The following is a 72,089-nucleotide window of genomic DNA, read 5'->3' on the forward strand; positions in this document are numbered from 1 at the left end:
CCAAGGGGTGCTGGCTTTTACTTGGGTGCTAAGGGTCTTTGGAACATCCAAGGTCTGGTACAAATCTGGCAAGGTGACTTCTTACAGAATTTTATTTTTTTCTTGTTTTGTAGGACTGGGTGAGAATCTATCTATAGATGAGGCTATCTCTATCTATCTATCTGAATATATCCCTAATGATAGGGATGTCTGATGACAAGCTGTCTAAATTAGAGGCTCTTAATTTGAGTTGACCAGTTTCTCCAACATGAGCTGACATTTTACAAGGGTTGAATATGAGATCTTCATGTTCCTCGTCATCTTCTTCAATATCTCTCTTCATGAGATACTGGCTGAACATTCAATTAAAATATTGTTCAGATAGTCGCAGATGCCACTATGACCTTTTTCAGACTAAGCAGATCCATGAGGATGTCCCTGTCTAAATCTCAGCTTATTTCCTCTCTTCTTCATGAGATTTCCAAATGCGTCTGCTTGTAGCCTGGTCAGTTATAAGCTGTTCATTTTTGTCTCTGCTGTTTCTTCAGGGCCTTCTCTGAAAGTACAGGTGATTTCCAGATTTTTCATTTTCCTTTACAGCATGCAGTGGAAAACTGAGAGAAGTAAACTTTTCCCTGCTTTTCACTGTCAAGGTTAGTCTTATACACATTGAAAGGAGACTGTGTTCTCTAAATATGTCTCTGGTAGCTGGTGTTGTCAAGAAAACAGGTGAGACTGGCTAGCAAGCAGAGCACTGCCATAGTTACGGCCACTTACAGCCTTCTTGGCCTGTGTTTTTTCTTCTTTTACTGGGTCTGCCCTGACATTCATATATGTCTATATCAGGTCATGAGGAAAGTGTCATTTGGAAGACCTGAACGCAGTGTACTTTTGCTGGGTGACTGCAGGGCTGCCTGCATGTTGCCAGAGGGTGCCAGTGGTGGCATGTGGCTGCAGGGGTCCCTCTGGTGTAGCAGAAGGGGTGACATGACAGTCCTTTCTTGGCATCATGCTCTTGGAGCCAGGATGCTTTTGTTGAAGGAGAGCAAATAGAGCCCTGAGGTTTCCTGTTGAGAAGGCATGATTTTTTTGAATGCTGATGAAATGTATTTAGTTGTAACTCAGCCACAGTGTAGATGTATGGTTGCATCTTTTCCAACCTATTGCCAGTTTGTGACATCTGCCTCTTGGGTTAATGAGGAAGAAGGAATGATTTGTCTGCTTAATAGGACTGAGGAAGGCACAGGCTTTAGAAGTCAGATTTCCTGAAAATAGGAGGATTCTTATTTGTCACCATTCTTTTAATTCAGATGCAGAGCTCCTAAGATTGCTGTACTTCATTTGTTCCTTGCATTATGGAAATCTACTGTGCTTGGAGAATAAAAGCATTATTCTACCACTGAGTAATGCCATAGGGATGGATCCTTAAGGCTTAACTTTCAGGATCGAAAATAATTAAAAGCATGGCTATGAAGACTTTCTATTTTTTTTTTTCTGTGAATTAAACAGTGTCATGCAATTTCTTTTTAAAATGTGTAAAGCAAATGCAGACAGAAAAACCAAAGGCTGGAGTTCAGTCTCAGATTTCTAAAGTTTTTAGCACTGCCAGCTTCAGATGTTCAGAAAGCATAAGCTGGCCTCTTGAGACCCATAGCTGGCATAAGGACCACAACATTTTTCAGTAGTGACAAATGGCTTTTCTGGGCAGTCTCCATTTGTGTTTTCAAAATTATCTTCTGAAGCAAGAGGAATCAAAACTTAGCATTGTAACCACTCTAAAGCTCCCTGCTTCTCACAGCAGTCTGACTGAAGCAGTTCAGTGGGACACTGACCAGCACAGTAACACAAGAGTTGATGACACATAAAGTAAATGGGAATTTTGACCACTGGCAGCAGTCGGGTTTGGAGTAGATTGTTTCTGACGTAACTGTATAATCTTTTGGTTTAATTCTGTATTTGTTTCTGACTTAACTGTATAATCTTTTGGTTTAATTCTGTAAGTAAAAATTAATGCACTTAATTTTGCTGTCACATTTATGCTGCTGGTCTCAGGAGTCATAAAAAAAAGTAAACAGAGTAGATCATGTTGTCTGTTTGATTTTTTTGTTTGTTTTGTTTCTATTTTATTCCTGTGAATGATAAGGTCTCAACAATGCCCTGGGAAGGGTCTCTCAGACCATAGGGTGTCCCCACACTTTTATTTGTTTCATAGACTCACTCCATAGCTTAGGAGAAATCCCTGCTTCATGAGGGCGGCTGGGATGGAGTTAATTTTCTTCATAGTAGCCAGTATGGTGCTTTAAATTTGTAAGCAAAACAATGCTGATGGCACAGTAATGTTTTAGCTAATGCTGAGCAGTGTTTGCACAGTGTTGAGGCCTTCTCTGTTCCTCACTCAGCCTCCCAGTGAATAGGTTTGGCGTGCACAAGAGGTTGGGAGGGGGCACAGCTGGGCAGATGACACAAACTGACTGAAGGGATAGTCCATGCCATGTGGCATCATGCTCAACAGTGGTGATGGAGAGGAGGGGACTTAGGGGGATTAGCCTTCCCTGTCTTGGGAACCTGGGCATTATTCCATGTCAGGGAGGTGGTTAATGACTGCCTTTGCATCACATTGTTATCTTTCTCTCTTCTTCCAGGTCTCTTTTAGTTACTGTGCAATTTTTATCTTGACCTACAAATTTTTTTGCTTTAACTTCTTGTTTTCTCTTTCCCCGTCCCACGAGGGGTGGGGGGATGCAAGCACTTAGCTGCCCAGTGGGGTTAACCCACAGGGCTCACCCCCAAAAAGTTATATCCAGATACAGCTGTGGCTTTTATCTGTGCCAGTTCAGGCAGAGTAATAGACAACAGTTTTGTTTAATGCTCCGCACGCTTGATAGACTTTACATAATAGGCCCTCAGTTAATCCATTGGTTTTGAGTTAAAATTGTTTGTGCTGCAGGAAGATGTTGGGCAATAGCAAGTCATGCTGTGCTAGTCTGCACAGCAGTTCTTTTGGATCATTAACTTAGATGTCAGATCTGCATGCCCAGTGTATCTCTCGGGTCTACAAACTTGGGTGTAGTTGCTAAAGCCCGCAGCAGACATCCCAGTTATTTATATGATCTACAGTTTGATGTTTTGGCTGGGAAACTCCAATTCTGGAAAAGGATGGGAACTTTTATTCTGGTGAAAATTCTTGCTGCCTGGAAAGGGGAGGGCATGCTGCCTTCTGATCTTAAACGGGGAGTTCAGTTCCAAAATTTATCAGCACAGGACACGTTGGAAAGTCCTTTAAAAATGTTCGTTGTTGCTTCCGCTGTACTGTGGAAAAAACGATCTTTTAAATATCTTGTAAATGCCTTTTATTTGTACTTGTACTTTTTAGTACATTCAAAAGAAAAGACAAAAATATAATTCTGGGGGAAAATATTACACTGAATACAAGTATAGCTTTCTTTAAAAAAAGAAGAAAACTGAAATTAAGCTATAATTTGGAAAACCACCAATTCATGTGTATTCCTACTTGAAAAAAGTCCTGTGTAGCTGATCTATTTTGGTATTATTCTTGAGAAAATAATTTGTCAAACTTTCTGAATATAAAGAATTGAAATCTGAAAGAATTACACAAAATATGAGGTAGAACCATCTTTTAGCACTTGTTTTTTTCCTTTGTTCTGTTGCTCTGTTTTTTTTTTCTCTTTTTTTCACTGTAATAATGCTCATACCATATACTTCATGCAGTGTAAAAGAAGCCCTGAATATGTTATGAGTACACTTGATTTGCTGTCTGAAGAAGTAGTATTTTTAAAGTATATACTGTATGCACATTGATCAATAAAGTGATGATTTCATTTGCCTGGGATAAATGTAAAAATTACCCCTCTATCATGACTGGTTGTCATACTTCCCCCAGGTAGCTGGGACCTCTTTTTCTTGAGTTTAGTTTCTATCCAGGATTTAATCTATTCTTGGTGCTTCCCTGGAATTAGCAAGCTGATGTTTCAATTACAGACATCATCATGGAGTGTTTATTTGTTTAATTAAGATGTAACTTCTGACAGGTCATTTCCCAGTCAGTCTGAAGCAGTGCAGATCTGAGCTTTATGGTTTCACCTGATTTTTCTGCTATTGCCTTCTCAGAGTTGTGGGCTGCTGCTCTCCCATCTGCTTAGTGCACTTGTGAGCCTGACAAGTGCTTTTTGTGCTTGGATAAGTGCAAAGGCACAGTGCCATCTGTAGTGTGCTTCATCATACCTCTGTGATCACAAGACAGCACTGATTCTTGGTGTTTCAGCCTCATCATGAGGAGTACTAAAGAGAAAATACATCAGGAATGTTTCTTGCTTTGTCTGTAAATTCATATACTTAAAAATATCTAGTCTGTTGTGTAGTCAAGAGATCTTGCAGATATTTTAGTCCTGTTTTCAGCTAGGATAATTTTCTACTCAGTAGCTGGTACAGTGCTGTGTGTTGGATTTAGTATGAGGATAATGTTGATAACACCCTGATGTTTTAGTAGTTGCTGAGCTGTGTTTGCCCTAAGTCAAGGACTCCTCAGCTTCTGATGCTGTCCTGTCAGCTGCAGAGGGGCGCAGGAAACTGGGAGGGGACACAGCCAGGACAGCTGACCTGAACTCACTCAATGTATATTCTCTACTATAGAATGTCATATGTATAAATTAGGAGGGAAAACTGGCCAGGGGCACTCCTCAGGAACTGGCTGGACATTGTTCAGTGGGTAGTGAGCAATTGCACTGTGCATTAATTGTTTTGTTCTATGTTTATTATTAGTAGTATCAGTGTTAATATTTTCCCTTCTTTTTCTGTGATGTTAAACTATCTTTATGTCAACACACAAATTTTACTTTTTTTTCCTTAATTCTCTCCCCCATCCACTCAGGGAGTGGGGGAGTGTGCTGAGGTTTGTGTGGTGTTTAGCTGCCTGCCAGACTAAACCTTGACATTATGTTAGCAGGTAGCAAAGGTTTCAGATTTTATGGGTGTTGTTACAGGCTTGTTAATACGGATAATAAGTAAATCTCTGCATTCTTATTTGGTGAATTAATCTTACTTAATTGCACTGACATTTGTGAGATTCATACAGGTTTTTACAGGTAATGGAAACACCTTTTAATTATAAAATTAATCTGCAAAGAATAATTCTACACAGCACTTTAGCATTGGATATTTCTCATCTGTTTCTTGTGTGCTGTTTCTCATACATGTAGCTGGTTTTCCTCTTGCATTTGTTTCTTTCATCTAGCTGCTTGACCATGTGATTAGGTTTCTTTAATGACACCAGTTTTAGAATTTTAATGATGAAATTGTTTTTCAGTAAGTTACAGTTGATGCAAGTCTGATTCAAGGTCCTCAATCACTATTGCCATGCTATGTTACAATATTTTCTTGCAGTAATTAAGTTTCTAAGCAGTTCTGTATGCATTGGATTGTTGAGTATCTAGACAGAGGACCTGGATAAAAAACTCATAAATAAAAAGCAAGTAAATGAGTTTTGTGTTTAATTAATTGAAATGTATAGCTTCATGTATTTCTTAAGCATATAAATGCTGTTTTCTCAGATATTTCCTCCTGCATTGAGTATATGCTCACACATTGAAATAATTTAGAATCCTAATTTAAAAGATACAGTTTAAGACACAAAGATAAAAATTGAAACAAAAATGCATACCAGTGGTAGATCTGGTTAGCTGAATTTTATTAAAAAGTAGATTAAAAGTTGAAGAGGCATTAACAGCAAAGATGAGGCTGTCACCAGAGCTCTATTTTACTAGTCCAACTGCAGGAAACAAAAAAGATATGCTCTTTTGTCCTCCTTATCAAGTATGCAAAAACTAAGATGAAAAATTAAGTCAATTATTAAGGGAAAGAAATGTCTCATAAGTCAGTGCTTTTGTTTGATTAATTTTTTCTCTTTCTTTTTTTGCTTTCCTTAGCATGGATCCCATGACATATGCACAGTTGAAGAGGCAAGCTGGGAACCAGGATTTTAAAAATGGAAATTACTCTTTGGCCATCAAAAACTATGATGAAGCTCTACAAACACTTGGTTATTTAATGCAATGGGTCCCGTAAGTATTCTTGAATTATAAGATGTAAACCATAAGACAAGCCTAAATATGTAAATATGTACAGTTACACAGTTAATTCAAAACTGGTTTTTGACCTAACACTTGATTTTCTTGTATCTTTTTTTCACACTCTTTAGTGTACCAGTTCTATAGTTATTCTTTTCCTTACATTTATGTGAGGGATTAATTAGTGACTTAAATCTGAATATTTTTACATAAATATCAATTATAAATTAGTACAATTAAAGCTCAAATGCTGCAATTTTGCCATGTCCTGGCCTGTTGTTACATGAATCATCTGATTATCTGTAAAATGATTCATGCAGGTTACTTTGTTCTTGTTATTGGGTCATTCTCAGTATTGTGTGACTTTTAAAAATAGTTTTTCAGCAGATTTCTTTGGGTATTTCTTTCCAGATGCACTTTTAAGTGCTTTTCATCAATTAACATAAGCTGGTAATGTTATTAATGATTAAATAGTTGAGTATTATGTTAACTATTAAATATTTATTACTACTGTATATTAACGCTGCTGTTAACCTAATTTAACACCAGCCACTCATTTATTTTAAATATGGATTTTTCTGTTGACTTTACCAAGTGGTGATACACTAAAATGCATTGAGGTTGTTTTTTTGGTGACCCAAAAGTGTTTAGTACTCTTTCCATCCCACAGCTTCCATTCACGTGTCTGTTTTCCCCCATTCCTGGCTGCTGGCTTTCACTGAGCCATATGTAGGTGTATCGAGGTGGTCTGAACTTTTGCTAAATCCTCATACTTCATTATTCCAATGGCTTGGCCTTCTGCTTCAGAAAACACCAGGTTATCACTATGGGTATCACTAAGGTATCATTAGGATGTCTCTAAGACATTTTATAGCCAATATTCAAATGACCTTTATTATCTCCAACTATATTTTTTATCTCTAATTTTGTCAGTTGTGTGATATGTGTAGTTTTTTCATTTATTTGTCTCACTAACTATAAAATATGATCCTTTTTCAAGTGAATAAACAGTAATGCTAAAACCATATCTTTAGGTGTTCCCGGGACATAGCTGTGTTGTTGTGCAACAAGTCAACTGCCTTGTACTGCCTGGGCAAATGGAAGGATTCAATGGTTTTAGCCCACCAAAGCTTACAGTGGGATCCGGAGTACGTTAAGGTATTCAGATGCTTAAGCTGGCAGTTTTTGCATGCCTTGCTTACTTTTTTTTTTTAATATTATTTTTTATTTAATAATGGTGTCATGATCTTCTTTTTATTGTGTTTTTGCTTTGGAGCATGATGAGTAAATATAGCATAAAATTCCAGAATCAGTTGATTCTACACATAAGCATGAGATTCATGGCTGTAATAGTATTTTTAATTAAATGAAGCAGCTCCCTTTTGCATGAGGAGATGCTGGTTCTCTCTGGGTCCCAATGAGAGAGGTACCAATGCTTTCAAGAAATGTAACTATCAATATCCCAAACAAGGGTTACATGTTAATATGTCTCCAGCTCCTGGGAATGGAACTTTGTGACCGAGGTCATATTGTATTTCCAGTGGACAGAACAATACATAACACTTGGCTTGTGATTAAATACACATTGATTAAGTACACCTTGACTCAAGTAGCCATCTGCTAGGAATAAGTAGGAGTAGTACAGTATTTATGATACAGAGTTTACTCTTGGATTGGCTTTACGTGCAATAAACAGTCTTCTGGTCTAACACTAAAGACTCCTGGAGCCTTTAGTAGAATGCATTTTATTTAGATATGGTAAAATTGCATCCAAATGCCCATTTAACTTGTGCTGTGTTGCAACATTATCTGATTTGAACAAATTAACTCCACTGTGACTCTGAGCTGGTACAATCTAATTCAGGGTGAATATAAATATGTTTAGGTGCTGTTGGCTGAAGAATATATGCATTGTGGGAAATACTGCAAAATGCAGTGACGTGGAAACATAAATATATATTCTGGAATTTGTGACACAAAAAAACTCAGTCTTGTCCAGAGGATTTTAACATACAGCTGCTGAAAGTATGTCTTTCATCCTGTAGTTATTTTCAAAGCTTTGAATTTCAGGATTCCACTTTTAGTATCTGTGATAATATCAGTAATATACTGTGAATTTCAATGGATTAGAATAAAATAGTTTATTTCACTTTTTTTTTTTTTTTTTGATCTGTGTATAAGAAGCAGTGGAAATAGTACTACATGTCATTTTTATAACATAATGTGAGAATTAAAAAAAATATTTTTTTGGTAGTAAATATCTCTGAATATTTTCCCAGCATCTTTTTTTCTCCTTTTTTTTTTTTTTTTCAGGCTTATTATAGAGCTGGCCACTCATTCATCATGTTATCAAAGTCTAATGAGGCAGTTTCTATGTTCCACAGAGGTCTGGTTCTCCTGAATTCTTCTACAGATCAAACTCAAATTGCTGAGTTTATAGCAGGAATCTTCATAAGTGTCAATGGTAAACTCAAATTAAGACCTTAATTTTTCTAAGAGCCTTTCAGTAGTGATGATGACACTTAGTAACATGTCCTTTGTGAGATCATTCCTTTGATCCTTCAGTGTGTCAGGCCTGTTTGAGGATTATGAATATAATGAGGATGTGGTCAACTTGGTCCAGTTTGCATACAGCAGACACCAACAATCTCAAAACAGTGCAAGGGAATGAATTGTCTCACAGGGACACGTCAATTATGGAATAGTTAGAAAAGGTCAAAATTTACAGTCAGGAAGACAAGATTGGAGATTTGGAGCTCCAGATCCCAGACGCTTTAAGTGGGTTTTGTCCAAACCACCCTTCTTTTCTTTTAGCCCGGTAGATTTGAAAATAATTAGAAGATAGGCAGTTTAAACTTTGTTACAATGCAGTGTATTTCAGTGTGGAGGACTTTCCCGTGGCTAGTAACGGACAGCAATGAAAAGAGGAAATGTGGTCTTCCCGTGGGATTGTATGGGTGTTTTTCAGCCATGTCCATTGTCTGTCTTCCTGCCCTCTCTCCTCTGTCTCTCCTCCTTTACTTTCTTTTTAGTCTGTTTACTATGCTTTGTCTGATGGGCCTACAGGCATGGCAGGAGATTTCAGGTTGTGCCTCTGCTGCCTTTTCTTGAGCCTGCAGCCCCACATTAAGGTGCTTGATTGATGGTTGCAGAGTCAATAGCTGATTGACCCGTAAGTGGAAGAATTTCTGTGAGGTTCACAATGCCTTGGGGCTTTGAGGTGTTTCTTGAGAGCAGGGATTAATTTTTTCCCCCCTTTAATGAAGTCTGGCCACTGATAAAGGGGGTGCTGAATCAGTTGGGTGACCAGCATTTCTTAAGCCCTCACTGGGCAATCCCCTGGGTATTAACCAGTGTTAAAATGATCACTGCGCAATGAAATAATTTTGTTGGACACTCTAACCTTTGAAGTGCTGTGTGTACCAAATAGTCTTCTCTATTGCTTATTCTTGCAGATGAACGAATCTTGCCACCAACTTTCTACCCTGTGTATGATTATATCTTCAGTGCACGTTTCAATGCGTTGATTTGGCAAGCAGTGATAGAAAGGCTGGCCCAGAAAGGCAAGTGGCGGGTAAGTGTGTCACCACGTCACCATGTCACCTTGCACTGCATGTTGGGCACTCATGTCTTACCACTTAGCATAAGTTTGTGTTACCTTTAAAAGCCAAAACTGTGAGTATATATTGCTGCCTGGTTCAAATGTCTTGATTTTTAAGACTTGGAAAAATGCTTTTAGTGATAAATAATTTCTGCAACTCATTTCTGAAAGGGATATGATGGACTTGAAATCCTGCTTGTCTCTTGCTGCTGTCTGTTGTCTCTCTTACAGTACCACCTAGAGTCACTATTCAATTCAATAATATTCAAATTAGAGGGGAGATATACAAATTTATTTGTGGTCCCTTTTACTTTTCTTTCTGTATGACAAGCTGGATTTTTGAAACTGTGAAAAACCCACAATAAAGGAGCATCTCAATGAAAGTACATGGTTGTTGAGCAAAACCAGATAATTTAGAAAAATCAGAAGGTAGATCATCTGAAATTATTTTAGTCCTCTCTCAACTGTGGAAAAAGTTGATCATTGTCACAGTTATACTTGTATGGGATGTTGTTGGTGAGGTGCAGCAGGGGCAGCAGGGCACCTGTGAGGAGTGGCTGGAGCTGCATCACTACCAGGTGGCTCCTGTTTTAGAGCATGACTCAGCCAAGGTCGTGGTGCCTCAGAGAAGGTGTGTTTTAAAAAGGGCCAAGCCCTGCCTGGGAGAGTGAGGGGGAAAGAGTGGGGAAAAAACAGTCCTGTGAGCCCCAGGGGTAGAAGGAGGAGGTGCTTCAGGCCCAGAGCAAGGGGCTCCTTTGCAGCCTGTCACAGGCAAAATGGAAGCTTCAGTTGAGGTTTATCAGGGAAACCCTCCTGTTGAGTCATAAGGTTCAGACAGGACCCACTTTCTTTCTAAACTTCTCAGAGGGGTGCCTAGATGCTGTTGGATCCAATCCTACTCCCAGACTTAGTGAATGGTTTATGTTTAAAGGATAATATATGTGTAATTTAGCCTTTATATGACTTTGTCCCACAGGATTAAGGATGGCAAACCAAATATATATGTATGAATAAAATTAATAACTTATTTAAATTTATGATATTGATCAGACTAAAATACATTAGTCAGAATTATTTACTACATGGTACAGATATAACAGTTAGTAAATATTGTATAATAATATATATACTATGTAGTAGTGTACTATTTATTGAAGCAATAGTAAAGCATTGATATTAAAGACAGCAAAATTGTTATTAAGTAGAGATTGGTGTTACTCACCCATGCCAGTGGCCATAAGTAAACCTCTTTTGCTCAGCCTCCAGGAGTAACCTTGAGGGGAATCTCCACTCAAGGGAGGAATCTCTGCACACATACAGGAAGGGGTATGTTAGAAGACCCTGCTTTTAAAAAGTGTGACTGTGCTTTTGTCATACAAAGTGACTGTCAGTCATATATTTCTAGACTGGCTGTGTCAGCTTAGCAGCTTTAGATAAGTTATCAGTAGTATCACCTATTGGTTCCTTTATCAGGAACTTTGCTGTGTCGTCACTGGTACCAGTTTCTGTCAGAAAACAGTGTTTTTCACATCCTCAGAACATGTAACTCTGGGATTGATGAGTCAGGCTGGTCTCAGCATTCTTCAAGACCATAAGCAATGTGACCTTCCCTTCTCTATCCATCACTGATAACTTTTACAAATAAGGTAAAGTTCAAGCTGTTTTACCACCACTCTGCTTAGGCAGAGTAGCTTGTGGAGAGGCCATGAAGGAACAGACTTCTGACAGTAACCACAGCCTGTGGAGGACTCACACTGGAGCTATGAACTCACTGGAGCCCCACATTCCCCATCCAAGCCCCTACTCTGGGCAGGGACATCTTTCACTAGATCAGATTGCTGAAAGGCCAGTCGAACCTGACCTTCAGCACTCTTAAGGATGGGGCATTCAGAGCTTCACCGGTCAGCCTGTTCCAGTGCCTCACCACCTGTATCATAAAAATTTTTTCCTATGTCCAATGAGAACAAACTCTCAGGTTAAAACTGTTGCCTCTTATCCTGTCACAAAGGCCTTGTTAAAAAGTCTTTTTTTAAAGCCCCCTTTTTTATATTGATGTTATTGCAGTAAGTTTTCCCTGAAACCTTCTCCAGGCTGAATAACCCCAGCTTTCTCAGCCTTTCATCACAGGAGAGTTGCTCCATCCCCATCTAATTGGGGACAGAGAGTTGCGCCATTTTGTGGCCCTCCTCTGGACTAATTTCAACAGATCCATGTCTTCTCTGTACTGGGGACCCTAGAGCTGGATGTAACATTCCAGGTTGGTCTCAGCAGAGCAAAGTCACCTCCCTTGACCTGCTGACCATGCTACTTTTCATGCAGCTCAGGATCCCGTTTGTTTTCTGGGCTCTGAGTGCACATTGCTGGCTTTTATCCTATTTTTTTATCCACCACTATCCCACAGGTCCTTCTTCCTTAGTCTGTATTGATACTGGGGATTGCCCTGACCCAGGTGAAGGACCTTGCGCTTGGCCTTGTTGAACCTCCTGGGGTTTCCATGGGCCTGCTCCTCAAGCGTGTCAGAGTCCCTCTGGATGTCATCCCTTCCCTTGAGCATTATCAACTGCATCACTCAGCTTGGTGCCATCTGCAAACTCGCTGAGCGATTGAAGGCAGCTCACTGGCAATGTCATTAATGAAGACAGTGAATGTACTGGTCCCACTACAGGCACTGGAGGGACACCACTGACTGCTGGTTTCCACTTGGACACTAATCCATTGACTACAGCTCTTTGGATGCAGCCATTCTGCCAGTTCCTTATCCATCCAGCAATCCATTTGTTAAACTGATATCACCTCAATTTAGAGCTAAGACTGTTGTGGGGCACTATATCAAAGGCCTTACAGAAGTCCAGGTAGGTGGCATCCATAGTCCTTCCCTTGTCTTCTGGTGAAGCTAGGTGGGTTTTCAAGAAGCAAGGCAAAGTTTTTTAGAGAAACTGAGAAAATGGAAGAAAGCAGACGAAGATACAGTATTTATTTCTTGCTTTCTGCTTGGGATGTTGGTGTTATCTGGACAGTCTTGTCCCCAGTGTAAAGGTCCATTCCTAAAGCAAAGCACTGGAAGTATTCCAAGTATTGGAGAATCTTTTAGGGCCTAACTTCTTTAACATGGTTTTTATTTCTGAGGAAACTTTCATCACTTGTAACTTCCTACACTCCAGTGTATATTACATTAATTCAGTTGAAAATTAGAAACTGAGATTCAGTTGTGATGTGACAAAAAGATCAGAAATATTATTAGCCTGTGTTGGCTTTCTGACAAGATCTGATGAGGCAGCGGAAAACAAAGTTTTAAGTGCGCTTATAAGAGCATTAATGTTTGGGGTTTTTTTCAGTCTTGTCTGTTGTTGTTGTCTGAGAAGCAAGAGTTGCCCCGTGATCTCAGAGTTAACCAGGTATCTCTGAAGAATCTCTTTGAGGTAAGTTCATGTTTTGTATTTCTTCTAATAACTTTAGTGAGATATTTTCCTTCTTGAACCAAGAAAAATAAAATGAAAAGTAATACATGGATGTTATATGATTACACTTTATCATCTATTTGTTTGAAAATTTAACTTCATGTAATGTAATATTTCTGAATGAAATTTAATATTTACAAGGTGTATTAATATTACAAAGGTGTAATTGGAAGCTGTGTGTGAGCCAGGAGCTGCTGGGAGTTCACCAGCTCTGCAGCTCAGGAGCAGCCAGTTGCCATAGCAGTGACATACCAGCTTTCTCACAGGCATCTCACAGTGTTTGTGAGAAATTGAGAAATTCCATTGGGCTTTACCCATAGACTCTTAGAATGATTTGGGTTGGAAGGGATGTTAAAGATCGTCTAGTTCCACCCCCCCCTGTCATGGGCGGGGACACCTTCCACTGGACCAGGTTGCTCAATGCCCCATCCAACCTGGCTTTGAACACTGTCAGGAATGGGCACCCACAATTTCTCTGGGCAACCTGTTCCAGTGCCTTACCACCCTCACAGTAAAGAATTTCTATATTTCTTACAGTTTCTTTCCTGACAGGAACTTTAGAAGACATTAGCTGTAGTAGCTGTAGTATCTCTGATTGTCATTAACTGTCTGGCAAGGTTTGGTGATGTATGAATGCAAGACTCACAAGCTGAGAGCAAAATGAATCTGTTTATTACAGAGTTAAGACAGTATTTATACACTTAGTGTGAGAATCTTTGTTCAGTCCTTTGCACACAACCTGGCTGCAGGCCTGTAATAAATCTGTCGGCCTGACAGTTTGTTAGTTTCCTCAAGCTTTGCAGGCTTTGAAGAAACAAGATGCCGTTCCTGTTCTCAGATAGTGTGTACTTTCTCTCATGCTTCCCAGGAATTTTCTCAGTATCAGGCTTTGCTATTTCTCACAAAGGTTTATGTTGCCACAGGCCCCCAGCCAGGTAATAATTAGCATTGACTCCATGATTCACAGAAGGCTGATCAATCACTTTATTATTCTATACTTATTAAGAAACCCATCACCCTTACAGACAGTCATGATACAGGTGGACCCAATTGGTCCTTCCATCTAAACACCATCACCATTGGCCAATTAAGAGGTTTTTTACCCCTTGGTAAACAAATCTCCATAACACATTCCACATGTTCACAACAACAGGTGCAGCAAGTGAAGATAAGAATTGTTTATTGTTCTTTTCTCTGATCTTCTCACAGCCTTTCCCAGGACAATGCCTGGGAAAGTTGTGCCTGTTGCTCTCTGTGGCCAGAGACCTGCTGCCACAGGTTTAAGTTGTATTGGTGGAATATACTAGAATTTGCCATTTGGCTGTTACAGTCCTTGTGGTACTTTGGTCGTAATAACTTATGTGCCTGACAGAGTGAGCAGGAGTAATTTTGAGGGTAATACAAGGGAAATAATTTCACATCTCCTCACAGGCTTGTCTTTAGAGAAAGTGGAAGAATTAGTGAATGGATATACGCAAGCATGTCTTGGTCCTGTATCATTAGGCAGGTGTGCTGTGCCAATGCTAGTACAGTAGCTCCACACTGGCAATGAGGCCTGGAAACACGGCAGAAGACCCATACAGAGCATCTTAGCAAAGTATCTGCAAGCAAAGCAAAATGCCTCATTGAGACAGGAAAAATGGGCAGGCTTTACAAAATAGTACATCCCTTTTTTTGTTGAATTGGCCCAACCAATCTTACCTGTTTTAGTGGGTTTGTTGTACACATGGAAGGCTGAAAGAATCAAGATGAAAATTCCCTAAGTACCGATCCTACTTTGCAAAAATTAAAAAATGTGGCTTTCTGACAACTCGAACTTCCCCTGCTGCTGCTACATTCTCCCTATAATCTGTTGTATTTTGGTTTGATAACTGTGCTCAAAGAGTAATTCTTGGCAGTCAAAATTTGGCATGAAGTATTAGAAAAAAAGACTTATTTGTAAATGTTGGAAGCATGTGTGAAGGCTGCTATTTAAAAAGATGACTGGCACAAATGGAGAAGTTTTGTCTGAACACTGTTTCCGACCACCTCCTCATGTCCTGATCCTTCTGGCATGTTGTCTCAATTTCCATCTTAGCTTCTGCTGCACACCTCCAGAGTATCCTGTATTGCTATACCCCTTGTAGACTGTGCTTCATGTTCATTAAGTCCTTGCTAGAACATGCTTTTTAAGTTCAGCTGGCTTCTGCTCAGGCTGTGTAGTTTCTCAGAATCCCAGAATCTGGAAGAGACCTTCACAATCAACGCAGCAGCACTATAATCGTCCCTAAACTCCAATTGCCACATCCAGATGCCTCTTGAACACTCCCTGGTTGGCACCTTACTCCAGTGCCTAACCACTCTTTCAGTCAATTTTTTTCCTAATATCAGATCTGCTGACCCAACTTAAAGCCATTTCTCTTCCTTCTTTCACCTGGAAGGTGGTGAAAGAGACCAACCCCCCCCCCCAACTGGCTACAGCCTCCTTTCAGGAAGCCGTAGAGAACAGTGAGGTCTCTCCTTGGCCTCCTTTTCTCCAGGCTAAACAATCCCAGTTCCTTCAGCCTCTCCTGATCAGACTTGTGCTCCAGAACCTTTCACCAGCTCCATTGCCTTTTTCTGGACATGCTCCAGCACCGCAATGTTTTTCCTGTAGTGAGTGGCTCAGAACAGAACACAGGACTTGCGGTGTGGCCAGTGCCAAGTGCAGATGGACCATTCCCACCCTGGTCCTGCAGGCCACGCTATTCCTGACATCAGTTTGTTGGGACTGAGGCCACCAGAGGAGGCCACCAAGATGATTACAGGAATGGAGCACCTCTCCTGCGAGGAAAGGCTGAGAGATTTACAATTGTTCAGCTTGGTAAAGAGAAGGCTTTGTGGTGACCTAATTGTGGCCTTCCAGTACCTGAAGGGAGCCCACAGGAAAGATGGTGAGAGACTTTTTACAAGAGCATGTCGTGACAGGATGAGGGGGAATGGATTCAGAGTGAAAGACAGTCGGTTTAGATTAGATATCAGGAAGAAATTCTTTACTCAGAGCGTGCTGAAACACTGGAACAGGCTGCCCAGAGAAGTTGTGAATGTCCCATCCCTGGAAGTGTTTGAGGTTGAATGGAGTTCGGAGCAGCCTAGTGTAGTGAAAGATGTCCTTGCCTGTGGCAGGGGGTTGAAAATAGATGGTATTTAAGGTCCCTTCCAACCCAAGCTATTCTGTGTAAGTCTATGAAATAAGTAGTTCCATTTTACAGTGGCTGTGGCTTGGTTGTTGTTGTTCTACTGATTCTTGTCACTAAAATACAGAAAATAGGGAAAAATAAATACTTTTTGTGTATGTAAAAATAATGTGTTGTAATTGTTCTCTTTGCTGCCAGACTTCTGAGTTGTATGGTCACGGTGAGAAGCTGCAGGAAGTAGCAGAGTTAGTCAAGTGGCTGATTTCCATTGGAGCAAAGGCCGAGTCCATCGGACTGTATCCACTGCATGCTGTTATCAGACTGTGTATCAAAGCAAGTGAGTGACATCTGCAGATAAAGTAAAACAATGCTGGCTTTTATCAGAGCACTGACTGGACCTTTTTTAAATTTAAAAAAAATGTCCCAACAGTTCAGATCAGGTGATCTAGGTATAATCTTGCACATGCGAATAAAGCACTCTTTTAGAAATGTTGTAAACACTCTCCTTGATCACCCATTCCTGATAGTGGTGGAAACCTAATATAATTGCTCTTTTCTATGTTTTGAAGCAGAAGTGTGATTGATATGGGTCTTTTGTAACCCAAATATGTCAGCTTTAAAAAAGGTACAGTGTTTCTTTCTGCCATCTCAGTGTGGAGCAACAGTTTTTTTGTGTGTGCTAGAGTCATGAGTCAACTTTAGATTTGCATCTTGTCACTCCAAAGGGGAAGAAAACCCAGGATCTGTTTCTTTAAATTTTTTTTTTTTTTTTTTTTTTAATAATTTCAGCAAAGAACCATCTCTTCAGATGGTTACTGACTTGGAGGCCAGAGCTGAAGGATAGGATCAACCAGAAAAACAGAGATGGACAGACCCTGCTGCATATTGTGGCCTCTTCCAGTGAATATTCACAGAAACGCAGTAAATACTTTTTTTGTGTGTGTGTATTGTTTTGTTTTCATATGGAAAAATCTATACTGGAAGAAGGCTTCAGACCATGGTGTTAACTATTTCATGCTAAGGAAAAAAATGAGATAGTACCTGAATGCAGACTTGTAGTGGCAACTGATATTTAAACATTCCAAGAATTCCTTTTTAAATTTGTATGCCTGATGTGTGACCATTTTCTTTGCTCTTTGGTTTGTCTGGTTAGGGTTTTCTCACAAGTATGCTGCAGTTTTTAGAATCCTAGAAGTTACCTTTTAAATTTTGATATGCCCTTAAAATCACATTAGATGACCTGGAGGCATGAAACAAAGAGTTTTAAATCTCACAGCAAAAAGTTGTAAGACGAACATTCCTAGTAACAATTCTGAGTCAAAATTGGGAACATATTGGGAATTAATTTGCCATAGACATGTTCAAAGAAACAAGAATTTTCAGACTGTATATAAAGTCGTTTATATACACTATAGCATCCAACTTTTTTTTTATAGACACTCCCAGAAGCCCGCCCAATTTATTGCATTATGGTATAGGTGTTTTGTTCTTCTTAATTACCAGCAGAACATCTCATCTATTTTTTTTTTTAATGAATAACTCAAGTTTTATCCAGCTAAACAGTGCTTTATTATATTTCCTGTGCTGTTTAGACAGTTACTATTGATTAAGTTTTCTGGGCTGTATAAGCCTATGAAGTGGCTCCTTTACTGCACCTGCAATGTATTAATCAAGTTTTATGGGGTGTAAAGGCCTTTGACTCCTTAACTCACTCAAGATATCTTTCTTGTTCTATGGTATTTAATCAATCTCTAGTTATAAACAGCATTAAACAATCCTTTATTGAATTTTGTTCTTCAACTATTGATTAAGTTCTCTTCAACTATGAAGTTGTTCTTCAACTACTGATTAAGGGGTGTGTGTCCACTGAGTTCCTTTCTGCAGGTTGGTGAGGTAATTTCTCAGGGTCTTCTACTGACACTCAGCCAACACAGATCTAAATTAAAACCAGCTAAAATAACACAGTCAAACATTTCTTAGCTAAGTAACCATAGTTCATTACAAGATTTTTAAAGGACCACAAAATTCCTGGCTAACTAAGATATAACTTGCTGTCAGGCCTCTCCTGTTCTTTTAAATAGGTGAAAAATTAAGGCCTAGATAGCAGCGTGCCTTGTCAGAGGAGGAAAACTAAATGCTTTCCTTCACCGTTTCTCTGGGATTTCATTTTATGCTACCCTGGCTTTTCTCCTTGTATCTCTTACTCTGCCCACAAGGTGGCAACAGGAAGCAAACATGACAGCCACAGTAGCACCAGGCTTTTGGATTCTTAAAGTTTATTTGGTAATATTCATATGGTATTTATTATGTAGAGAGCACATATTTTTAATATGTATTTATTTGCTAATGTTTATATCTTTATGTATTATATATGATATTGGAAAACGTGTATTTTTATATATATCTACTAAAGTTTATTTCTTTATAGCTATATATAATAAATATTATAAATCATAAAATCACAGAATCATTAAATTTGGAAAAAGCCTCTGAGATCTTCAAGTCCAGCCTTTTACTGACTTTGACTGTCAACTTATGACACTGGAAGAATTTAGATTTTTTAAAGTTAAAATTATGCTAGAAATTGTGGCAAGTAATTAAAAATAAAAAAGAAAACAGAACAAAATAATATGAATTTGTGAATGTGAATTATTCTTCCTCTAAATTTTTTTCATGTATTGCTTTAGGACAAACAGAAGATGTAATCATGCTCCTGAATTTTGGGGTTGATCCCACTGTTCCAGATGCACGGTCAAGATATGTCATAGATATGTTGAAAAAGAACAAAAACTTTGATGCTGTAAAAGAAGTCAGCAAGCAGATTGAGCAAAACACTTCCTCTGGGAAACAGACAGGTAGTACATGCAGTGTGTGCTTTTCCTGTTTTAAAATTATAATCTTTAGGTACAAAATCATTTTATTTCAAATAAGTAATTGTGGGTGTGTTTTATGTAACTTTCCCTGTGAGTTGTCACTGTGATCTCCTGCTAGTCAGTAGTGAGCATTTTGTCCTTGCTTGAAAGCAACTGCTGTCAAAGTGACGTTCAGATCAAGCTTGGCATAAAGCAGAGTTTTTAGGCTACATCTCAGTTTTCATGTGTGTATTGCTTGTAAGTTTATTGGAAAACACTGGGTTTCATTGTGCTTGCATCTTATGGCTCCTGGAAAAGGAGGTTTTCTTTCTTTACCGTGGAGATCTCTGCTCTGGAGAAGGTTTTAGCACAGTTGTTTTCCATTAGGAGGTTAACACCAATACCTCAGAGGTAATAATGGCTTTGGTTGGAATTTTGGGTTGCGCTGTCTTTTGTGGCCAGGATTTTTTTTTTTTTGGTTGTTTTTTTTTTTTTTTTTTTTTTTTTTTTTTTTTTGGTGATGCACAGCCTGCAAGTTTTCTAAGCTTTCTGCAAATGAGAGGCTGGAGAATAAGCCTCAGCTTTAGAAGTAATGATCTGAGGTTAGTTCTTCTTTCGAAAAAGATGACCAAACTTGTCTCTCTCTTTGTCCTAAGAGGTAAAGCTACTGTTTTGTTTGGTCTTTCATGTATCTGAATTCCTAGAACCATTTAGGAAGTCCAAACCAAGTTTTTCGGTGTTTGTTTAAGGGCATGTATTGGGACATTGTTTAAAAACTGCTATTTCTCATTACATAAATATCTCTTAAACTTGTAGATCACATTTTGGTGTGGTGTATATTTTTGGCTTTGTTTTTAATTTTTAAGAGGACAAATTCTTTTATGGCTGTATTTTTTTAAACGGCACTGGGGAATCAGACAAGCACATTAAAAGTGCACGCTGCAAATATTACTGGGTTTAGTCATCTACTCAAAAATTTTGAACAAGTATATAATTGCAGCATTTTCCTGCCTGCATACAGAAGCTATTACAGTTTTCAGCCTAGTAATTCATGGTAAATAGAGTCATGGTTTGACCTCAGCTGCCAACTAAGTACCAAACAGCAGCTCACTCACTTCCCCCTCCCTCCCATGGTGGGTTGAGATAAGAACAGTCTAAAAAATGAAATAAATTACTGCCATTATTATTATTATTATTATTATTATTATTATTATTATTATTATTATTAGGCTTGAGAAGAATAAACTCCAAGAAACACAAATGATGCACAGTACAGTTGCTCACACCCCACTAACTGATGCCCAAATCATCCCCAAGCAGCAATGGTCCCTTCATGGCCAATTCCCCGTAGTTTATATAAGGAACGTGACATTCTTTGAGGTTGAGCACTGCTCAGCAACAACCAAAACATCTCTGTGCTATCAACAGCATCCTCGTCCTACATCCAAAGCATGGCACTGTACCATTTACCAAGAAGAAAAATAACTGTATCCCAAACAAAACCAGGACAAGAGTGTATTTGATGAAAGTATCAAATTTCCTTTGGGGTCAGAAATCCATCGCAGGACTGGCATTGGCAGTAAGAGTTTCAGCCATCTGTTTTTAATCTGCCACTACACATTTCTTAGAGCCCTGGGATGTAATGCATTACAGTCTTGCCCTGAAAACATGCTGACAAGGAAGCTGGATTTTCAGTTTCTGTATTGTTTTGCAGGAGAGAATGATAGTGCCACAGCTGATACAGATTCTCTCCAGGATGCTCTGGAACAGTTTGTTCAGTTCTACAGGTGTGAAAATGGAGCACATAACAAAAATGTATTGAAGGAAGATGCGGTTAAGCGATTTCTGAAATGGCTGTCTTCTGTAAAAGGTGCAGTGAGTTCCCAGTTCTCCCTTTCACAAAACTTAATTGCCATGAAAAATGTGTTTGGTGCTAACATAAACTTACTGCCCTTTTACCCTTCCTTCTGTTATCTGTTTCTGTAACTTTTATGACTGGAACAATGTGCTTTTAATTATATTTAATGTTGTGTTTTGCACTTAGAACCAATGGAATATGCACAGAAATTCATAACACATCAAAATGTTTAAACTTACTTGGCTGGCAGCATAAGGATGAAAAAATATTTTGCTGTTCCTTACTTTCAATTTATGAGTTAATTATTATGAAATTAGTTTACAATGAGGTGGATTTCATTATGTGTCTTTGAGTGAGTTACGTTGTCTTGACTGTCTTGCAGAAATCCCTGAAGAAATCTCATGCAACATCTCCAGTGCCTGTGCTAGCAGCTTCATAAAACAGCTGCTGGGAAAGCAAATGTGGCATAAAGTTTTGCTGCTCCTAACAGGGAAAGCCAATGGGGAAAATCCATCAGGTGGAGGACTCTTCAAAACCTGCAGTCTTTCAGATGTTGACATTGGCAACATTATCCAACAATGTGAAAAATTGGACGTGCAAGTGCACCTCATAAGATGCTTGCTTGAACAAGGAGGTGAAAAACTGTGATATTAATGTGTTATAAGAGATGCAGTATGTTATTTGACATGTTGGGAGCAAGATAGTCTCAGAAATACCAACACATGGAGTTTTTGTGGCTCTGTATAAGTGCAGCAGCTTGTTGGAGTGCAGTGCATTGGCTGCATCTGCTGTGTGGGACATGGTGTAGCTAGTAAGGCTGCAAGGGTGGAAGATGTTTGTCAAATGAAATTTGTCTGCTAGGGTTAGTAAAAGGCCAAGGACTACTGTTGCTCCTGCACCTGTAGTTTCTTTTGGGCCTTAATTTCTCTGTCTTCAGGCACAATATTGTCCTGGTAGAAAGTGTAACCCACAGTCTCTGAGTTCAGTCTGCTGTTATGCTACAAGTTACGGGCTACTTCATTGATTTCAAAGGCATGACCAGATGTCTTTCTTTTTTTAACTAGTGTAGATATCATCATACTTCATGTTTTGCATGAGCTTATTCTTAGGGTCCCTCTGGAATATTTCATTTAATCTTATAGTTTGATGTTAGCTGTAAGTTATGGTCCTGTTGAAGACTTTTGAATGCCGGAGGAGCAAGGAGGCCTCTTGTTTCTGTCAATGACTCACTGACTTGGAGAAAATATGTTCTGCCTTTATGTCTTCCTATCATAACAGAAGGACTGTTTGTTCAGTTTAATGGGAGACCAGGGGAAATGATGAAGATCTTCTTAGTCAAAAAGTGTTTTAACACATACACGTAAAAAGCTGGCAAAAAAATATGCCTGTCACCTGCCTGGCAGTCAGCATCTGACTGCATCTGTTGAGAGCTTTCTGCAGTTAGCAGATTGGTGTATTAATTTTAAACCCTGATATTTTCCCGTCCTTCACACCAGCTCTGCCTGATGGTTTTGGAACCAACTCTGAAATACCACTGAAAATATGCCTCAGAAAGGATTATTTTGAACTGGCATATTTGCTGCTAACCAAAGGCGCAGACCCTCGAAACTTCTCTGTTACACAAGGAGATACTCCTTTGCACGCTGCAGTTTTCATCTGTTTAAATAAAAAAGGTAAGGCTTTTGCTGTTGAAAATGTTCCCCATTCCTGCCCATTCTGCTGCTGCAGGAACAGTGGATAAGGATGCCTGACTGTCTCACTCGGCTCTGCAGGCCAGAGGATACACAGCTGTTAAGCTGATACGTTCTGCTTTGTGGCTGCACTGTCTGGGACTGTGAGGAGATGTAATGGCAAGTCAAGTGACATGGGGGAATCAAGGAAGGCTCCTCTCTGAAGCCCTGTAAAATGAGTGCTAGGTGGGTTGGAAGAAGCAAAGGTAAAGGTAGAGCAGTGACAGCAGACTTTGAAGGAAATCCTTCAGTGGCATCTGAAATCTGTTTATCAGTTTTTGTTTAGTCATAAATCAAGTAAAGTTTTGTTCAGGAGAGAAGTGAGTGAAAGAACTGCAGGGCCTATGTAAAAATGTAGAATCTGTGAAAATGTAGAAACTGTGAAATTGAGCCCCTAAATCAGGTTTGATTTTAAGTTAAAATAATGCATTTTTGCGTTGAAAGATTAGAATTATTTAAAATACTGAATTTATTAATTTTTAAAGCACAAACATTTCATTGAATGGCTTTAGAGAGATTAAAAGCATAGGTAATGCCAGTTGTCATTTTTAAATCAAAAGATTAAGAAGTCCTGTGACAATATGTTCTCTGAAGTATTTTTCACTGTGTAAAGTTTTTGGTGTGCAATTTCTTTACAGTGATTTTAGTATGTTGCTATTTTATAGCTAGAATAGAAATGTATTACATATATTGTCTCATTTAAATCACATCTATTATCTGGATGAAATCCAGAAAGCTGTAGAATATATATGTATTTTTCCCCCCCAGGGAGGTAACTAATCTTATTTTGTAGGAAGTTGCTCCAGGGACCTCAAATATCAGGAAATAATTGGGATTTCCTGCAGGTTATTTTAGTAAAGTTATCTGCAGCAGATTACTTCTAGGTGCCTTCTTAAAGCGAACCAAATGACCCCAGAGCACTATCTCAAGCTGCTGCTTGTCTGGATGACAGGGCACCAGTGTCCCTTGGGTAGCAGTCAGGGCTGATGTTGGAAATGAACAAATCTGTCTGTACCCAGAGGCTAAAAAGGGAATGAAATTGACTGATGCTATGGGAATAATTGCAGCACTAGGAATTTCTAAAGCTTTGCTGCCTTTGTATTGTTTTCCTGAAACTTGGGAAAGCTCAGTTTTGAGCTGTTTCATGTGAGCGCGTTTTATACACATGAAATGTAGATTTTGTTTTTCTTTTTAAAAGCAATTGATTTTAATTTACTAGCAGCAGAAAAAAAAAAAAAGCATTGAAATTGTTGTCATACAATACGAACTTGAAAAGTAAGTTAGTTTATTTTCTGTTTGTTTCTCCTGCTTTCAGATTGTACTGGTTTAAACATCCTGAATTATCTACTTGACCTCTTTGCTTCAAGACCATCTGACTTTCCATATCTTAATCCAAACATACAAGATGACAATGGAAATACAGTGATGCATGTTGTTTTCCAGAGAGGATTTTCAAAGCAGACTAAGAGAATAGCGGAGTTATTGGCAAAATTTGACATCAACTTCAACATAAAAAACAAATCAGGAAAAGATGTGATGCATAGAATTAAAAAGAGAAATCCACTGCTAGAAGCCTGGAATAATGCTGCACAGGAGAAGAAGAGGCACCGCCAAGATAGAGCAGGGCAGTTGGTTAAAACATTTAAACCCATTCCAGCCTCTGAGATTTCACAGTCAAAGAGCACGGGGCGTTCTTCATCTGGGTTCTCATTAAAGGCACCATCTGGCAATGCAGTGCATAATGATTTAAAAACCCCATGTTCCATAAAAACAAAAAAGGGTCAGTTGGCAAAGCAGGAAACAGAAGGATTAAACAGCCCCTTAACACTGCAGGAAAGTCTAGTGCAGGCAATCACAGCTTTAATTCAGCAATTGAAAGTGAGCGACACCCTGAAAAAGGATCATCCTCTGGTGCAAAAGCCATCTTCAGCCCAGACTAATTTGGAAGAGGGAAGGAGTTCCTTGCAACCTTGTGGAAGCATAGCTCATCCTGAAAGAAAAGGGGATGATTGGGAGAAAAAGAAGGGAGCAGGGGAATTTGGTATGGCCCTACCTAATGGAGAGAAGGAAGAGCTAGAGGAAGAAAAGGGGAAGAGTCTGGATATTGAGGCATATGTGCAGGAGTTTGATAACATGACTTGGGAAATAGAGTGCACTCCTGAAATGCTAAAGACTTTGAGCAGTAAAGCTGTGCCTCATTATCTGAAAGCTAAAACCATAATGACAATTAAGCGCCTTGGCAATGGGGAATGGTCTAAGGGCCTCCAGAAGCCACTGAAACACTTGAAAGCTGATATCCAGCTGTATGAAGCCAAATTGGGCAAAGGTGCAAGAATGCTATGGGAACTTGCCATTGACTTTTCTCCTCGTTGCAGTGAGAGTCCAGAAAAGATCATGGAGACAGAACAGACAAAATGTTGTCTAGGAAAATCAGGTAGAGTTTACACAGAAATAATTAGAATTTGGGCCATTGTTCTTGACCACTGCAAGCTGAACCGTGCCTTAGAAAATATATGCATTTCCTACAACCGTGGCTTATCCTGCATTTTGAGGAAAAAGCTCAAGGGTATAAACGAAGGACATCAGAACCACAATGTGACAACACAGAAGCGTGTTCCACGTTGTTATGTTGAAGACATGGAGGCAGAAAAATCAAAAGAACATACCATGCCTGAGTATTTCCCTCCAGCTAGTGCAGCAGAACTGGAATACAATATAATGAAATTTCACAGCTTCAGTACTAACATGGCACTTAACATTATAAATGATGTACAGTCTTCTGTTGATTACCCTTTCCGTGTTGGGGAGTTGGAGTATGCAGTGATTGATCTCAATCCAAAGCCTATGGAACCAATCATTTTAATTGGGCGAAGTGGGACAGGAAAGACAACTTGCTGCTTGTATAGGCTTTGGAAGAAATTCTATTCATACTGGGAAAAATCCACCTTGGCAGATGGACCTCTGTTGGTGAGGCAGACATGGCAGCAGAGACAGTGCAGTGAGGTTGAAAAGGCTAGTTCAGGGAAGGAAGAGAGTGAGCTAAAACACGAGAGTGATAATTCAAGTGAGGAGCAGGTAAGTGATGAGCAAAACCAGGACAGTGAGGATGAAAAGGTTCCCGTGGGCACAGCTGGTGCAGAAGTGAATTCATGTGGTGACCACGAAGAAGACCAAACATGTAGTGCGGAAGCATCAAACAGGCTGGAGCACCTGCACCAGATCTTTGTAACAAAAAATCCTGTTCTGTGCCGAGAAGTTCAGAAGAATTTCATTGAACTTAGCAAGTCTTCCAAGGTGACCAGTCACTTCAAACCTCTGGACCCAAATATTCACAGGCTACAAGACATTAAAGATGAAAATTTTCCACTGTTTGTCACCTCCAAGCAGTTGTTGCTGTTACTAGATGCATCCATGCCTGACCCATTTTTTCCAAGAAATGAAGATGGAAGTCTTAAAAGAGTAATTGTTGGTTGGAGTCCTCAGGAAGACTTTGTTGTACCAAATTGGCAGGATGAGGATGAAGAAGGTAGTCTTGAAGCAGAACATGGCGATGATGGAGGAGCTGCAGATGCATGCTCTAAGGAAAGTGATCCTTGGATTTTTGTGACTTACAATGTATTTGCAAATGAAATATGGCCAAAAATGATAAAAGGTAAAAGCTTGTACAATCCAGCACTGGTTTGGAAAGAAATCAAATCATTTTTGAAAGGCTCTTTTGAGGCCCTGAGTTGCTTTGGGGGCAAGCTTACTGAGGAGCAGTACAAAAAGCTAGGGCGAAAGAGATCGCCAAACTTCACAGAAGACAGGAGTGAGATCTATTACCTCTTCTGTCTTTATCAGCAGATACTATCGCAGAGAGGTTACTTTGATGAAGAAGATTTGCTGTATAATTTATCTCAAAGACTTTCGAAGCTCAGGGAGCTGCCGTGGTCCATCCATGAGTTTTATGGCGATGAGATACAGGATTTCACACAAGCTGAGCTAGCCCTGTTAATGAAATGCATCAATGACCCTAATGCCATGTTTCTAACTGGTGACACTGCCCAGAGCATAATGAAAGGAGTTGCTTTTCGTTTTAGTGACCTGAGGTCGCTCTTTCATTATGCAAGCAAGAGCTCTGTGAACAAGAAGCAGCGTGTTAGGAAACCAAAAAGGATTTATCAGTTGTACCAGAACTACAGGTCCCATTCAGGTAGAGTAACAAATTTTTTTTATGATCTGAGCCTGTGCTCTTCAGATGTCACTAATAATTGAAGTTTTCTGCTGGCCAGTTGAAAGCCAGTCTCTGTGTGGCCTGTTTTCCATGGACAGCTTTTTCTGATATGTCAATTCTGTTTTGGGAAACAAAAAATGAATGTTTTTAAAATTGCAATTTTTTGAATTCTCATGCTTACTGGATGCTTTGGCTGTGTTTGAGGTAAAACTTAAGAAATGGTCATTCCCATTTCTGTTGTCCTATCCCCAAAGCACTAGATTTTGCAGCATTAGTGTGCTGCTTCTACTTTTCTTACTTGTTTCTCTTTTGTGATTTTTATTTTGTGAGAATGCTGCCAAGCCGCTGTAGCATGTTTTCTGATCTTCAGAGGCCCAAGAACGGTATCCACTCAAATTGGCAGAAACATAAATTGAAGCTTACAGCTCCACCCTTCCCTGATTAGTGTTTTTGTCATATTTTGTCATATTTCTTGATTCCAAATTTCTAACAGAACCTTTTAAAAATGTGTTTTCAAGGACTTCATGCTGAAGTTTAAAACTTTATTCTGCTTTTTGCAGGTATTCTCCGTTTAGCATCTGGAGTGGTTGATTTGCTCCAGCATTATTTTCCAGAATCTTTTGATCGCCTTCCTCAGGACCGTGGTCTCTTTGATGGGCCAAAACCTATGGTCTTGGAGTCCTGCAGTGTTAGTGACCTAGCAATTCTGCTGAGGGGCAACAAAAGGAAAACACAACCCATAGAATTTGGAGCACATCAGGTTTGATTTTCTTAGGCTTTTTGCAGATTCTGCCAGCTCTGTTGCTAAATAATAGTCTTTTATGAACTGCCCACAACTTTCTTTTTTAAGCCCTTGCCTGGTAAATTAGGCATTTCAAGCTTAGAAACCTTTATTGTGTTGGTTTCTGTTTCTTCTTAATACGTCTGGTTCTTTCTGTTCTTTTTTTGGTGTGAGGTATTGTCTGACCTGTTCCTTTCTAACTCCAAATTTTCTTACACCAGATCTAAAACTGTCTGCACATACCACACATTTGTCAGTCTTCTAGTGGCAGCTTTGTGACCTTTTTTGTGGAGTGTGCTGAAATGTCTCTGAGAAATGTTGTCTAGTTTTTAGAAGGCCTCTTGTATTATCATCATGTTTGTCTTTATGCAACTGTTTTCTTTTTTTTTCCTTTTTTTCTTTCTAATGTTTTTTTTTTAATGTATTTTCTGGCAGGTGGTATTAGTGGCTAATGAAACTGCAAAGGAGAAGATACCTGAGGAACTTAGTTTGGCACTTGTACTGACAATTTATGAAGCAAAGGGCTTGGAATTTGATGATGTCCTCCTTTACAATTTTTTCACAGATTCAGAGGTATTCTTATCATTTTTCTGCATTTTTTCTGAAGTCTGTCTTACTTGTGGTCTAATTGGTGGTTCAGCTGGGAAAGGATTCCCTCTTTTCTCTGAAGATGAGTGGCTTCATCACAGTAGAAAACAGAGAAGTCGTAGGTTCATGAAATGAGAATGTGTTCTTTAGGTGCTTCATTTTCCTTCAGGTTTACTGTTAAAATTTAAGGGAGAGCCTTGGGGTACGCACAACATTGCACACACACAGACACACACACACACACAGAGTCTTCTGCTGCACACCAGGACTACTCCTCTGACCCCAGCCAGGCAAGTGTTCAAGTATTCCTTACTGAGCATGCCTGCAGGCACTCCATGTAGCCATGACTGAGTTACTCTGTGATTAAACATTCAGTGTAAACAGCCCTGTTGCAGATGTCCTCTGCCTCTACCCCTCAAAACAGTGTCTCATGTGGTTTTCAGCAGATGAAAACCACGAGAAAACTGAGGGCAGCTTACTGGTGGCTCTTCACAGAGGTTAGTGAATGTTATGTGATGAGGGAAGAAGGAAGGAGCTTGAGGTAAATACTGGCTGTCATGGTAGATTTCTCAAAGTTGATTTGTTTCTGGTGATGCAAGTTCTAATCAGAAAAACAACAAGCCATTTATCAGGATTTAGCAGAATCAGTTTAGCAGAGTTGAGTTGTGTAGAGCATTTTAGCTTAGACTAATGTATGTCAGGCCTGGAGAACTGTTTTCATACAATTCTTCCATGTTTCTATGAGTCATGAGTAATTGAGTTGATTTGAGCAGCTAAACAAGCAGGCAAGAAAGCAGCTCACCCTGAGGTTTTCTAATTTAGAAAAGCTGAATCTGTGAACTGTTGTAAACACAGCAGTGTGGCCGTGTGCAGTTCATAAAGTGTTGGGTTTTCTTTTTATTTGTCTTGAAAATGAGATTTAAGAAGAGTCTTGTTTCAGGAAGCAGATGTGAATGAAAAATCTAGAAGGCAAAAAAGCCAAGCCCCCATAACACAGCAAGTTCTTGACCAATGTGATACCTTTAGCTGGTTGTCATGTTACAATCTATGACAGGCTTAGGAATATCTTCATTGATGATTTCTTGAAGTCTTAACTTCAAAATACATTTTGCAGGAAAGATTTCCTGCTTTTTTTCCCCCATAGGAAGACAGATAACTTGTTTTGTGTTGCTCAAAGCTCAGAAATATATAGATTGTAAAAATGTTATTTCAGCCTATTATGTGTATTTTCCATTTTGTGCCAGAAACTTGGCAGTATTTAATCACATTTCAATTAAATGGAATTTTCAATACCAAAAGGGAAAAATGCACATCACTAAGAACATAGTCACAATTTTAAGGTTATTAGTTTTGCAGGGGATCGGGAGCCTGCAGAGCAGTGTGTTTAGGAGCTGGCATTTCCTACATGGCATGAGAGTGCACAGCACTGATCTGCTGCCACACTTAACTTATAGTTAGGAGTGCCTGTGCATATTTATAGACATCTTTCACATGTCTCTGTGTTGGAGTCCAATATTTTCTGACCACGCTTTTTTAGACTTTCCCCATGAGTGGGTTTTTTTGCTCACCTCTGAGTGTTCTTACAAGAGGAGGTGTTGGCAGGTGCCATTCCACCCCCTGGCTGAGACCAGCACTAGCAGTTAGTGGTGTTCAACACGAAGCTTAATACATTCATCACATGAATGACCAGCCAGATCTTTTCTGGGAGCCCTGAGGATGAGAATATAAGCAAGCATGGGATATGTGTGGGTCCTGCTCACTGAGCTTGTCAATCTTGTAGAGTCAAGGAGACTTCGTGGCTGCCCATCCTAACCTGCAGGCCAAGATCTCTCCAACATGTTTTAGATAGTAGATTTTAGTACGACAAATTGCAGCTTGTGAGTGTTATTCCACCATTTACCTTTCATTCTGCCCCAAGCTGGCAGGGAGCTGCCTGTCCCAGCTATCAGCACACACCCCCTCAGTGAGTTTGCCTGTTGTGGTACTGGGGGTTTGTAGGAGAATCCTCGTCCCTAGGACTAAAACTTGACCCTCCTCCATGGTGAAGGTAACCTGACTTCCTTCACATTGTAAGGATGTTTAGCTGAAAATGTATAGTCCACCCAAGGGGGTTTTCATGTTTAATATCAAATTACTTATTTGATATATTGAGCATTGCATGTGATTTGGATCTAGAAGAGTGATACAGCAGTATCCTGAAATCCGAAGGCAAGCATAATATAACAGTGGCAATATACATTGGAATCACAATACAGATGTGACTCCCATTCGTGCTCCCTGTGTATACGTGTGTGTATATATATATGTATGTATGTATGTATGTATGTATGTATGTATTCCCATTGGCTTCTCCATCATGATGCTGGCCATCCCCAGTCCCTGAAAAGTCATATGCAGCTTGTAGCCAGCTCAAGCCAGTTGCACTCTTAAAGGTTTGTTTTCTTTGCTGCTCAGATTTTCTGCAGTCTTTCGGGCTGAGGCACATCTTTGCTTTTGCCTGGGCAGCTCAGGAAGGTGTAACTGTGTATTAGCTGTTTTAAGGAAAGTTGTTTATATGCCTGGATGACCGCCTGGTACAGACAAGTATCTCAAGCAAAGGCTGTGTTGAGATGAAGTTCAGCTTTCTCATTGAAAATTGCTGATTATTCTTTACATTCTTCCCTGATATAATTTTCTCCCCCAGTCTTCTCCTCTGAGCCTTCTTTCCTTTTAGGGATGAATAGGTCACACCATACAACCTTATCTTGTGCACATGTAGGCAGCAATAGTTGGTACATACAAATAAACCTTATTCTCTTGATATTTCAGGCTAGCAAAGAATGGAAGATAATTTCTTCTTATAGTCCTGATCCAGATGTGCAACTGAGAAGCAACTTTCTAATTGAGGTGCCATTAGAGGATGCCTCTGGTATGCAGGAAAGGACTCCATTTAATGTAGAAATGTACAAGGTGCGTTTTTTGTAACATTAGGAATAGGAAGGACAAATTAAATTCTTAAATCTTAAAAGTAGGGAAATTTATTAAATCCTTTCATCCTGTTAGTTCCATGTTTATAGTTGTTAACATTTGTGTAATGTAATATAAATATAATGCAATATAATACTGATTTTAAAAGATAAGAGATTGTTTGCAAATGTAATTTGATTAGAGAACAAAACCCGTGTCATAGACTTTCGGGTTTATTTACAGAACAACTGTGGTTAAAGCAAATAGCAATTCAGCTTGTCAATAATCATTATTCCTATAGTCTGGTTTCTGATTGGTGTCACTACCTTGAAATTAAGGAAGTTGCTTAGAATTTGGTGAGTCAGATATTTTCAGGATTGTATGGTAATTAATAGTTATATGTGCAAGTGATTAGAAGGAAAATAGCCTGTCATACATAGCTGCAGTTGATTTGTAGTACTAGTTGCTTGTAATTTAGCTGGATAATGGCTTATGTAATTGAAATCCCGTATTTAATATTTAGACTTGCTTACTTAAAAGCACTTTCTTACCTAATATTCATTCTGTATAAATTCTCTGTTTTCTTATAACTGCAAAGTATGTTTCTTTCTAACAATTTAACTCATCTGGCATTTCATTTATTTAATTCAATTTTTATTGTTCTGCTTCAGATGCTGAATGGAGAACTCAAGCAATTGTATACTGCAATTACAAGAGCCAGAGTCAATCTTTGGATCTTTGATGAAGACCGTGATAAACGGGCTCCAGCTTTTAAGTATTTCATCAAAAGAAAATTTGTTAAGGTTGTCAAAACAGATGAAAAGAAAGGTAAAGTTGTCCTAAAACTTTCTTAAAAGGCTGTCAGTCAAAACTCATGTTTTCTTGCTTTTAGGATATGTAATAAAGAAGGTTTAATGCCTTGGTCCTTCTAACAGTATGCATTGATAACTGCCCTTGCAAATTTCCACTTATTTCAGTGGGTCTTAATTATTTTGTCTCTAAAGATCAGTTGAATATGTTAAAGTATAACTTCTTTGCTAATTCAACAGTTTAAGTTTCCTTGCTGTCAAAGGAGAAGAGTCAGTGATCCCTCAGACAGATCTGATCTTGTAATTAGTTTATTGAGTTCTAACCAGTAAATTCAGATATTTAAAATATTCAGTAAGTATGGATGGATTTGTGGTCAATACTCTACTTTTTACATAAGCTTGCTATGCCTATCTTAAATATTACACACTTGCAAAAATGTAATTTACCAGTTCACTGATGTCTGATGTTGAGTAAGGGATCCCTCAGCCTTGAGGGGTGACCTTAAGAGGTGTTGCTACATAGAGGGAGATCAGGTCACTGCTGCTCAGCCAGTTACTGTGGCAAGAGTTCAATGGACCCTGATGGCTGCAGATATTTATAGCTTAAAGAGGTCAATTTGTAGTCAGATTTTCTGCTGTGTTAATGCAGTTTCAGCCACTTACCAGCCCAGTCTCCAGCTAAGCTCTGGGGGTTTTTGTACTCTCACTGGTATCTTCACACAACAGTGTTACCACACTTGATTCATAGTTAACCATTACTGGAGTAAGCACAAACGTAGAGCTTGGAACATTGTGAGATAATGCTTAGTTTTGGTTCATGATAAGTGGTTTCTGTGGTTTATCCATTCTAACATAAAATGGTCACCCCTGTCCTTGTAGACTTAGATGACAGCATGTTTGCTAAAACTTCAACTCCAGAAGAATGGATTGCACAGGGAGACTACTATGCCAAACACCAGTTCTGGGAGGTAGGAACATATGTTTATCTGAATTAAGGATTCTTGCTTGTTCTGAAACTTTTTCTCTGTATCTATAAATCCATCTGTAAACCTTCATTTACTCTGTAGCAGTCTGGCTTAGTTTGTGGTTTGTAGCTGTGTGTCTACTTGTAAATGACTTAGAAGAAGTGAGCAGGGAGAGCAAGCCTTTTGTTTGTAATCTTAAATTCACTGCCCAGAAATTCGCAGTCTCATGAGGGAAATACATTTTAATGCACACAAATGAAAGGCAGTTGGAAAACAATTATTAACATCCATCAGAATTGACTGATATGCGTGAATCTAAACCATGTTCTTGACAGTATCATTGCACATACTGTAGAAAAATGAAAGCATTTCTCGGAAATGTGTTAATTTGGGTAGGCAAATGATGGTTTTATTCCCTTTTCATTTAAAGAACATAGAGATATTACAGTCTTTAGTTTCCTAGCTTCCTAGTTAATACAGTCCAGATACGGGATGACAGTTAATGGCATCGAAGCAGAACTCAGTATGACAACATCAATGAAATACTCTGCAGGGAGATAAGGATTTGATCACTAGATCAAATGCTTTTGTCCTTATGGGTGATTTTAACTTCCCAGACACTAACTGAGAAAATCATACAGTGGACACAAACAGGTCAAGGAAATTTCTGGAGCATGTTGAGGATAACTTCTGGGTGCAGGTACTAGGGGAGCTGACTAGCGAAAGATAACCTCCTAATAAACAGAAAGGCATTTGTGAGTAAAGTGGGGATTTGTGTCTTGGTCACAGTGACCACAAAGTAACTGAGTTTCAAGTTGTTGACTGTAGAAAAAAAAAGTCCTGCATACCTTTGACCCTGCAGTTGGGGAGAGCAGACTTGGGCTGTGGAAGGAGCTAATTAGTAAGGTCCCTTAGGAATTCATGAATAACAGGTACTTTATAAGGGCTACCTCTGAACAGTGCAGAAGCTGGAAATTCCAAAGGGTCAAAAGTCAAGCAAGTGGGGCAGAGTCTGGCTTGGCTGATCAGGCATCTTCTTGAACTTAGGGGAAAAGGGAAAGTGTGTAGATGTTGGAACAAGGGGAAGTGACACAGGAGGACAGCAGAGATGCTGTTTGTCACTGTAGGGAAAAAATTCATGTGGCCAAAGCTTCATGTGGCCAAAGGGAAATTCATGTGACCAAAAAAATTCATGTGGCCAAAGGGAAAAAATTCATGTGGCCACAGAGTTCAAGCTATCCAGCACTGTGAAGGACAACAGAAAGGTCATCTTAAAACACATTAACAGCAAAAGAAGGATTGAACGTAACATCAGTCCATTACTTGATAGGGTAATTTACCTCACAAATAGGGACATAGGCAAAGCAGAGACATTTAATGCCTTCTTCACCTTTGTCTTTAACACTGATAATGTGCTGGAAGACTGTGACTTGGAGGATGATAAACTCCCAGCTGACTCTGCACTAGTTTGAGACTTGCTGCTGCAGCTGGATGCACATAAATCTATTGGGCTTGATGGGATTCATTCCAGGTACTGAATGAGCTGGCCCTTTTTATTGTGGGGTCCCTTTCCATTATTTTTCAAAGGTCTTGGGAGTCTGGAGAGGTCCCAGTCAATTGGAACCTGGCAAATGTCCCAGTTTTCAAGAAGGGTAAAAAGGAAGACCCTGGTAATTATAGGCCTTTCAGCCTCTCTTTGGTGCCTGGTAAAATTATGGAGAAGGTTATTCTGGGAGTTACTGAAAATAACATTTGAGTGACAGTGCAGTCATTAGTCACAGGCAGCATGGGTTCACTATGGGAAAGTCCTACTTAACCAACTTAATTTCCTTTTATGACAAGGTCACTCATCTAGTTGACCAAGAGAAGCCAGTAGATGTGGTATATTTTGGTTTTAGCAAAGATTTCAATAGTTTTTCTCACAGTTTCTTTATTCCGGATGGAATTTCAGCACACAGCTAGACAAGTCCATAATACATTAGGTGAGAAACTGGTTGACAAGTCAGGCTTCAAAGAGTTATAGTACATGGGGTTATATCAGGCTGGTGGCCCGTCACTGGTTGGATTCCCCAGTGCTCAATTTAAGGGCAAGTGCTCTTGAATGGTTTTATAAATAATTTGGACACAGGAATGTACATTAAATATGTTTGCCAACAATACTAAACTAGGAGGACACTAAACTGGGAGGAGCTGTTGATTCCCTCCAGGGTAGAGAGGTCCTGCAGAGAGACTTTGACAACCTAGGGGGCTATCACCAACCATATGAAATTTAACAGGGGCAAATGCTAGATTCTGTACCTGGGATGGAGAACTCCTGGTCATACATTCAAATTAGGGAATGAGAGGCTGGAGAGCAGCCCCATGAAAAGATATGTGGGAGTTTGGGTTGGTGGCAAGTTGAAGATGAGCCAGCATCGACAACCAAAAAAGCAGACAGTGTCCTGGGTGCATCAAATACAGCATTGTGAGCCAGTCAAAGGAGGTGATTGTCCTGCTCTGCTCTGTGCTGGTGCCGACCCACCTGGAGTAGTTTTGGACTACTCACCTCTGTGCAGTTTTGGGCACCACAATATAAGAAGGGCAACAGACTATTAGAGTATGTCCAGAGGAGGGTGACCAAGATGATGAAAAGTCATAGAATCATAGAATGGTTTGGTTTTGAGGAGACCTCCAAGCTCATCCAGTCCCTAGCCCCCTGCCATTGCCACAGGCAGCTCTAGAGGACACGTCTTAAGAAGAGCAGCTGAAGTTGCTTGTCTTATTCAGCTTGGAAAAGAGATAGCTGAGGGGTAACCTCATCACAGTCTACAACTTCCTCAAAGGGAGGTCCTGATCTCCTCTCTCTGGTTGCCAGTGATAGGATATGGGGAAATGGAATGAAGTTGGATCCAAAGAAGATCAGATTGGACATAGGAAAGGGCTCTTCACTGAGAAAGTAGTCTGCCACAGGCACCCTAGGAAAGTAGTCATGTCATTAAGCCATGAGTTCAGAGTTCAAGAAGCATTTAGATGACATTCTTAGTCGTGTGGGTTTGTTTTAGGTAGTCCTGCAGGGAGCAGTAAGTTTGCCTCTGTTATCCTTATAAGTCTCTTTCAGTTTGAGATTCTCTGTGGTTCTATGAAATAAAACTTCAGATACTTTTTTGATCATGGCACAGGGAAAACTGTGTTTTGCAGGTAACAACATAAAATTCTTTGAAAGGAAAATTAATATTTATAACAAGGCAAAAAACCAAAGTAATTAGTTGCTACTATACACATAGTCTTTATCTCTTCTTGGAAAGAAAAAGCAGTTTTCTAAATGGACAGAAAAAAGTTGAGATAAAAAACCCACACAGTTAAAAAATAGCCTCTTGAAATCTGAAATATATTAGCTATATTATCTGCAAATCTGTTTTCTTTATAAGCCTGATCTTTGCTAATCAATGCTACCTAAGATGACATTATCTGGTGACTTTGGCAGTTCCAAGAGTGGCTTGCAGTGTGCAATTTCCAAACAGAAGCAACACTAAATTAATGGCTAGAATAAAGAAATCATTGCAGAATAAGCAGGGTGATAATAAAGAAAACCTTGCTAGGAGCGTGGTAACTCCTGGTGTTTCTGTTTAGTTTTCACAGAAAAAGCCTGGTATGATGAAAGCATTGAGTAAATGTTCCTTGCTTTTCAATTTCACTTTGCACACCTTGGTCTTCCTCACTTGTAGTAATATATTGTAGATGCCTGGTGACTTACCAGTTACTGGTTTAGGCTATCATCCAGATTGCATATGCTATTTATTCTATCCGGTTACCGGGAATTCTACTTTCACTACTTCCATGTACAATATTGTAATTAATATTCTAATTTTGATAGTTGCATGTGGACTAATTTTAAAGCTTTTCTTTTTGTCCTAAAGATATACCACAATGTTTTACCTTTTCCTTTCTCCAGGCACCCTGCCAATCTTTCTGCTTTCCATTCCAGTGACTGTAAAATTAAGTATTGCTTTTATGTGATAAGCCATGGGCTGGATGCACATCTGTGAATGCTGTGTGTGATTTCACCCCAGGTGGCTGCCAAATGTTACCAAAAGGGAGGAGCAGCTGAGAAGTCAAAACTGGCCCTGACACATGATGCTGTTCTCAAAGTGCATGCAAAGAAAAGCAGCCCAAGGTAGGGTATCAGTGCAGCTGAGTGAGTGTCACTTTGTGGTGCAGAGGGTGAGATTCACACCACAGCTGTGGGACCAGACCAGACATGCCAGAGAACAGTGCAGGAGGGGTGTCTTTATGTGTTTGTGGTTGGCAAAAGAGATTTAAGAAACTGAAAGGTCTAGCACTATTGGATCCGGGGCACTGCTCCCTCTAGGGAGTAGTGGAAGGGCTGTCCAAATGAAATTGGCCCTTGCAAGGGCTTACTGGTTGTGTGAGAGAAAAGCCTCTTACGTCAAGAGGCTTTACATCCTTAGATATAGATAGGAGAACATATGCCATCTGCAGTGCTGGTGGCAACTCACTTTGTTGAGTGAATATGCTAATCCCACTGCATATCCACTTAACAAAGGAGAAAGAATGGTGGTGTGCATTGAGGAAGAAAAGCTGCAAGCAAGAAGTGAGTTTTGGAGTAAAATTAATGTTACAGTCATTTTAAACTAAACAAGCAGAACAAGATCTGAACCAAAATACAGTTTTAAAGGAACAGATTTTGAGATGAATCATTTAGTTCATGATTTCAGCTGAGTAAAATAGCTGAAGAGTTTGACAGGGAAGAGAGTTTGCAGTTTCCTGAAGAGGCTTGGAAACCCTTTGGGACTCATCTCAAATAAGACAGGAAAAAAGTTAATGGAGAGAGATTGAGACCAAAGTGAATCAGTTCCTTTTCATGCTGGGGAGACCAGAAACTAGCAATGATAGCAGAATGGGAAAGGAATGACTAGATCAGAGGAAGCTGGCACACAAGGGAGAAGAGGGAAGATCTGAAGAAATGCTATTACTGGAGTTAGTTGAGATTTTATCTTTTTAAATTATCTGCTTTATATTAGTGGCCCTGTTTAGAAGTATAAGGATGCTCACAAAATTTCATGATTATAGAGAAATTGTTGATGGGACTGATAAAACTTTTTCTCAGTTCACTGTGGTTGTCAAAAGCTTGCATAAAATTTGAGGAGAAGGAATTTGGTGTATTAGGATATGTTGACAGAACATATGTAACAGTGAAGCTGCCAAAGTTGAATTACTTTTTTAAATAGAGGTATTAATGCTGGTGTAAAAAGTTTAAGTAAGATTTTTGTGTGTTCTATATGAAATGCTCTGTGCAGTTCTCATTCTCTAGGCTTGAGAATTATCAATTCAATCTAGATCATTCTGCAAGGCTGGAAGGCTTGGATTGTTTAATCATAAAAAACAAAGGCTGAGAACACATTTGCTTGTGTCTCTAATGACATTGGCACTAAACAGCAAAAAGGAGAGAACAAGCTAAGAAAAGAGAAGCAGTACAAAATCACAGTAGTATACATTAGCTAAAAAAACCCTCAAAAGAATCTTTCCACTGTCAGAGCTATCATTTTGGAACAGACTTCTGGACAAAGCAGTGTCAGCACAAAATATAATTAACTGTAAGATCATAACTCATTGGGTAATGCATTTAGAATAATGTGTCGTGTCAGTGTTGGTTGGATTCAGTGACAGCTCACACGATCCTAAACTTAATTTGGATGTTAGTGGTAATTTTCTCTTACTTTCTACAGGGAAAAACAGATGGAATATATGACATTGGCTAAAACTTACTTGGAATGTGGAGAACCAAAACTATCACTAAAATGTCTGATTCAATCAAAGGAGTTCCGTCTCTGTGCAGAATTGTGTAAAAAATTAGGAAAGGTATTCAGTCCTCATCATATCATTTTCCTTTTCCTACAGAATTTTTTCCTCTCATAATACTCAGAAAGTAGTAGTATCTTTTTGTGTCATGGTAATAGCAAAACTAAACAAGCTCTTTAAGCTGGGCTGTTCAAAAGGAGTAATTTGTCAGAGAATAGGCAGAAGAGGAATGAAGTGGAGAATGATGCAATTATGCAGCCTGGCTTTATTTCTTTGGCTTTCTTCAAATGTCATTATCAGTCATTTGCAGTCAAAAATTAGTGAATGACTGATGTAATGAAACTTAAGCGGTTGCTTCGTTCAGTACTCTTATGATACTGAAACTTCTTTGATAACAGCCATCTAAATGGAACCTTAAAACATAGAAGGGTTAAAGTAGTGTGCTAACAATACGTAATGTTTTTATTTCCAGCGTGTTTCCACTAAAAGAATGTAAAGTGATTGTTCCCAAATATTTGAAGTTTAAGATACAACGTTAGTGTTCTCATTCTGCATCCATAACTGTTTTAATTTAATACTAATCATTCTAAGAAATCTGTAAATCAGCAGAAGCATGTGCAGTGTTTTCTAACAACAGGCAGAGCTGGGTGGATAAAAGTATTTTGAAAACCTTTCATTTTATACTCTAGCTTTTCAGACACAAATATTTTGAAGTTTTTTTAAACAATCTCTTCAGTTTTAGTGGTGTCTATCTTAATATGTATTTGATTTTATTCAGATAGTTTAATTACATTTTTTTAAAGTGTTCTTCTCTATAAGACAGATGATGGAATTACAGGATTTATTCCATGCATGTAGTTTTGACTGTTTACAGCACTTTGATTTCTTTATTGACTTCTGCATTGCAGATGAAAGATGCTGCAGTTTACTATCAGAAAAGCCAGTGCTACAGAGAAGCATCTGAATGTTATGAACTAATTGAGGAGTTTGATCTGGCCATTAAAATGTATTGTCAGGAAGAACTCTATGAAGAAGCAGCAAAGGCAGTTGAAAGGTATGTCTTGCAAGATGGTATTGGAATATAACTTTTGCATTTCCAAATTCCATATAATGCCAATTGTTCACTGAAAAATTTTCAGAAGCGTTTTGTCTACTGACTTTGTTTGCATTACCTTTAGTAATGGTAACTGCTTTTTTGAATGATTAAAGATTTTTTAATATGTAGAGATTGTTCGATCAAAACATTCAAGCATTAAAGTCACTTTACCAACAAACAAGTTCTTAAATCATCCCCCAAAACATTAATGGAAATTTATCAGCACAGACACAAAAAATCTGCACTACCACATTTGTTATGAGAAAGATGATAACAAAAAGCTGATGATAATTTACTCATCCAACAGGAAAAAGTTACTCATTCTCAGCATGCAGGAGAGAATATTTCACAAAACTGGCTTAGGGGCTACCTCAATAATTTTACATCAGCCATTAATAATTAATTACTGAATATTCTAAAGTGCATGTTATGAAAGATGTTTTGCAGGTGTTTTGCTCAGACACTCAATAAGCAACAAAGTATATGCAGATACATACAGCAGGCTTGAAAGAATTCTCTCTAAACTGACACGTTTATGTAAATTTTACAGAATATTGTATATATTGACCCTTGGAGGATTCAATGAAATTCATATTTTTTTTATAAATAGAAGATCAACACTGATAAAATATGTTAAAATTATTTGTACATTGATTTGACAGTATGGAGAATGCTTCACTAATGCTGTAAATCTTGTGATCTTGTTTGTACCAGAAGTTTTAGGACTCTTGATTTTGACAGCCTCATGTTGTAATTAATTTCTTTCTGTAGATCTTTTAAGATGATGTGATCCTCTTTCACCTGACAGGCATATTACATGAAACAGCTGGCCTTTTTGTAGGAAGGGTTTCTAGGAGAAGCTATTTGTTTAATGGTTTTGGTGGTTTTTTTAATTGCAGTGGGGTTTTTTGTCTAGATTTATAATCTGTGGCAGTGAATTGATGTATCTATGATTTCAGATATGAAGATATGTTGAATGCAAAAGGACAAATGTCTTCCAAACTCTCCTGTACAGCAAATCAGCTGTATTTGGAAGCAGCTGCAAAGTACCTGAGTATGAACAGGACTGAGGAAATGATGCAAGTCCTCTCAAAACTTGATATAGAGGATCAGCTTGAGTTTCTGAAATCTCGTGGATGTTTGCACCAAACAGCAGACTTACTGAAAAGGAAGGATCGCCAGGAGGAGGCTGCAAAGCTAATGAAACAGCATGGGTTTGCTCTGGAAGCAGCCAACCTCACGGCTGTAAAAGAGTTTCGCGCATCATGTTTGCTTGCCGAAGCACGTGCTAGGCTGAGTCGCAGTTCAGAATTACACCTGGGGAATGTGGAGAGCATCCTAAGAGAAGCCCTTGAACTTTGTGAACAAACTGGGCAGAAGTCTGGCATTGCTGAGGCTGTGTTTTTGCAGGGAGCTCTGAAAGGAGACTTCATGAAGCTGAGTGATGCGTACTGTCAGTTCCTATCTCTGAATCATTCTGCTGGTGCAGTTGAAGCTCTCTTTGCGTTATGTCGCTGCAGCACTCCTAGCCAGAACATCCTCTTCATGGCAACACGTGGCTTAATGGCTCTTCTGAGTCTTGTTAGTGGTCTGAAGAAAGCAGCTACCAATGCAGAGAAAGATATGGTGAAGTTATGCTTTGCTTATTTTGGGATTGTCCCAACAGGTGACATTTGCCAGGTGTCTCAAAATGAAGCTGAACCCATTATCAAGTTTTTGTTAGACAAGCAAAGTCTAAAAGAGAGGAAGGCAAAAGGTGATTTCTCAGTAAGCACAGAGAAAGTAAAATCAGCTTTGAAGCAGCACTTGTTAAGCAGGTTGTGCTTTATCACCCGTGAGTTACTGAGCAAGAAGTACCCTGATATTTGTATGAAGTTCATTGCCGGATTGAACTGTGAAGATAAAACCTGTGAGGGTTACCACAGGCCCTTGTTGCGTCATGAAGCAAAGACAATATTTCAGTGTAAAATGCATCTGGTGGCAATAAATGGACTGTTGTTGGAAGCCACGTGCACTTTCCCTAAAGAGTTACTGAATCAGTGCAAAAGCTTTGAGGACATTTTGACTTCTGACAAATATGCATCATGTAAAGCCCTCCTAGGAATGTTTTTTCCAAATCATTTTCATTTGAGAATACTGTCTGAGAACCCAAAGGCATGCAAAGAAATACTGCAATTCAGTAGTGTTATTTCCAAACCTTGTAGAGAGATGTTGAGGAAGTACATCACATTTAAGTTTAATAATGAAGACATTGCAGCCAGAAGAGAATCAACTGACTTGTGGCTAAGTGCCATGAAGGTCCTTATCTTATCTTCAGGATATCCTGAAGAATTTGAGAAACTTCTTTTTAAAGAAGAGGATAATTATAACAAGGAGCTAATGTTTGCTTTGGCAAAGGCAAAAAGTTCCCCAAGGAATAAAGGCCAGGAAGAAAAGACCAAAGGAATTGAGGGCAGACATGGTATGTTGCTACCTGACAAAAATGCTGAAAACGCAGGAAGAACACACTTGTGCTTCATTCGGCTTCTTGAAAATTCACTTGAGCAATTCTATGTTCATAAGAACCCAGAAAACTGCAAAAGATTTTTTTTCCGTTTCATGAACGTGCTGATCAAGAAATGCACAAGATACCTGATTCCAAGCATAGGAAATACGGTGATGTTGCTGGAATTTCAGTATATTCTCTGTTGCGCGGTCCTGATGCGACTTGCCAAGAACATTACTATCTGCCTTCCAAGGAGTTACATTGCTCTCCTTCATTACTGGGAGTTTTTGTTCAGACGCAAAGACCATTACAAAGAACTTAAAGACACATTTTCTATAATACAGGAGTATAGGCCTCAGGACACAAATGCAGCTGTATACTATTTCAGATCTCATCTCTGTTATCTAGCAGAAGTCTTGTGTGGTGTTCACGGAAGGTTCAATGTCCTCCTGGATGCATTCGGGGATCCTGACTGCATAACTTCAGGGGAGGCTGAGCGGACAGTAGTGCTGTGCTTAGTGATATTACTGAATGCGGACCAGGTGCAGAGTTTTAAAGATAGATCTCTCTTACGCCACCTGTTTCCTGAAATCAAGGTAATGCTGGAATCAATGAGAAAAGACACTCCCTCTAAAGTACCTGAAAGATTGCTGAGGGTCGTAGAACAAGTGGGTGGTGCTACACATGTAAGAGAAGTTGCTGCAAGCCTGCAAGAGCTGCTGACGGTGCGAGATGAAGAGCACTTGGTTGACTGCCGCTGGAAGTGGGACACTGCCTACACTCAGGGGCATCCACCCATACGGGGCATCCAGTATGAACGCGTAAACCTTGACAGATTTATAACCTCTTTGGATGAAACAGAATATGCTGATGAGCTGGAAGAGGAATTTGAAGAGGTTCATTGCTTAGAGGACCAAAAGGATCTCCTGGAAGTCATTGCACTCAGCAAGCAACAGAAGCAAGAGCAGAAAGCATCTGCTCAACGCCAGCTGTATCGTGTGTTCCATTTAATTTCCCTATATGTGAAGTGGAAAAGGAAGGCCTGCTCCAGAGTTCATCCTGTTGCAATGAAAGAAGAGGAATTTTTATCAGAGATATTCAAAAGAGCAGATATTGACCAAACCCAGTGTGACCTCTGTGGAGTCAGATTCATCCAAAGCTCTGAGAACTATTTCAGCCGGTCAGAAAGCATGGAGGCAGACGCTTCTGAACCTCTGACACCAGCTGAGAGCAGTGGGGAAGAAAAGTTGCATGCAGAAGGAAATGCAATTTCTGTGGCCAGTGAGGCCTACATGGAGCACAGAAACACAGAAGAACACATGAATAACCGTGCTGCCTACAGACACTATGCCGAGTTTTTCAGAAGAAACATAGATCCAATAATACGTGATGGACTGGAAGTAGTGGAGGCCATTACAGGAAGGGATTACACCCGAGACCATTTAGCATATAAAGAAGGTTCCAACTTACGCCAGAGGAAAATCAAAGAGAATATTAAAAAAATTTCAGATGCAGTAGAGGAAATCTATGAGAAAAAAGCCTGGGCCAGAGGTAGGACCTTATCAGTTTCCTTTAAACAATTTAATATGTAATTTTTTGGCCAAACCGCTAGACCTGGCAAAGCTCCATTTGAAAATCTTTAAGTGGTCAAGAGAAAGGTATTTCCAGGTATTTCAGATAGCTGAGGAAAAGAAGAACAGAGAGAGCTGGAAATATTGAAAACATATTCTAAACTCTTCCAACTTAATGAATTGCATAGTAGAGGTAAAGTGAATAGTAGTGAATTTTTATAGTTAGTAAAGTGAATTTTACATGGTCATGATGTACTATGTTCTCTGAAATTACATGGTTTTACAAAGTTTTACAGCAACTTTGCAGTTTTACTGACGAGTGATCTTTACTAATTTTGTTATTGTTTCTACTGTTTCCTGTTTACTTCTGCTAGCCATAGTAATTTGGATATGCAGGGATAGCCTGGTAGGAGTACTTGGAGTTTTTGACTAAGGATATCTCTGATATTCTGCCCTTGAACTAGTAATTTTGCTAGAGCTGAACAAAAGTGGATACTTAACCACAAATCTGTGGTGTGTCAGGTACTCAAAGGCAACACTGGTATTAAAAAGTTTAGTAAATTATAGTGCTTGAGATACATATTTTGATATTAGATTCCTCCCCCTTATATGCTGAAAGCATTATTCTATGCTGATTTTTGCAAGCAAAATTGAATTAGTGAATGAGTGGCCTAGAAGCAAAATTGTTTAGTGTACTTGCTTTGGGAAAGTGACAATTTAAATTTTAACATTGTTACTGGCTTCACTGGTAGAAATCCACCAATCCTGTCAAGCTGTCATTTTGCCTTTGATGTCTGACAATAGTGAAAAACTCTAGTACTTGATATGTTCATCAGCTCTGATCAGTGAAATATGTTAAATTTGTAACTAAATGTTAGGTTCTGCTCTTCATGTGTAAGCTTTATCTTTACTCCTAGTGGAAAGTTTTACATATGGATGAAGTCCATGAAATTTAGCTTATTGTTTACTTGACTTCCTGCTCAGTGAACCATGATAGTGATGAATAATATAGTAGGCTTAATTAGGTAATAGTGGATTTCGTTATGACAATTGCTTGATGAATGTTACCTTGTTATTCTACTCAGTGAAAATATATAGAGAGACATATTTTTTTCTGAGACTACTTTTCCCTTTCTTTATAACAGGCATTTTTCAGGTTCTTAATGGTGCAGTTCAGCAAGGACTGCACCATTTTAGGTCCATGTTTGACTTTGATTCATATAATTTCAGAGAGATAAAGAGAGTCAGGAACTTTATAAACCAAAAATAAAGTAGAATGTTTTCAGGATTCAGATGTAACTCAAAAGGGGCAGCACCAGGATGTAGAACTTCTGTTCTGATAGTGCTAGTAATGTTGATTAGAATGGGAAGTAATACATACATCATTTTCATCCACATTAGTGAATTATCGCCCACATGAGATCACTGGTGACCATGATTTCTGAGTTTGCAGTATCATCATCCCACATGGCTCTCTGTAACTTCATTTTGTGCTTGACTTTTAGCTGCTGTCCATTTCTCAGCTAAGTGTTCTCACAGAATGTTAACTGTGCTCCATTTCAGCTGAAGAAGTAATAACCAGACATGCCAACAAATTGGTTGACACCATTGATGACGCTCATAAGTGGCTGAAGCAAATGGACTCTCACAGGATAACAGAGGAAGGTATGTTTCAAAATTGCACAGCTTTCTGTGCCCACTACTGTTCAGTAGTAGTCTCTAAGTATCACTTCAGTCTCCCACTCAGCAGCATTGTGGGTATTCACTGACCTTTGAGAGGCACTCCCACAGGGGCACTCTGGAAAACATGAGTTAACCAGGCTTTTCCCCAGTGGCTCTTCAAAACAGAGCAGCTGGGTGCAGGGTGGCCAGAGTGGAGCAAGACTTCTCCCTGGCCTTCAGTGGATCCCAGCCTGATAAAGGATGCTTTGTTTCTTTTATTTTCACTTCCATTTCTTTTGGTTTCATACAAAAGTAGGATACATTGATGCAGTCTGTTGCATCACAGATTTCTGAGGGCAAGTTTAAGACTTCATTGTGTCTCCCTGAATGTTCATATTTAAACATATATTTAGGTGGTGGGATTGCAGCAGTTGGCAGCAATGAAGTGATTAGACTTACAAAATGGACTTCCTGCTCAGTGAACCATGATATGTAAAGCATTAAACTAGCTCAGTTTTAGAAAAATTGGTTGTGATAAAACCTTGGATTGCCTCTTCCTCTTCCAGCAGATACATTTAATAGGAGAGAGTGTGCTCTTGTAGTCTCAAAAGGAACCTTATAGTCTGTCTTGGAAGTCAGCAAGGAAAGGAATTGTCTGCTGAAACTGAATCTTGAGACAGACTTCTTAGAAAAGTCAAAGGAAATAACAATAGAAACAGATTTTCAGTGTAAAAATTAATTACTGGTGCAGCAAGTGGCTTAGCAGTCACTGCTTCATTGCAGAGCTCTTAAGCACATTGTAATATTAAGTTAAATACTTCTTAAACATGATTATGCACATATGAAGGTATATTGCTGACATATAAAATAGCAGTGATATAGGTTGTCATGCTGTTAAGAGAAAAAGGTGTTGGGGTTTTCCATTCTGCATTAATTTATTGTTTTTAATATAGGCTTGGTGCATGATAAAGACTTGGAAAATGAAGTGGAAGATGAAATTACGGCTTTTGAAGAACTTGCCCATAAAAAACTCTCAAGGAAAAAAGGAAGGCATGGGAAACGATAATTTGAAAAATTATTCCAGATGGCTATTTTATCCTCTTAACAATCTAAGTTTAGAAAGAAAAAAAATTTTAAAAAATAGAGGGATGGGATCATAAATCAGAAGAGTATGAAGAAAAAAGAGTAACTTAGACTGTGTTTTATTTTGGGGTTTTTTTATAGCTTGTATTGTGTCAGAATAATTACCTATGTTATGATAATGTAATTGTTAAAATCTATGACTGGACCAATTTCCTTTCAAACCTGTGTGATAGCTTAAAAGTAACAAAAGCCAAAGAAGCAAGTAGAAAAAAATACTGATTTATCTCAGGGGTGTTTTTCCACTCAGTCTTTTTTTTCTTCTTCCTTGCATCATCATTCTTCTGAGCTGGAATCCTCAGAAAAATAGATTGATAATTTCTCTGATTTTAAGAGTCTTGGTATGTTTAGAACTTTTTGAGTCTTCAGGTGAGATATTCACGGTATCCCTCTTTTCTATTTTTATAGGCAAGAAATCTCTAAACACATTCATATTTCTGACAGTGTATATTCTTCTGATTAGATAAGTATTAAAGCTAGGGGTTGTCTTTTATTTGATAAAGTTTTGATATAAACTTCTACCTGTACCTATTGAAAAAATGGATAATCCTCATTTTAAAGAATGTTGCACATTTTAAATGCTTTGTAAGGTTTAATTTTAAGGGGGTTTTTGATACATTTTTGTAATGTATAATATTTTTATAAAACTTGTAAAATTTTAAAAATAACTTGATCTTGTATTATTTTTGAATGCTTTCTGAAAGCCATATGTGCCTGCATTAGTGAGATTTGTAAATTGGGTCCAGAGTGTCACTTTGTTCTGATGGAATCTCAGTGTGTCCAGGATACTGTAATGTCCTGGTTTTGGCTGGGATAGAGTTAATTTTCTTCTTAATAGGTGGTACAGTGCTGTGTATTTGAATTTAGGATGAGAATAATGTTGACAGCACACTGATGTTTTGGTTGTTGCTGAGCAGTGCTTACCGTAGGTCAAGGACTTTTCAGTTTCCCATGCTCTGCTAGAGAGCAGGTGCGCAAGAAGCTGAGAGGCAGCATGGCCAGGACAGCTGATCCCAGCTGGCCAAAGGGACATTCCATAGCCTAAAACATCTTCTCAGCACATAAACTGGGAGGAGGTGGACAGGAGGGGCAGATCACTGCTGGGTAGGGGCTGAGCATCAGTCGAGGGAGTGAGCAGTTGTGTTGTGCATCACTGTTTTTTCTTGGGTTTTATTCCACCCTCTCTTTTTTATCTCCTTTTTCATTGAAATTATTATTATTATTATCATTATTACTGCATTTGACTTAATTTCAGTTATTAAACTGTTCTTATCTCAACCCACAGGTTTTACCTTTTCTTCTAATTCTCCTTCCCATCCCACAGGGAAGGTTGGAGGGCAAGTGAGCAGCTGTGTGGTAATTAGTTGCTGGCTGGGGCTAAACCACATGTAGTCTCCTTTAGTAACCTTTTTAATTAAAATACTTGTGTGTTAAACATAATTAGAGCATTATTTAGTTTTTGAAATATTTTGCCTTTAAAAGGGTTTGTCTTTGTATACATAGCAAATTGCTTCAATAATTACCTTAAAAAAAAAAAACTTTATCACTTATTATTATGCTCAGTGTTGTGGAAATGGGACATTTTACATGGGTAAAAAATGAAATGCTGCTGTAGAATGGAGCTATGTGGGTAGCAGTAATAATTTTCTATTGCATTTTAAAAGTCTCTTCCCAGATGTTTCTTCTTAAAGAAGTCTTATTCATTAAGCCAGGATTTAGAAGATAGTTTGGAAACATACACTGATGAAATGTGATGCAAGTCACTTGCACTGTATAGAAGTCAAGAATTAAGAAAGCTGGATCATTAATGTAAATTATTTGGCTTTGTTTTCTGTAATGATGGGTATTTTGCAGAAACTTTCCTGATTAGTTTCCCAGCTTCAGTATTTACATTTGTGGCAGTAAACACTACCTAAACTTTTCAAAATCCTTGCTGGCCACATTTTAAAGATTCAATTACTATATTTTTCTTTCTCTTTATGAAAAAAAAACAACTTAAACATTATTGCAAAATACCAAGCAAAAGGGAAACACAGAAAAAGAAATAACAACAAAAGTTACCAAGAACTTAATCTCAGGGACCTGTGATTCTTGATGTGGTTCCATGCAACCCACTGATTTTTCTCTGACTTTGAATTGGCACTCCCAGATGGAACTTATTTCAATAGCATATGAAATACTGACTGCTAGACAAAAATAATGGCAATTCAAATTTCAGAGCTTACAGTTTCAGGGATAGATTAGGTCAAGATTTCAGTAACATTCAAGCAGAGATGGGAAATCTACTTGGATCTCCAGACCAAAGTTTTAAGGGCTTTTTCCCCTATGCTGGTCTCCATAAATAAACATGAATATTCCTTTTCCATTGCAATCTCTTCAGATAATAGTGATCTCAGTGCATTAATCCTATTTACATATTACATTAACAAAAGGAGTTTGTCCAGATATACCCTTGGGTTGTGGAAATTTTTTTTTGTTCTGTTTTTTGCCTTATTTTTTAAAAAACCTTTCTCACCTCTGGTGGAAGCCCCAGTGTTCTGGCACCAGCTAACGCCTATGACTCAAAGGGCTTAAGAGCCACGACAGGTGCCTTGGTATGTGTGAGATGCATATTGCACTGAAACCTTGGAACTAAGCAGTGGATGCAGGCTGTCGAGCTAATCCACCCACTTCTGCCTGTCTAAGCCATGTTGAAAAGAATTTTGAAAAGGCTTCAAAAGCTCAGAAACTGGTGACTTAAAATCTCTCTCCCTGGTGATACAAAAATTACACCTAAATGAAAATAAGAACAAAGTATTTGCTGCAGTTGGAAGATGGGGTGTGTGGTCCTAAACATGACAAGTCTCCAAATTTCAGATTCCCAAAGAAAAAAAATTTCTTGCTTCCTTGAACTTCATATTAATACAAAGAACTGTGTGGTAAATGATGTGTACTTTTCACCTTTTCCCTTTATTTCTCTTTAAAACATTTTTTCATTACACTGCCCACAGTTTTATTTCAAAACACTTGCCTAAAAGTCAGCTGTTACAAACTCTTGTCTCAGCAAATAATTTAAACACTTGCCATTTTCTAAGCATTTGCTGTCATTCCTAAAGGGAAGCCTTTTACCTCTGTACTTCTGAAAACATAGGAAGAAAGAAATTGTCCTATTTCTGTAAATAAATCAAAAGGTTTTCCTGCCAGAAACCCCTGTGACGAGTATTTGCTGAAAACCAATTAGGAAGCACCCTTTCTTGCATGAAAGGGACCACAGCTGTTGCTACTGAGCTTCAACCTTTTTTGTTGGAGAATTTAGAAAGTTAAATACAGAAAAGAAGAGCTAAAATATATATATAACGAGCAATAACAAAGTGGTAACAACAATGTGATAGACAGGGACACATTACCGTATCTGTATCTGACTCTTATCAGTTTGAATGTCTCTGAAGTGGTTATTGGTGATCAACACAGGAAGGGTGTAGACCTGCTACAATGAGTCAGGAGAAGTAACATGAAGATGGTGAGAGAGCTGGAGCATCTCCCATGTGAAAACAAGCATGAGAGAGTTGGGGTTGTTCAGCATGGAGAAGGCTCCAAAGACCCCTTAGAGTATCTTCTACTACCTAAAGGTGTCCTACAAGAGAGCTGGAGAGGGGCTTTTTACAAGGACATGTATAGGACAAGGGAGAAATGCTTTTAACTGAGAGAGTAGGTTTAGATTAGAGATTAAGAAGAAATTCTTTGCTGTGAAGGTGATGAGGCACTGGAACAGGTTGCTCAGAGAAATTGTAGATGCCCCATCCCTGGCAGTGTTCAAGGCCAGGTTGGATGGGGCTGTGAGCAAGCTGGTTTAGTGTAAGGTGTCCCTGTCTATGGCAGTAGGGTTGGAACTACATGATCTTTGAGGTCTCTTCCAATCCAAACTAATTCAGTTTTCATTGAAACCTTCACATCTACACTTTCACAGCAAGACCCAGAGACACCTTGGTATTATATTTATGGTATGTCCTTCTGTTAGCTCCTAACTCAGAAATGTATTAGCAAAGTACCAGGCAACACCCCTGCTCTTTATCTTGGTGTGGCGGATGGCAGAAATTTTGAGTATCTTCCCTAACGCTCTCTCTAAGAGCTTGTGTGGTGGAGAATGGAAGAGTTTGCATTCTTTATTTTGTTATTTTCATAACTACATTCGTACACCAGGGTTTCTGACTGTACACATATTCAACACCAGTGTGAAATACTTCAAGAGCCAGATCCTAAACACCAAAGCAGTTGACTTGTTGGGTTAATAACCATTACAAATAAGTATTCTGAGAATTAGAACATTTATTTCAGTTTTCTGATGTGGACTTCTGTAACTGTTTTCAGCCTGTCATCTGAGCATGGTATATGCATGTGCACAGGTAGTATGTGTGCATACTCTATGCTGTGTTCATCCTGCCTTGTGGCAAGAAGATGGGTTACAGTGTCTTGGAAGCCTGTATGATCAATCTGTGCTGCTTGATCTAGGGAAATAGTTTCAATTTCTTTGGAAAGAGATTGGTAGGAGATTCTTACCTTCCTACAGCCCATCTTCTGCTTATGCCACACACAGAGTTTCATGGTTTAAAAGTGTAGTTGCTAGTGATTTAAATAATGGTCTACACATTTAAAAGTTACTTTCAATGGTCTTCTGATCAACTGGTTTCTAAACTGTCCTGTATAAACCAGTGCTGAAACTTTGGCAAACAATTGACAGAATTAGGTTGCCTCTTCAACATTCTGCAAATGTCAAAATTCTCAAATAAATAATAGTGATACCCTAAAGTAGTTTTCATTAGATCTTGTGGAAGTAAATCCTTGCAATTCTCTTCTGTGAAGGGGTGAGTAGATCTTCACTGAAGCTACATTACATGAGTCTAGTGCTATATATCTCTCTGTACTATTCATTGTAGAATTAGCTGGTCTTGTACTACATTAATAGTAGTTATGGACAGGCTCTGCAAATCTAGAAGAGCCCTTGAACACAGAATAGCTTGACAGGATGCTGAAGCAGAATAATTCAGGTACCTAATTTCTTTGGAGAAAGTTGGTTACTTCATGGTTTACAGAGCAAAAGAGCACTGAGCTGAAAGGTGCTGGTGATCTAAAATGGTGTTTCAGGTGTCAGAAGATGTGCAGAAAGGAAATGGCTGAATACAGGTGAGTTACACACCCTCGCTATCACTGGAGCTTTGACTGGGGAAGTCTGGGTGAAGGAGTGTCTGAAGTGTGGAGCACAGAAACCTTCAGGCATCTCCCTGTCAAAAGAATAGATCAGAGTTCTTCACTTTCACCAGGAGACAGACGTAAAATTTTGCTTGGAGGAATATGTGATGATGGATACTTATGTAACAGCTAAGTGGCTGGAATACTTCTCTAGGCTGCTGAGACAGCCAGGTTTCAAACTCAGCCCTCCCAAGAGGATGCTCTGAGCCATCAGATGCCAAATTGCCTAGAAAACATTCACTGCAGCTGCTGATGAAGGTGCCTAATTCAGGATATTTTGGAGCCAGAGAGAGGGTGGAAGTGGAACCCATTCAGGAAGGAAATACGTGCATTTGAGGTGCAGGTGTCAACACAGCAGTCCCACATGTGAAAGAGATCTTGGAAGGGGACCTGCACCTCCAGTACTGATGGTGCTTGATTTCCAGGGAAGGGTTGAGTACCCTTTCTTTGATAAATGACTGCTGAATTCATTGTGCAGTGAAACAGTTTCAGTAGGAGAGGTGGATTACCAGCAGCCCCCCAGCCAGGCTCATCACTTTTAAGTGATAGGTGGATGTGGAGCTAAGCCTGGATCTCCTGTTCCCTGGGAGAACACTGATTCAGGAGCTAGTCAACAGTAACTGTTTTATGAAGATGCGCATGGTATGCAAGAACCTTAGGGAGTGCTTTACTGGACTGAAGTAGATGATGAGAAAGAGCTGCCTATTTTCTAGATCCTAGTTGTACCTGGGGGGTAGGTGACATGCTGAGCTACTGTGTTTGTCAAAATATGGCAGGGCATATAATAGAGGTACAGGGGCAAACCAAGCGTGGTGCAGACTAGTATCTTGGGTTTGATACTGGCCAATTACTAATCCACACATTTTCTTCTGAAGCCCTTTCCTTCCCCCAATCAGTTTGCTGCTATGTAGGGTCAAGGTCAAACTGACATTACCTTCAAGGTAAGGAATGCTGCCTCATTCCCATACTGATGGCCATCCCCATACTGATGAGGCTACTCCAGCCCTTGTGTCCCTTAAATGCAGATACTAACATTGCTCACAGAACTCCATCAGTTTTGGAATTGGGATATCTTAGGGCAACGGCAACTGGTGCTTTTCAATCTTGTATGATAACCTTTCACTAGAGCAAGTTAGCAGTGCTATTGAATGTATTTGAACCATGATTATTGGGCAGATAAAAAGCACTTAAATACTTAGTTTTAACAAATAATGCAGAACCATGTTCTCCACAGTTGCTAGATAAAACATGGTCAAGTTTCCCTAAAAGATGCACTTTAACTCAAGCAGTTAACAAGGAACTCTTGGCTAGAGACCTGTATAAAGAACAGAAAAATCAAGCTGAAATAAATAAGTGCATGCCAAAAACCAGTTTCCAAGTTGCTCTGCTTGTCTCTGTAAATAACATGCCTGGATAACTCTTACTTTTTCTTGACCTATCACTTTGAATGTCTCTGCTGTTCAAGCTAGTGTTACTCAGACAAAATTAAACACCAGCTAATAGGAAGGAATTTCCTGATGTTACATTCACATTTTGTCACCATTCTTTACTTTTCCTGGAGGAGTCTGATGTTTAAAAAAGGAATAAACTTGTAGTACAATGAACTGTACCTGTGAGCTGGGGTATTTAAAGCTCTATGCAGCATTCTGGTTGCAGGGGCGAAGAAAAGGCTTTGGTTGTTGTGTGGAGTATGTTTTGCATTGTGAATTAAAATTAGGTTACTGTTTTTTACTGATCAGTGAATAATGATATGGAGAGGGGATTTTTTTCCTATTTCCACCACCTGCCTAAAGACATGAGTCCTTCTTTATGGCCTCACCTTGTCCACTTTGTGTTGTCTAGTTCATAAATTGCTAACTCCATCTGTTTTTTTGCTGGAGGATCTTTCCTGTGTTCTTGTGGCTTGTGAATAGGCAAGAAAAACATGCTGAACTTCCCCCTTTTGAGGACCTAGGTTAGACAACCCCCTTTGTCTGGCAGGAGCTATAACTCTTTTGAGCAGCTGTCAGGATTGACTGAATCTTGTCCAAGGCTGGGGTCATCACCTGGGACTAGTCACCATACCCCATATGAAAAACATCTTCTTTTAGGTGTAGGTGTAGTGTAATGAGTTTTTAATAGGAACTGTAATCACATAGTAATTTAGCCTGGGCCTCTAATTGGAAACAGTGATGCATCTGCTTGTCTGACTGAAGCCTTTTGATTGAAATTGCTAGAGCACAATCTAAAGAAATCGTGTCCTTATGGAAAAAGGGACACAGTCTTTACAGGTTCAAAGTTGTGGTATGGACCTTCATCCCCATATTCCTTCTAACTAAACTGGAGTGAGAAAGAAGAGAAAATGGCATGTCTTATCTGATGCTTATCTTCCAAATGTTGTCCCAAAATATGGTTCTTTAACCCAGCATGCACAAGGTCATTCCACACACAGAGTTGAGGTATTTATTTTGCACAAAAATGGGTGCTGGGTGGCAAATTCACAAAGCCATCATGATGGCTATGAAAACTTTTCACTATTTATACATTTTAGCAAATAAAGGCATTAATGTTCACTTGCTTCAAGTTACACAGTTCTCTTATTAATTAGTATTCTGTCTTCTGTTGGTTGAGTCCCTCACTTCTTATGCTGATTAGTCCATGTGCTCAATTTTTCTCTTCAGTCGGGTTTCTTGAGTCATGAACTCAAGAACTGGTCATGAACTCCCCCTGCCAGAATTACCTTTTCCCACTCAGAGCTGATTTCAGCAAAGTTGATTGAGTTGGCTTGTTAGTTTTTTCCTTATCGTGGGAGTTTTTCCAAATGTCCTTGTGGCCTGTAAATTCTGCATTCTTTTTGTCTGTTTTAGTAGTACATCCTTCTCCCCTAAATCTGAGATCATTGAAATGTTCAAAAAATCTTAACAAGGCAATTCCACCAAAAAGTAACTTGCCTTTCTAATGCCTGGACATCACAGCTACCCCCATTTTGTAACTCATTCTGCAAAGATTACTAAAAAAATTAGTAAAAATGAAATACCTGAAAATGTGAAATAAAATTATCTGTCTGCCTAGTTTGATTGATAGATAGACCACTATAGATACTTGGGAGAAAAATAGTTCCTTTAACCATGAAAACTGAAAAAAGTCCAAAGCCATACCAACCTTTCTCTTTATGAAAGCCACAATATCCAGAGTAAGAATGAAGTTGGGAGGTTTTCGAAGTTAACAGGTTTCACCTCAGTGATAAATTAGACAATGCCTCTATTTTTTGTCTAATTTATCTTGTGTTTTCTCTTTCAGCAGCATCTCAAGTCCAGACCTTGAGATCTGTACTAAAATACTGTCTGAAAACAGGTTTTGATATTCTGCTTAATTACACTTGGTGGACAATGTTGTATTCCATGACCACAAACTTCCCCCCACTCCTCATACTGCCAGATCCACAATTTAGAATTGTTGCACAGTTGTGGGCTTAAAGCCATAGGATTGCACTGTGTATTTACTTAAATTTGGTGTTTTCTTATATACCTTTATTTCCTCAGTCTTTTTGACTGTCTTTAGCCAAACCTAGTTTTCCTCCCTACGCAGGAACACTTGACTTACTGCTTTCTTGAAAAGAAACAGAAAATCTGAAGTGAGCACTTCCTTCCAGGAGCTAGGTATTAAAGATAAATACCAATTTGCCATAAGACTCAGGATTAAACCTCAAAATTTGGAAATAATGAGGCATAAGACTGAATTGGACTGTTTGTGACAGGGAAAAGAGGAAGACAAATAGTCTTTATTGTCGGATATCCTCTGTTTCTTTCCGTGCCTAATAGGTAGGGTGGAGGTGATCAGCAGTGAACACCATGTGGGATTCTACAGCAGCTTTTTAGTCATCGCCTAATAAAATGGGCTGTAGGAGCCTCTTCTTACACAGGGGATTAGCTAAGAAGCAATGTCATATTTCAAAATGAAGCACTTGGGCAGTGGGTGTGTGTGGAGGAGAGAGTGGGATCATGCTGTAAAAAGTGCTCACATTTTTAGCCAGACAGCAGTTCTCCAGCAAATAAAATCTCCCTCTCCAACAGATGGAGGAGAGGTGAGTGGGAGGGAAGTTTGGAAGCGCACTTTGTCATTTCTATTTGCTCACTGCTTCGTCTGCAAGGGAGAGTGCATGAAATACCAGCTGATAAAAGGGTAGATTAAAAAGTGTAGCAGCATCAAGGAGGTAAAGGCAACTCTCCATGGAGCAGCTTCCATCTGGGACTGTCAAAATGCTTTACAAACACTGGACAGCTGAGCTTTGTGATATCCCAGTGGACAGGTATCGATCATTCCTATTTAGAGATGAAGAAATTCAGGAATAGAGAGTGCTGACAAGATTTAAGTGCAGAAGAATATTGGTTTGTAGGGCTGGACTTCATGCTACTGTCATCTCCTGCTTCCAGTTCAGGACCTCACTCCCTATATGTTGTTCAAACTTTGACTAGCTGCCTGGATTACCATGGACAATTCTGCCTGACCCAGCCTCCTCCTGGAATACAGTGCCATTTGCTTTCCATGATCAGGCTCAATTTACCTGTCATTTTTATTAGAATTGATGACTTTAAAACTCTCCTGGAAAGCAAATGTTCTCATCTGAAAATGGCAGGGAGAGAATCACGAAGCGAGAGTATCTGTACTGTTTCCACCTGGAAAATTTTATTCCTCCCTCAACATTTGTTTTAAGTAGGGGGGAGGGGTAGTGAAAAACCATCTCTGATAATTTGATTCAATATAAATTAATTAGCTTTCCACATTTCCTTAAAAAGCGGCTGCTGTTATAAAACAAGGTCAAAACTGTGGTTACATGAAGATATATGTATTTGGGTGAAATGTTTAAACATGAGCTCAGAGAGAGCTGAGGTTCTGCTGCCCCTGCACTGGAAGGAACTTTATTTGTACCCAGCATAAATTCTTCCAAACACATCTTAATCTTATTTATATTTAGGGAAAAGTGGAGTAAGCCTGGTAAAAATCAGATTACTTTCATTGCCATAAAGAGAAAACAAGCAAAACCAGACTCAGATTCTTCAGGTGCAAGGGCAGTCAGGTCTCAATGTACAAGCTGAGGTGTACTTTCTGAACTACTCTGACTTTCTGACCTGTTCATCTAGTCAGAAATCAAAACAGGGGTGTTCTCTTGCCAATTGGACTGGACGTCGATACTATTGAATAGAAGGCTGCAGGACAATGAGCCTCTTGTTTGCTTTCTCAGGTTCTAGAAAGTGTTTATTGCTGTGGCTGGGAGAGTGTGTCTCTGTACACAGGAAGATTTCCTAAGCTGATGTTCTCAAACTGCTGGTTTTCAGCCTTTGTGAGGTGATTCTGCCTGTGTTGCACAAGAGCCTGGTGTCCTGGCTGATTGATTAGGTAACCAAAACATGGAACCCCTGGGTTCATGCTTTTGAACTGTGGTATCTCAGATCAATTAGTCCTGTTTGTTCCTGCCTTGCTAAACAAGGTAACAAAATACATTCTGCCAATGTCTGATATTCATCATCTGACTATATTTGTAATTGCAAACTATTTATATTATTACAGACTATTTATGTCTTCAGTGCTGACTCATAAAGCAAGGTATTTCACTGAGGCTGAAAGGGAAATGACCCTGCATCTTTTCCAGCTTATTTGTCATTTCATGTTTTCCTCCCTCTTTGGGGATCTCTGTCCTACTTTTTGTTACACATATTAGCCTTGGCTGATTGATATGACAAGATAAAGAGCCTTGAGCAAAACCAGCCTTATAAACATTGATAGAGAATTATTTTGCTTCATGTATCAGAAAAATATCTTAAGCAGAATGAAAGAGCATTAACTGACCCATTTCTGGACTAAGTTATGAGTAGGTTAACAAAGAAACTAAAATGTATGTTTGCTGGTTTCTTTTTCTGCCTTGGTATGAAAAGACAGAATGAAACAGTGGCTTCAAAAAAAGGCATGCAACTGGGCCCACTGTCATGAATATTTTCTACTAAAATGTGTTTACTGCTTATGTCCTGAATATTGCCATGAAAATGTCTATTGCAGATTAGAGTTATTTACAAAATCCTTGTAAATCATGCCGAGGACAATGTCTGTATTTGCTGTCAGACACAGAAGTCCAGTCAGTGTAATAGGTGAAATCACCTCCTGTGATTTGTTGTGTGGGATTTGCTGAAGGAATAAATTATATGCTTTTTTCTGCATGAAAAGCTTAATACAATACAAGGACCATTAGAACTTGACAAGTTGATTTGGTATTGAAACCTGGGTTGAAAAGAATTTGCAACCTAATGACAAACCTTGAAGGGGAGGAGTTAACCCCCTCTGATTCTAGATGTCTTGAAGGACATATGACTACAGAGAAGTCCTTATTCAAATAGTTTTAACTTCGAAATATAGTTCAATAAATGTGTTGTTATTATTCATAGTATTCCATGTAATTATATTTATTTGCTTAAAGTAATCAACTTTTTACATATTATATATGATTGATATTTCCATCCAAATTAGCTTTACCCAAATCATGAATAGAAAGGAATCCCCTTAGAAACAAAAAGCATTATCTGCCTTTTTCTAATAGAATACAGTCTAACAATTATGTTACCTAATTGTCCTAGGGTGACTTTATGATGCTTGTATCCCAGAACAGTCGTCTGTTCCGTTTATGCTGGATATTAAGTTCTGCACCAGTTTTAGACAGGTTCTGAGAGCAAAGTGGGGCAAAGAAGTGTGGAATTTGTTATGAGAAACTGCACTTGCTCCCCTGCATCCTGCTCCTGGACTGTGTTGTCTGCAGCACAGACAGACAGCAGGACAGAGCTCTCCTTTGCTTTTTAGTTAGTTTTTTTTTTTTTAGCTAGCTAAGGCAGTGAAGTTCCCTGGACTGTGGCTTTTCTTTTTCTTGGAACTGATAGGCCCTGCTTTAGACTGAAAATCCAAAAAACACCAGGAGCTCATACCTGTGACCCACAGGGCCCAGGACATGGCATTTTCCAGCACAGGAGGGGCTGATAAGAGACTGAGCAAGCTGAACTACACCCCATGACAAGGACTTCCTGAATATGCCATCTCTTCAGAACAGAGAGAGGTTTTATTGTTTAATATAATTCTCTTTTTTTTTTTTTTTTTTTTTTTTTTTTTTTTTAATGCTTGTGAATACTTTGCTTGTTAAATAAGCAGGTTTTTTGTCTACTTTTCTCGAAGGAGATTTTTGTCTCCCAGACTTGGTGGGGGAGGGGCCGCTTGCTTTCCAGAGGGACCCCTTCAGAAATTTCCTCCCTAAATTTGCCCTAAATCAGAACACTAATATACTTTCTTCTAGTTACAAAAGAAAAGGTATCAAATTTAGTAAAAACACCTCACTTACTTGCAAAATAGCATGCCTTAATAATTGCTAAAAGTGAGAATCAATCTTCAGAAAAATAACTAAGTATAACCAATGTGAGATAAGAATAAAACCACATTTTAAATCAGGATGTGTTCTTTGCTGAACTAAATCATGTTAAAATTAGCTTTTCCAGCCTTACCCATATGTTACCTTTCTCTTTGAGCTCTTGTAGGATTTTTGTGCATTTGATGATAGCTGCATTTGTGAGGTTTTTTTTTTTTTTGATTTTTGGTTTTCTTTTGGTATCAATTGAGTAATGAACAATTAATGGATGACCTCAAATGATGTGCAGATCTCAAATGTACATCTTTCTTTTCTGTTTAGTGAAAGCACATTAAGGCAAATTTATTCAGTGAATGTGTTAGGCACTTAAATGCCTGGTGCTTGGCTCCACAATTAAATCCAAAGTCTTCTGTTCAGAAATGTATACAATTCATGTAGAGAATAAAACTCTTTAGGATGCAATCCAGTGCAGCCATAACACTTATTTTATGACATCAGCTAAAATGTATAGCTGCCTCAAGCTAGGCATGTGGAAATAATGGAGAGGAGAATGAATCTCTGCCTGAGGGTGCTCTGGTGTCTACATGGGATCCATCTCCCTGCGACACTTCCTAGAGGTCCATCTTGAAGACAATAGCAAAATTGTGGGAGTATTTGTACACAAAATGGTAGCACAGAGAGCCTTTTCTCATAGAAAATATTCAGACCATCAATATCTGCCACTCTGAGATCATAACACAAAGCCAAACTGGATGCAAGGTTCCCTCTTAAGCCTGGTCCTTTCATGTAAACAGTCATTCAGAGACTTCCTGGGTGAGAAAGTCAGGGGGTCCAGACACCAAGATCTTGTTGCCCAGTGCTGGTGTGGTAAAGCCTGATCACCTCTCTGTGGTTATGAATTCTGCATTAAACACCTTCTGGGTAAAACAAAGGTGCTGACAGAACTTAGACATGGCTGAGGCAGGGGGAGATGCCTAAGAGTGTGATTTTGGTTTGGCGAACTTAAGTCTCATTTCTGTGACTTTCAGCTCTTTCTTAAATCTAGTCCTTGGTCACTCCCCTGAGCATTTAGAAGCAAAAGAGCCAGCTCCGCTTTGTTTCTCAGCACATAAATACTAATTGTTTCCCTTTGGATTTATGCCATGTCATCTAATATTCAGTGAATAAACAAAGCTGCAAGTCATGTGCAATCATCCCCAACCTACTGGAGTTATTAACAGCACCCACTCATGGACTTTTTAACAGAGATTCAGCTTTCCTTTAAATTTTCTCTTGGAAAAGTGGCCATAAAACATCCTAGGCTCACACAGATGCTATTCTGAAAGAATTCTTATTGAAAACTTTCAGTATTTACCACAGCATGATTCTAAATTGTCCTCCTTTGGAGTGCTTGCTGAACATTCAAAACTAATAAGCTGATAATATTGCCTCCAGAAATTTTCTATGCCCTTGCAATATAGTTGCTTGTATAACTTTAATGCAGATATGGGATCAAAACCTTAATTTTTTGATTTGTCTAAATTAAATTAATTCACATAGCTGCCTTAAAAACCCCCAAGTTTAAAATATAAAGCAAGAATTTGTTATAAAATATAAAATATTTAAAATATAAAGCAAGACATTGTGCTGCTCTTTCCCTTATCAGCTCACTGCCGAGGTAATTTTTTGTTACAATCTTGATTTTCAAGTGCAGTTCACTCTCACCACAGGACATGAAGCACTGAGTAAAAAGAAATAATGGGTATAACTTCCTTAAATCTTCCAGTTGAAAGGGCAGGGGAACAGCCAGTCTGCACTCTTTTCAAAACATAATATTAAAAATGGTTCTGCACAGACTGATTTCAGTTCCTCATCTTCATTTCCTAGAAGTTTGTCACACATTGGACAGTATTGATGTATAACCAATGTGTTCATTGGCACATGTATGATCTATGTATGTAGAGATGTCTTTAAAAACACCTGAAACTCCAGATAGTCTCAACCAGTTACTTGAAGTAGGTGAAATTTATACATGGAATACCCATTTTCTCTTTAAAGACTAGAGTCTCTGCATTTGTACCTAAAATTAGGAAAATGATCCATGAAAGATTCTCTCCTGCATGGTTTAAGCAGACAGACTAGGAGTTTTTACATCTTTAGTTAAGGCTGACTCTCTCTTTTGTTCATATTTGATGGGAAATTCAGTAGATAATTCTAATTACTCAGATACAAAGATGGAATATTGATCTACATCTGCAGTTTCACACAAGTGTCTCATGTATGCCACATTTCAGTACCAGCTTCTTGTAGGGGAATGCATCCTTGGAGTGTGTTTCACCATCCTTCAGCACAGGCATGGGAGGATAAAGCCTGGCTAACAACTCTGATCAAGTTTTCATTGTAAACTTCACTCCTTTCTCTACAAAACCCGTAAGACAGATGCTGTGGATCTAAGATGGCTTTAGAGACACTGAATTTTCTCAGATGAAAATTGCAACCTGATTTTCTTTTCTCACCTTTTCACCATTAAAATGTCAAGTCTAATTTTCCTTGGTTTAGACAGAGAGTGTCAGGAACACTGGTAAATTAGAAAAGTATAAATTAAAGGTTGTAGCCATCTGTAACCATAACAATAAATATCATTGTCTGTAGAGTGCTTCATCCATATCTGCTGCCTGAGAAGACTGAAAAAGCATTCATGTCAATGCACTATTCCTCATTATTCTGCGTGTATAGAAGAATTTCATCCCTTTTAGCAGGAGGAAATTTATCTAGTCTCAGGTCTTTGAGTCCAAAGCAGTTTAAAATCTTGGCATAGCTGTTCAGGAATGAAATTTGAGCAGAGGTCTGGTAGAAAGATGGTTTTCATCTCTTTCAAAATGGCTAATTTAACACTGTAACAGGTCATTTCTGCAATGTGCACCTACATTAACTGTTCCAGTTTGAATCTCCTGTCAAAGCAGGACATCAAAAATAGCATTGGGTAGAGCAGTAGAGAATGGGCTGGAACCACAAATCTGTGTCAGGGAAGGAGGGACAGAAAATTTTAACAGAACATCTTATGCCAAGTTCTGTTCCAACAAATGTCTCTAAGATGGGGCAGCTCTGATCTGCCCGATCTGGGAGGTGGAATGAAGGATTGTGCCCACACCATTTGATGTGTGAGCTCATTATGTGTCTGAAGGACATGTGGCAGAGGAAAGGATATACTAGGCAGAATCCTCTTATCTGAGTAAGCATGGTTTTGGATGCCCCTCAAATTTTTCTCCACTTTGACCGCATCATGAGGAGAGGGACAAAACCAGAAAAAATTATCTTTCTGCCATGTGGCTGTGTGCTAAAGCACCATATCCATCAAAAATCCTAATAACCCATTTAACTTCCTGTTCTTGTCTTTTATATCTTTCTCTTTACTTGGGTATGAGTATACTGGCAGCTACATAGAAGCACTTTTAGTACTTTTGCTTTCTCTGGGGTTCATTAAAGCCAATGGAAAACCACACACTTTCTCATGAATTTTCACCTTGTCCAGTTATGTGTATCTCTTGCACTCTTGTTTTGAAGGCTAAGTCAGGAAAGCAGTAAATTATTGCATAAAGAGCTCAAAAGCTTATACATAATGTATTACATCATATTGGCCTAGGAAGCAAAGAAAGTGCTTTAAGGTGCTTTTCTGATGAGTCAAAATTAAAGCTGTGTGTTAATTTTACTGTGTTGTCCTAAGATTGACAGTGTGTCTATGGTCCTATGCAAAAGCCAGTGAGATTTAAGTGAGTTTTTCTGTGATTAGGGGGAGTAATCAATTCTGGTTTCCTATGAATTGTCCTTTGCCTCCAGTCTGTTATCTCTTCCCTTAAGCTTTTCTCGAATTTGAATAATGTCAGCCCTCCACTATGTGCTGTTGATGCAGCAGCTGTCAATGGTATCCCAAAAAATCAGGGCCAGGGCTAATGTGCGGCTGCCCATGGATGATTACACATGTTCTACTGCCAGTTGGTTGTCAGCAGTTGCATATGTGAAGAGCAGCTACATCCTGGTTGCTTTGCTCTTGTGAGGGAAAATAATTTGGCTCCCTGTGTGCTAGCCAGCTTAAAGTTTTCACAAAATGTATACAAGGTAGTTATATTTCAAATGTCTACTCTCTTGTCAATTTCGGTAGAAATTAGTCAGTGCTGTCAAAATTATTGGGCAAAGAGAGGGAAAGAGACAAATGAGAAATTGAAGAGAAAATCACAGCCTCAAAATTCTTTTTTTCTTGGGAATTCAGGTCTGAGACAGTTAATGCCACTATTGTATATTTGTCTGTTGCTTCTTTAACCGGTAATGCTGGTATTTTCAAGATGCTCTTTCTCAATCAGGAGGCCCAAGCATTTTTTTATACTAATGCAAATTCTCATATAACTGTAGCTGAGGCTTCAAAAGAAATAGTTCTTAGATTGTTGGATGAAAGAAATATAAAAAGTAACCAGAACAACTTCTCCTGTTTTGTTTCTCCAGCTGATTTCATATCTTGTTTATCAAAGTCCAGAATAAATAGCTAATTCTAACTGAGGCTCCCAAAAGTGGCACCAGTTGTCCTAAGCATGCAGAGAAGGAACAGCTGGTGACTGTTTTTACACACAATCTTCCTCTAAATATTAGAGGATGCTTTGCAATGTGATATTTTTATTTATACCTCAGTAATACCAAGATGTCCTAGCTGAAAGTGGAGCCTGAAGGTACATTTTTCTGCATCTAAAATGCTGTAGGAGACAGTCCTGTCCTCAGTTTCCCCCCATCTCTTTCCTCCAAAATATCACAGCTAATTAGGAAGAGGAAAGGTAGGCGCCACTAAATGAGGTGCCTTGTGCCAGGCTCCAGAGCAGATCATGTTGTGTGTGCTGAGAATAGAACTCAGTCTCCTGCTGCCCAATGGGAATCTCTTCCCTGGATTCCCTGGCTGCATCTCAAGGTCCCACCTAAAGTGTTGCATTTCTAATACAGTGTTACAAAACTCAAAAGTTTTAAGGAAACATTGTAAAAACTTTGTAAATACAGACAACTCTTCAAAATACTTGAAATACCCTGGGTGCAGCTGAGCAGTATTCATTCACTTTAATGCAAGGTTGTTAAAATCTTTATTGAGAAAAGGGGGTTGAGAAAGTAATTTGTTTTCAAGGATTCTGCTTCATTGCGTGCTTTTCAGATGCTCATGATTTGTCATTCAGCTATCACTTCTCATGAAAATTACATTCCTAATAAATACATTTGTGTTTACATTGTCATTAACATAAATGTCTGAACACTCCATGCATTTACCATGCACAGGCTTGTCTTGTCTCTTGGCCTTGTCAAAATGACAAGTTTTTTTCCCCAACATATTCTGTTCTTTAATACATTTTTCTATTTTGTAGAATGCTTCTTTCTTTGTTACTGACTTGGATCACAAATGGTCTTCATTTCCCTATTCTTCTGAACTAAATAGCTAAATGCAGGTTCCTGTGGATGTGAAAGGGGTTATGAATCATACAAACAAAAATATGTTAACTTCTTGTGCATGCTGTAATCCATTAGAAACATTCTTATTCCATGTAGCTTAACCTTGTACTTTCTTCCTATTGTAAGTGACAATCATCAATTAATTGAAGTGCAAATTTGGACCCAGCTCATCAGACTATCAGAAATATGTGTTGCAATGCATTAATTTAATTCCAGGTGCCACTTTGCATTGTCACCTCTTAATATCACTGTTCTAGGACAATAATGGATTGAATAACTGGGATTGCAAGGCAGTCTTTTGGGGGTTAGTGTAATAAAAAGGAAAGTAAGCTACATGCTCTAAATTCTCTTCCTTGTTGAGTACAAAGCCCTTTTGCAGGGACTTTATATTTCCATATAGAGAGAGATCTGGCTGTCTTCAGTCTGGTCCTATATTTTCAGATGACTTGACTGATGTGATTGCTTAGGGGTCCCACTGAGGTCTCTGTCCATGAGATCATCACCTGTGTAGTCTTTCCCCATGAATTCTCCTTGGGAAGAAGTTTCAAAATGCTGAATCCCTGCATCCCTGGATTCTCTCCATGTCATGTGTGCTTTTTATGGCGAGATGGAGAAGGCCATCAGGAACACCGCTGTGGCTGACTCTGCAAAAGCATGGGCAAGAAACAAGTTCCGTCCTGGGTAAGAAATGCAAAAGTGATGCTGCAAGCAAGCAGAAAGTAGAGATGATAGTGCCCCGTTTGCCATCTGAATTTTAATTACAGTGGAATGCATTTAAGAGTGATAAGGAAAATATGGATCCTTTATCCATTTTTCCTAAGAATCATAAGCATTATTAATCAGACTGGAGCTTGCACAAAGGACAGTTTTCAAGTGTTCTTAATGAAAGCACAGAAAATTATGGTTTTTATAATGATGCTATAGTCCATATTTTGTATTATTTGGGAAGTTTCTCCCATAAAATCTACAGTTTTCAAAATCATTCTTTTCCCACCAGCCACAGGCATTGTTTGCGTGAGAAGTCCTTATTTCAAAAGAGAAGTGAGCAAGAATTTAAGGAAGAGCTACAGTTATATTACACAGAAGACTGACTGCAGTATCTTAGCCCCTCCCTTTTGCATGTATGAGCATGACACTTTGTGGCCACATTTCCCAAAGATGCAGGAGAGGCTGGGCAGCTTGAGCCCTGTTCACCCACTCCTGAAAACAGAAACACATTCCTTGCTTCGGCCTTTTCATTCAGTGCAGAAGTGAGGAATTTAATTTATTCATTAGGCCCAGCTGCTGAACATGGGGAGAGAAATATATATTGCCCCTCAGTTTACCTGAAGAGGCTCCCTGAAAATCAATGAGGCCTCTCTTGCTTTCCCAGTACAGCCCCTTTGCTCTGGTGTCACTCACAAGTCTGGCCTGTCAGTACTGTTCATCAGTACTGACCAGTGTTAGATAAATGACCTTGGGTAAAAGATGATTTCAGACTGGTATTGCTATTTCTGGTCTACTGCTCTGTTTTTCCCATCCATCTCTATTTTTCTGGTAGTGTTCCATTTCTACAGTAACAATACAGACATAATTAGTAAGTATGAAATGCTTGCTTCCAAACACTATGAATTTTGTCATTTAAAAATGTATCTGTACAAACACTGTCTCACACTGTTTGCAGATAAATTTTCTGTTGCCTGAGCTGTTGTAGATGTCGGCGAACCCAACGGGAAGAATGATGATGTCTAACTCCATTTCAGAAGGCTGAATGATTGCTTTATTATAATTATGTTATAATACATTAATATGCTATATAAAAGAGGATACTAAATACTACATGCTACTTTCTCTATCATATCTCACTAATTCACAACTCGTGACCTTGTTTTCTAGAGCTCAGACACAGGTGGATCTGATTGGCCATCAGGCCCCAAAAATCTACCATGGTCCAACTAAGCGCTCACTCTGGGTAAACAATTCTCCAAACACATTCCACAAGAGAAAAACAAAGAACAGAAATAGAAATTGTTTTCTCTTTCATTTCTCTCTGTGCACCTCAATAAAAAATCTTGAGAGAGAGAGAAATGTACTTACTACTCTGAGCCATCAGAGGCAGTGAAAACCAGTGTCTCCAAGAAGCTAAGGTTCCTCTTCACCTTACATGAGGCATGAAATACACTGATATGTAGCAAATAGAAATATTCACAGCAGAAACCATGTTCAAAACTTCAAAGCAAGGAAGGGAGAGTAACTTCTAAGCAAGGAGACGGGTGTATTTTTAAAACTATACTGTCAGCCAGGGGATATAGCTTCTAAAAAATCCATAGAGAGCTTATGTAGGTGCATAAATACCTAGGGTATTTTCAAAAAAACATATCCAGCATCGAATATTGCAATAACAATGGCAAATACTGAGGCACACAAAGTCAGGCAGTTGAGGTTTGGATTATCTTTCTGTGACTTGCTATGTGACCCTCATTGAATGTCTCCATGTTTGCAACTTCTTACTTTTAATATTCATTTAAGGTACCTAAATACAGTTTATGTACCTTCACTATTTTTCTCCAGCTGTAGGTTTTGATCAGGTCATCTATTAATGAAGTTCTTACGTGCCTTATTGTGCATTGTGCAAGGTTTCACTGAATGTTGATGACCTTTGCAATACCTGAGTGATAGACATAATTAAATGTAAAATACAAATAAAATATAAAATGTCCCCTTAGAGAAGTGTCCTGATGATAAGCATGCCATTCTGTGAGTCTTACTAGAAGTCGTAATTCTGTATGTATTGCTTAGCACAGGTAAAGCTGAAATCAGAGTGTCAGGGGATGTCAAGAGGTCACAATTTCTACTCATTTGATTCCAATGAGTGTCTCTTTAATACATGAACACTTTCTAAAACAAGTAATGGAGAATTATCCCATATCATCAAAACATTGCCATTTATAATACACCTATTATCAATGTCCTTTTCCATTGCAGTCTCTAATTATCTGAATTTGACACTGATTAAGTATTTTCATGACTTAGAAGCTGAAATAAGGCAGTATGCTAGAGGAAGATAACAGACCTTACTTTGGTGAGGATAAAATGCTCTTTTCTAAATATGCCCTTTAAATAAAAAGTTAATTTGGGAAAGAAGTAGTCAATTATGTTCATTATCTTCTTTCTTGGTTAGGTAATAAGTTGCCAAAGTCTGATTTTCACTTTGGATATCTGCTGGTCTGCTGACTGTGGCTGAGGAAGCTTTGGATCCTGAGTTTTTTTATTTGATCTTGTGAATTTGTTCAGTGCTGTTGTTATGTAAATGCCCGTAAGATCACTGTTCTGGCAAAATTATATATTGTTTTGATTCCACTCTGGTATTAGAATTTGGTTTCTATTGGGAGCTCTTTCCTTCATGACATTTAAGGAGTAGCATGGATGTAAAATCTTTGATTTTTTTTAAATTTATTTTTGATGGTGGAGGGTAAATCCTGTGTTGTTCACATATAGCTTGGCATTTGTTTTTTGTGATTTGAATAATGCCTGTCAGTTTTGGTATTTAACTGATGGCTTTTGATTTCTTATTGAAGAGGTCTGAAATATTATCTTACGGAGCTCTAACAGCAGCATACTGTTAGCTACCATCACCTTCATTCAGATTAATTCCTTCATCTTTTGCCTCTTGTATTTCATATATTCAAGCCATAGAAGATGAGATAGAAATGTGGTTTAGAGAGAACTCAGTATTATTTTTAGTTCTCTGTAAAGGTCAGGGCATTTTTGTCTTTCATTCTTATATTAAATGCATTGGGTTTCATTTTTTCCTTAAAAGGAGCTGTATTCACTGCTGTCTTATTTACAATATAGGTATTTTTTGCAAATATGAAATAATCCCTGATAGTTCTGCCAAAAGCAGCAGTGTCAGGATGCCTGTCACAGCATTTCAGCCTCTGTATTTCAGCCTCTGTGTCAGTGGAAATTGCTTTACACCACATGATGTGACAAAGTTTAATGTGCCCCAAGCAACCATTGGCTCCTGGGTGTTTGGAGTATCCCAGTGACACGGGATATTCATATTCATCTGAAAACGATACACACACTTTTCTTTCTAGACTACAGTAAAATTACATTAAAGCACTGGGCTCTGAGACTTCAAGCCTAATTTGCCACCTCAGGGACTATTAGCAAGCTGGAAAATCACTGTGTATGAATGACTTTCACACAAAAATGATAGACAAACATTTTTGTTATTGAAACTACATTATGAAACTGATATTTCTATGCTGATTTATTCAATATCCTGGATTCGATTTCTGGACATTTGGAACACAGCTCTCATCAGACTTTGTGAATAAACCGATTAAGTTTAAAATAGCTGATTTTTTCTTGTCACAAAGCAATTGTATGTGTGTATAGGTGATTTATCACTTTCAAAGCAATGTGTTGTGATAGCAGAAGGGATGATCCTATTTGGAGTATAAGTTAATAGGTCCACCATGAAAAAATATGGATTTATTTTTAGTGATATATTTTTAAGAATACGACAAGAAACAAAGTGCAGTTCCCAAGCATGATCATCTAGAGAGAATAATTCCTCAAGAAGATCAGGTGGAAATTTTGTTTTACATATCTCCTTTAATTTAAGTACAGCCCTTGAAATAGAACAGGTGCCAGCAGAATCCTGGGTCTCAAGGGAGGAGAAAAGGGAGATGAAGAGGTGGTTTCTAAGGCAGAAGAAAATTGCTGATTTTAGGACAAGGCCAAAAGAAAGCAGAATTTCTTACTAGAAGAGACTGAACATCCCATTTCCAAGGGTGTACCAACATATCTGTTGTCAGTCATAGCCATCTATAGATACTTTGTACGAGCTGGTGCACAAAACACAGAGACGTGTGTTTGACAACTTCCTGCTGATTCGTCTGTGAAATTCAGCTTTCTTACAGGTTAAAAAGGTATCATTGAGAAGCAAATCTTGTGGTTCTTGTTTATACTTACTAAGAAATGGCAAGGAAGTAGCAGACAGTTTAACAGAGGAATGGAGTGGTTGAGGTCACTGGTGGTTAAAAAGTGGGTTAAAGGAAAATCCACTTCACTGACCGATGATGAAGGCAGAGATGACAATTTTCCAGAGGCAAGTAGAAATGAGGTGAATTCAGAAGTCTGTATTCACTCCTCATCTGTTTTTAATTTTAGGATAAGAAATGAGGGTACCACTGATCTAGTGTTTATTTTTGGGTCATGTTGCATTCTTGTTTTGGAAGCCAACTGCAGAGTGATACTTAGCTGTTCTAAGGATTTTACATCTATAAGCAGCAAATCCCTTTAACTGATGTTGTTATTGACATTTCACATTGAAAAGGTCACACACAGAAAAGTGGAACAACCTGCTGGAGGAGTTCCAGAGACAGGAACGGAACATATTCCCTGATTTCTTAAGACAGAGTTAATAATTGAGATGCCAACAACTGCAGAAATTAGCTGTATAACGCTGCTTAAAGGACCGGGTGAAAGATGGAGAATAGCAGAAGACACCTGCCGTTGCCTTTACTGAAGCCAAGATTTCACATGGGCATGGGTGTGTCAGAAGAGGTGACCTGTTACACAACACAAACTGCATGTGTGAAAATGACTGAAAAGCAACACCTTAGTTATGCTCCTTCAGGCAGTTCTAATCCTGAAGATCTGTTGTTCAAAACTAACTTTGAAACACAGGGCAAACATAATGATGACTGCAGGACTGGAGCAAGCAGCAAGATCTAGATAAAGGAGTAAGGCAAAAATAAGAAAATAAATATGGAAATTTAAAGTTTCTGAGATTTTAAACAAATATGAAGATTTCAAAAGATGGTGAAGTTATGCTACCTTTTTGGTATTATGTGTTGCAGGGTTTTGACAAGCTGAGTTTTGACTTGTTTATAAGAAAGCTTTTGTCTATGCTTTTATTTTACATAGTTTCACTCACCACATAGTCTAGCCAAATACTAATTCTCCATGTCAAAGAATGAGTAAAGTTATTTCAGCTTTATACCCATTTCTTTATAAGGACAGTGAAATACATTTCAGGGAAAATATTGTTCAAGATCTACTTTTACATAGGTGTTTGTGTTAGACTCTGTTGCCCCCAAAATGATGAAATACCCTGGAAATAAAATCATAGAAGACAAGCTATTAAACGGGGCAGCTTGACAATACTTCAGTAAATGGCAAAAATAAGAGTATAAGATAAATATTTAGCATGTTCTGCTTTATCCTGTTCATACAGTTTGAGGCCAGAATGACATAACACTACACATTTTAGTCTGACGTACTGGATATCTCAGGCCACCAACTTTTGTATGTAAGTCCAACTTCTTTGTTGGGATACTGTATTTACCAGTTATTTATACAGTATTTACATATTATTTTTCACGGAGACACCTTGTGTTATTAGGAGATTTCCAAAGAATAAAATACAACTTCCCTCCACAATTTGTGCCAGCAATTATTCACTCCCATCGATAACATTTCTTATTTGAATTTACCCACCTTCAACTTCCAGACACGATTTTCCCCTGTGAAGGTATGTATGTGTTGTTACCAAGTTGCATCTCCTTTTGTAGGATGGTATGGGGACCAACCTCTATTTACACAACCCTTAAATCAGCTTTGTGGCTCATCATTTCACTTGCATATTTTTCAGGCGTGCCGGCCATGTAGCCAGCATCCCATAGGCAGTCTGGATGAAATAAACCCCTTTCTCATATTTTACATACATGTTGGGCAACCAGTTGTTCATGCATCCAGCATGCACTTTATTTACATTGCTTAGTGCTTGTCTTTTTTAATCCAAGCGAAATTGAAGTTGTGTCAGGGGAGGTTTACGTTGGGTATCAGGAAAAGGTTCTTCCCCCAGAGGGTGGGCACTGGAACAGGCTCCCCAGGGAAGTGATCACAGCACCAGCCTGACAGAGCTCAAGAGCATTTGGACAATGCTGTCGGGCACATGGTGTGACTCTTAGGGTGTCCTGTGCAGGGGCAGGAGCTGGACTCGATGATACTTGAAGATCCCTTCCAACTCATCATATTCTGTGATTCTGTGAATGATTTACCAAGTCTGCTTGGCACCTACAGGGCGACAATAAAAGCGTTTTCACTCATGAGCGGGCTGGGAGCAATGCCGCACATGCCGCCACCTGGGGACACCCGCGGGAACGCATGGAGCCCCCCGGGCATGTAACAAGCACCCGCGCCCGGCCGGCGGGCGCCCACCTGGGGGCCAAACGAGGACACCCCGGCGGCTGGGGCGAGCCG

General features: G+C 38.9%; 1 protein-coding gene across 1 annotated transcript; it reads left to right on the forward strand.

Annotated features, from left to right (window-relative positions):
• The first annotated feature begins 5,922 nt into the window (after nucleotides 1-5,922).
• TRANK1 (tetratricopeptide repeat and ankyrin repeat containing 1) lies at nucleotides 5,923-48,049 on the forward strand. Its single transcript, XM_053954097.1, has 23 exons — nucleotides 5,923-6,056; nucleotides 7,097-7,220; nucleotides 8,376-8,526; nucleotides 9,518-9,636; nucleotides 12,999-13,082; nucleotides 16,475-16,613; nucleotides 17,066-17,197; nucleotides 18,964-19,131; nucleotides 20,843-20,998; nucleotides 21,369-21,620; nucleotides 22,483-22,659; nucleotides 24,032-26,908; nucleotides 27,490-27,689; nucleotides 28,146-28,283; nucleotides 31,107-31,247; nucleotides 31,916-32,072; nucleotides 32,933-33,021; nucleotides 37,068-37,171; nucleotides 38,745-38,877; nucleotides 39,726-39,871; nucleotides 40,873-43,949; nucleotides 45,533-45,634; nucleotides 46,585-48,049. The coding sequence occupies exons 1-23, from the start codon at nucleotides 5,923-5,925 to the stop codon at nucleotides 46,695-46,697; spliced, it is 8,913 nt and encodes a 2,970-aa protein (XP_053810072.1). The 3' UTR covers nucleotides 46,698-48,049.
• Nucleotides 48,050-72,089: the final 24,040 nt, after the last annotated feature.

The sequence above is a fragment of the Vidua chalybeata genome, chromosome 1 (genome assembly GCF_026979565.1).
Source record: "Vidua chalybeata isolate OUT-0048 chromosome 1, bVidCha1 merged haplotype, whole genome shotgun sequence".
Lineage (NCBI taxonomy): Eukaryota > Metazoa > Chordata > Aves > Passeriformes > Viduidae > Vidua > Vidua chalybeata.

What these genes read in the sequence shown, in the direction of transcription:
- TRANK1 (XM_053954097.1), top strand. Translation starts at nt 5,923, where the DNA reads ATGGATCCCATGACATATGCACAGTTGAAGAGGCAAGCTGGGAACCAG. An exon ending in TTCCTCTGGGAAACAGACAG is followed by an intron (nt 19,132 to 20,842) that starts GTAGTACATGCA and finishes ATTGTTTTGCAG; the next exon opens with GAGAGAATGATAGTGCCACA. An exon ending in ATGCTTGCTTGAACAAGGAG is followed by an intron (nt 21,621 to 22,482) that starts GTGAAAAACTGT and finishes CCTTCACACCAG; the next exon opens with CTCTGCCTGATGGTTTTGGA.